The sequence below is a fragment of the Pleurodeles waltl genome, chromosome 3_1 (genome assembly GCF_031143425.1).
Source record: "Pleurodeles waltl isolate 20211129_DDA chromosome 3_1, aPleWal1.hap1.20221129, whole genome shotgun sequence".
NCBI lineage: Eukaryota > Metazoa > Chordata > Amphibia > Caudata > Salamandridae > Pleurodeles > Pleurodeles waltl.
In genome coordinates this window covers 205,113,907-205,185,995 of record NC_090440.1, presented here as the reverse complement: position 1 = coordinate 205,185,995, position 72,089 = coordinate 205,113,907, and positions in this window count along the sequence as shown.

Genomic DNA, 72,089 nt, shown 5'->3' with positions numbered 1-72,089 from the left:
CAATAACCTACATTCACAAATTATAGAATTTCAATATTTGTCATATATCTCTGGTTCAGCTCTAAATCAGATTCCAGTTCTTTGTCCCCCTACTGGCCCAAGTTAAATACTCTGCTCCCCAACGGAGGGATTGACCCAGTAGGAAAGCAAAGACTGGGGAGGAAAACTGTACCTGATTATTAGCTTGTCACACTGCACCTGACCTAAGACCTGGGCTGAGACATGGGTTTTCTTTCCCAAGGAGGAAGCCCAGGCTTCGGGAGCCAGCACATAAGGAGCTTGGCTCTGATGTTTGGTGGAGAGAGATCAGGAACTTTTGTGAGCAAGGGCAGAGCTAAGGCTCTCAGGAGAACACTTACCTGGGACAACTTGAAGTTACCATTTGGGATTGTCCCAGAATCCTGTGCAGGAGGGTTGGGACAGAGACAGAGGGCTAATTGGACATGCCAGGATTAGCAAGGCTTGTCTGGCCACTAAAACCCCTACTTAAAAGAAAACCCTGCACAAGAAAGAGACAGCTGAGAGGAACTTAGTCCTGGAAGCAACAAAAGTAGATAGATGCCAGCTGGAATTAGAAGCCACTGGATGCCCTGCAAGGATGGACTAAGAGGCTTTGTCTCCAGCTGACCCCTATCACTAGAATGGAACACTCCAGCACCAGTCGTGTTGGTCCCCCTATGTCCTCTGAGGACCAGTTGTGGGAAAGGCTCTGGGCTCCACTGCCACCCGAGTGCCCTTCAAGACGCCAGGAGGGTCTATGACCTGGGAGTGCGGCAAGGAGGTTGTTCTACTGGCTAGTTGTGAAGGCCTGTGCAAGATGCCCCCACCAGTGAAGAGCACCAGGAACCAGGCAGAAGACAGGGCATCACAAAACCCAGCTCCCCACAAAAAGCAACCCTTTTGACATCAGGAGGCCTTCAGAAAATGATCTTGGTGGCTAGGGCTTGCCACACTGAGCAAAACAAGCCATGAAATAAGCTATAAAGGGCAGGAGGTATACTGTGTTAAAGATTTCTTAGTTAAAAATCATGAAACTAAAACAAACAGGCATATAGTTAGTTCCCTGTCAGGCTTTCTCCTAATTACCCTGGGTGGTCCAGGGCTCGGGGGTCAGCACAATTCTGCTTTATTCATATTCCCTTGGTCCCGGACACCACATCTCCCAGGACCTGTCACAAAAAACGATGTCTCAGGGACCACATCCCCTAGGAAATGAAGGAGAGAGTGTTGCTTGTGTTGCCTGCCCCCAAGCCCATGTCTGGTGGTAGTTGGTTGCGTCAGCCTTCTGCTGCCCTGTCCGTGCTCTTCCATGCAGAGGTAGTCAACACTGCTCCTGCCTTAGGCAGAAGCCAGGAAGAAAGGCTGAACCAACCTAGAGGAAATACAAGGGTTTGGCTGTGGGGGGTCACAGGAACCTTGGTGCTCCCATTGCAGCCCTCAACTATCTCCTGAGTCTGCAGTGCCTTGACTAGGACCTGGGCACCCAAAAAAAAAACACAGAAGAAGTTAAAAAAAAATTGTGACTTCCAGCATCAGGCAGCAGGAAATCTCTCACCTCATAATGCCAATGAGGTGGATAATTTGCATGCCTCACTTTTATGTGGTTGCTCCAAGTTGGCCACGGCCACTACCAAGGATTTTGAGAATTAATATGAGGCTGCAGGGAGTACAGCAGCCCCAAGGAGTGTACTTAAAATGCTTGCCTCTAATTCTCCTTGTGCCTAACCATTATGATCATGGGAGAGGTTTTCACTGATTTTAAGCACTCCTGGGACTTGCACTTGTGTACAGAAATTAAAGAGTGTAGGCAATGCTCATGGTTGGTTTTGTGTCTGCAGTGGCAGTCTAATTGTTGGAAAAGGAAGACCACGACACACATTTTCCTGAATTTAAAACACTTTATTGACAACTTTGATCTAGAAGTTTACAATTATAAGGAATGCAATTGATTATTAATATTGTGCTGACTGATTTTAACAGTGTTATAAAGTTGAATCAAGACATGTGGTTGCTTTTGTCTAAGGTGGAGGCACTCAAACAAAGGCAGTAGTCATGCCCTATATAAACTGGCACACATTACATTGTGTTGTTATGTCTAATACAATGGGGGTGGATGGAGAGATATTGTGATTTTAGGGTTCAGAACCCATTAGGGTTGTAATGTATTATCATGGTGTCAGAACCCTGTTCAGAGGACCATGAGGCAAGTAGGAGCTACTGGGCCTAACCTTAGGCGTTGAGGCATTTTACTCCTGATGACTCAAGGCCCAAACTACTATGTATTCTGAGCAACTGGGCCATTATAAACCCCAATAGTAGTCCGAGTGTAAAGGGTCCACTCCGACTCTTTATTAAAGTGTTCCAGTACAAAAGCACTATATAGCAAGCAAATTCCCCTGCGCCGGTGGTTCAGAGTGACCAGAGTTCCTGAGTGTGGCCCCTCCACAGGTGTTGGAGAGGTGATATCACTGCAAGAGGCTGCAGCAGACTGTGCTCACATGCCGCTGCAACAACTGGAGATTCTTCATAGCTCTGGCAGAATAAATCTAAGGTCCATCCCATGGTGCTGGAGAAGTAGTGTGAAGGTCCTGATGCTGATCCTTTGTCCCGGTGTAGGTGCACAGGGTTCCACATGGCAGGCTTACTTTTCCTGTGGTGATCCGTTAGAGATCATACTTCTTGCTGGTGCCAATGACCCCCCTCTGGCATATGGGGTCACAGTACGTCTACTGAACACGGGCTCTGACCTAATCAGGACAGCGGATTCCTTCACAGTGGCCCCTCTCATCATACAGGTTTCCTGGCTCACCACTGAGGAAGGGCTATGGCCCCCTCTGCATGGCAATCTGTTCACAGCAGCCCCCTCCTGGCATATGGGGTTGCTGGTATTTTACTGCACATGGGCCCGATCAGCAAAGCTATGATCACAGTTAATTTTGCAGCCGTCCCTCCTGGCATATTGGGTCACCGACTCCTCACTGCACATGGGCCATGACACATTCAACACAGCGATGTCCAGGGCTCACTTTACGGTGGCCCTACTTTGACATACAAAGGTTGCCACCTTTTTCCTGCATGCAGGCAACAACTCGATTTGTGCAGCTGCTGTCTCCTCACTTCACAGCGGGCCTCCTCTGGCATGCAAGGGTTGACTTTTTTCTGAAAAAGGACAACAACTCGATTGGTGCAGCAGCTGTCTCCTCACACCTCACAAGGGGAGTCCACTCAACAGGATTCCCCATGGGACCTCATGCCCTACAACCCTCTCGTCTTCCTCACAGGACACACTGGTCTTGGAAAGCAATAAGGGAGGGGCTGGTGCTCCAAGCTCTAGGGCAGGTGGTCTTGGATTCTCTGGGTGATGTCCTCTTACACATCTTGCAGAGTAGCAGGTCTTGGCCTTCAGTCACGGTCACAAGCAGAAGTCTTGTAGAGCATCTCTTCTTCGCGCAGCCCAACTGGCTGCTTGACATTTGCTAAATTTTAGGGCCTCAAGTTCCCCTTTTTATAGTCATTTTCCAGCCACCACATATGATTTAGAGTCTGTGTCTTTGAAGTTTATTTTGGGTGTTTGTTTTCTTTTCATATGCCAACACCTCGGTCATCTTTTTCTTTTGAAAGCAGTTCATCTAAGCTGGAGTGCCCCCAAAGCTGATAGCCCTATAACACAGGCTAGAGGAGTGACTAGAGTTCACCAAAATGATGTGCATGAAAATGTTAGCCCAGGGCATCAGCCCTACTCTTTAAGCTTCTCTTGTCTGCCCCATCTCCTTCCTGAGATGTATCCGGGCTCCTTCCTTGTGAGTTCTCTCTGAATCAAAGAGCTCCCATTTGAAGTACACTGAGGAAGCTTGGTTCTCCCCTCTCCAGTGTGTCCCAGCCAGCTTACAGAAATGCAGCATTACACAAATCTGTCTGAGGGCATTCCTCTACCTCCTCTACTCATGTTTCACAATGCAGCCCTGTGTCTCCCAAAAAGGGAACCCTGAGTCCTCCATGTACTGTGCCCTTTTCAGTCACACATACACCCAGCATATGTATTCAACATACATGCACTGCACAGCACTTTATCCTTCATATACTGCATCACCCACAGGCACACAAACACCCAACACATGTATTCAACATACATGTACTGCACAGCCCTACACCCTCTTTGTATTGTACAACTCACAGGCACACATACACCCAGCATATGCATTTAGCTAGGGTTCGGCGGAGCTCTCCAAATTTGACTCTGTGTAAGTCCACAGTTACATAAAAGCTCCACAAGAATCCAGGAGTTCCACCAATGGACAGAAAGAGGCAAGTTGCACTTGACGTGCTGTGATTATGTGCTGGTAGCACGTTTCATTCTGAAAAGGTCAGCACGAATGGCACCATGCTGTGTGCCAGAGGGGGCAGCTACTTGAGTTGATTTTGCTGCCATTCGAGTAGATTTGCTACTTGAGTGGCATCCTTCTGATTGTGAACAGTTGTGACCATGAGCATTCGAAAAATCTCACTGGACGTCCTTCTAGTGACTGGAAATCATGCTATGGGGTGCCGAATGTCACTTATGCTTGCCAACTCACAGTTCTGGAGCCAAGCTCGAGAAAAAATTATGCCACGTTTTAATTCCCAGAATTTGGCCGGAACTTGATGTTACAAGAGTAATGCGGAGTCGCCGAAATTCCACCAATTCCAGGGGCAGAATGGAATATTCCACCCAACCCTACATTCAACATGCATGCAATCCACAGCACTACATCCTTCATGTATTGTACCACTCACAGGCACACATACACCAAGTGCATGCATTTAACAAGCACACACTGCCCAGTACTTCATTATGCTTGTATTGTACCTTTCCCAGGCATACATACACCCAGCACATGTATACCACTCATGCGCTGCACTGCACTCCACCCCAAACCAATGTAGACCAAAGTGTGAGTTAAGCACATAGCAGTGAACTTTAAATGAGTGAGTCTATAGATCTTACTCTAGTGACAGAGGATAAAAAAGACGTGTTTACTTCTATTGATCACTACACGGTACGCTGTCACCACCGCCCTTGTCCTGCTTAGTTCCTGGTAAAGGCAGTAGCTGTTCACGACTATGAGAGTAGAACTTTGAAGGCCCCACCCAGTCCAACAAGACCACAATTTGTGAGATGGAGCTGTGTCATAGCGCACATTCATGATCCGTGTCAGCTATGACAACAAGAAACAGCCTTAAGGATTCAGGCATCAGCACAGTTGGGGCACTCAGAGTACTGGTGTGCATCTGTTACCATGCCGAGGTCTATTCCGTCCCAACAGAGGGTTTCACTGAATGTACTCTCATCTACTTGAATGCATATATTTGTAATTTAATGCATAGTATTTAGTAGTGAGTGCGTGTGAGAGAGACGTACTTTTACTTTTTAAAAGAAAAGGCACTGTCTGGGCAATAATGTATTGAGTTACATTGACAAACTGTTGTAAGGAGCCAGCATTTATGTGTTCCTTATTCTGATCAACCCATGCATTTGCATTCAACTGTGGTCTGACTGCTTCTTCAGAGCTATAATGAAACATACTTTCGTATAATTACATTCATAAAAATAACATTACACTCACAATATTATTTCAAAAGACATCTCTTTCAGGATTAGACAATATGCACACGTTGTTCTCATTGAAACTAGATTACAAAAAATCTTCAACATAATTGAAACATATTATTACACATTCAGACCCATGGTTGATATTGGTACTCTATAGCATTCATGTATCCATTAAGTTTATACCAAAATAAAGAAGTCACAGTTTTAGCATTCACCAATCATCATATGTCACTCATTGTTGGTTATGATTTCCCAACATTGATGATAATATTGTATATTACGAATAACAGGGCCAATTCAACATTTCTTTTTTATTTCAATAGTGTTGACATCATCAAATAATTAATTTCTTGATTGATGTTCCTATTATTTGCCAATGAGCTTATTAGTTATGGCAAAGTTTAATATTTACGTGTCCCTCAACATCACCAAGACAGAAGTCTTAGGTATATGACAAAAAAGAATATTTTTATTCTATCTCTTATTTTTTTTTTAAAATATGTTTTTATTGCTTTATCGGCCAATTGGCAACATTCAAGTAAGATACAGGTAATTACACTATGTTTCAGCGTACATATACATAGTAATTGTCTTGTTTACACATTTTACAAGTCCTATGCGAGCACTCTATCTCCCATCAGGAGTACTATAGAGTGTACTTTACAGTACGCAATTAAATCGCCGTGTGTAAAGTTATTAGAGAGATCAAGAAACAAAAAGAGAAGAACTAAAGATAAGTGTTAGAGCGGTTCGGGCGATCGCAGCCAAGGGAGGGGAGGGAGGGGGGGTGGGGAGCAGTCAGGGTGAGCCAGACGCCAGGGGGTGTGCGACCCCCATCCTCAGCCTCGCAGCAATCCCACGTTCCAATCCAAGTGTCACCGCCGCCCGCACAACCCCAATTTCTAGGAAAAAGCAGGGGTCCAGCCCGCGTTCAAAAGGAGGGCGACGGTGGAAATATTTCGGGCCGGGAGGGGGGATGTCGGCGGCACCCCGTGCCCCAAGGTCCGCCAATTGCCAGTGCGTTGCAGCCCCCAGAGGTGCATCTGGGCCATTCCCACAGGGTATATTACAATATTTATATTGGTTCATATCCTATTTTGTGCGTATCAATGAACATCTATAATAGTATTTTTTTATTTACTACTAAAATGTCAGAAAAAGCCGCATGGGGCCCTCTCAGGGGGCCCCACGACTCCCTGTACCGCCAGCCTTTTCCTGGCGGTTCAGACCGCCAGAAAAAGGCTGGCGGTCGGGGACTCGTAATCCCCTGGGCAGTGCTGCAAGCAGCATTGCCCTGGCGGATTACATTCGCCGGGGCCATTGTGGCGGTAAACCGCCGGCCCCGCCGTTGCGACCGCTGTGCTACCGCCGTGGTCAAAATACGCCGGGAGGCACCGCCAGCCTGTTGGCGGTGCTCCCGTCGTTTTGGCCCTGCGGTTATAATACCGCCAGGGTCATAATGACCACCTATATCTTTTACTTGTTATTTTAGGGAGGACGTTCATCATTTTTGTTTTCTGCAGCAATGACGAACGAATTCCAAGTGTCTAGGCCTTTAACCAGGATGCCTTTGTCCAATAAGTTCTGTGATGTCTGCGCTTCTGCTTTAGCCCATCGTATCAGTTCCTCCCGCCATTGGGCGACGCTGGGAGCACACAGTGCTTTCCAGTGCATGGCTATGAGGCGCCTGTACAGCACCAATGCCAGGGCAATACATTGATATGTTCGTTTGCGTTTTTAGGGGCAAGGTCCTATGCCTAGTAGGCATAAGTTAGGGCTGGGGGATAGTGTAGTGTCTGTCCAATCTGCAAGTAAAGATATTATGTCAATCCATGTATTTCTAATTAGGAGGCATTCCCATGTCATATGATAGAAAGTGGCCTCTTCTGTGCCGATAGGGGGAACATTTGCGTTATGCGATGCGATGATAAGTATGTCTGGTGCACGTAGTTAAACTGCGTGTACCGGAAACGGGGGTTGCGAGATACCTCATAAGTCATTTTCATATCCTGTTCCCATGAGTTTAGTGTTAGGGGTTCAGGTAACACGCAATCCCATCTATTTTTTGCCTGTTCCTGTTTGTGTTCGGACCGGGCAACGAGGATGTTGTATATATTTGAAATGCTTGTTGTGACTCTGATGTTCCCCAACAACATGTGGAGCAGGGGGGAAACATCAGGTTCCAAATTTCCATTCTTCCACCAAGCTCGGATCATCTGTCGCACTGCTCCGTAAGCTATGAATCCACCTTGACCTAACACATGTTTATCGGCCAGAGCTTCATATGTTTGGAGTTGCCCATCTTGGTAAATGTCCCCAAGTGTGTGTATGCCTCTGCTTCCCCATGTGTTCAGACCCACCCTGGTCGCTATTTTCGCCAGTGTCGGTTGAGCCAGCAGTGGGATACTCGGGGAGTATTGTGGGTTTTTGTCGCGCAACAGTGCATATTGGCCCCAAGCCCAGTGTGCAATGGTCAGCAGTATATTACGTGTGTGTTTGGGATTGACGCAGTTCATGAGATATTGTATGACCTCGGTTCCACCGAAGTCTAGTAACACCCTCTGTGTTTCCGCGCCGGTGGGGTTTCCAATCCAATTAGATATCCATTGTATTTGGGCAGCTGCATAATAAGCTTCGAATTTGGGGGCCCCCAGTCCCCCCAATTTAAGCGGTTGAAGCACTTTAGTTAACGCGACACGTCTGCAGCCGTTGCCCCATATTAGATCCGTTAGTAAGCTGTTCAGGTGTTTAAAAAAGGAGCCAGGCAATACCAGCGGCAGTGCCATGAAGAAATAGAGGAGGCGCGGTAGTACAATCATCTTTGCTATGGCTACTCTGCCCATTGGAGACAGTGGGAGCGAGCACCAGAAGGGCAGGGAGCCCCTAGTTGATCTAATCACTTGGCCGAGGTTACCGTCTTTTAGATCTCGACTATCATGGTATATATTTATGCCCAGATATTTAAATGTGGTGTAGCACCATTTCAGATCTCCTGGGGTTGAAGGCGTTCTAAATACTTCAGGGACCGGGCGCATAGGAAATATGCACGATTTTGCCCAGTTCACCATTAATCACTGGCCCACATTTTTGTAGGAGATCCAGTAGGCCCGGCAGGGCCACAGCGTGATCACGTAGGAAAGTCAACGCATCATCTGCATATAAGGATACTATCCGATGTGTTCGGCCATCCAAAACTCCCCATGCAGGGGCCATTGTGCGTAGACGGGCAGCCAGTGGTTCGATAGCTAGTGAAAAAAAAAAAACGGGGATAGTGGGCATCCCTGTCTGGTACCTCTTCCTATGTTAAATGACTCAGAGATCGTGTCCCCTGTCTTGACCCTAGCCGTTGGGCTAGAGTATAGCACTCTCACCCAGCCAATATATGTTTGCCCAAAGCCCATGCGACAAAGTGTCTCTATTAGCAACGGCCATCCCAGCGTATCAAACGCTTTTTCTATGTCCAGTGACACTGCGACTTGGTGCCCATCGCCTTCAGGGGAGTTTCCCATCAGGCGCAGTAAGTTCCTAATGTTACTAAACGTGCTGCGACCAGGGATGAAGCCCTGGGAAGCAGGCGGTTGGCCAGTATTTTGCCAAGTAGTTTGCAATATGTGTTTAGCAATGATAATGAATAAATCAAAAAAGGTTACACACGGTTCCAAACCAAACAGGAGGTTTCTTTCAAAAGGATAAATCAGTCAATAGATGAAGACCGACAAATCTCGAAGCAAGAGCCCTCACTCACCTTCCGGTGACATGCTTCATCATGGGGCCTAGCTCCTCGTCAGGCCGGCGCTGCAATGCCTGACGGCCCCACAGGGGGGTCCTTTGCCGGAGATCTTTTGAGAATCGTGTATGGCCGGTCAAAAACAGTGTAGTGAAGGATTGGTATATAGAAAAATGTAAAAAATGCCTAGAGGTAATCGCTGCAAGTTTTATTCTCATACTGGTACCTCTGACATGATTAAAAACCAGTGTGGGGGGAGATGGTGGAATGATGTCCACAAACCCCACAGAAAAACAGGTAGGTATAATTACTATGTCTCTTACTAAAAAATAATAGGAAAGAGACGGTGCACACAGGATCCCCTGTGTCACTCTAGGTATTTGGTCAACATGTTTCTCGCCTATAATGCGATTCGTCAGGACCTAATTACATACCTAATCCTTTAAACAATGGATTTTCCCAGAAATAAGGAAATCAAAACCTAAGAAAGTTGAGAAGAAAGAAACCAAAGTTAGAGCATGGCATCATTATAAGGACAAAGACATTGCAAAATCCTATGTCGTGAAACCCCATACGCAAGTGCGGGATCCCTACAGTGCCAGGCAAAGCAGAAAGGTGATCATAACACTCATAGACAAGAAAGTGTGCTGGAACGTCCACTATGCTTACCCTCCAAAAACTAACGGTAGGGCCTCATCGGGGTGGTGTCAGGCTCAAAAAATCCACTCTGATCTACATATATGCACAGAGAACACAAACAATGTAATTACAAATAATGGTCACCTCATTTGGTTATACCACACATTAATCACACTAAATAGAGTGAGTCACTCAATAATAAACCGCAAAATACTAAAATCCGCCCTCATGTTATGTTGGTCGGTGATGTGGCAGTTTGAACACTACATATAAAACAACATTACATTATAGAGGCATTACCCAACGTATTAAAGACACGGGGATCCATTAAGACCCTAGATCATGTGGCATTACACAGACATCATGAATATACAAGAAAAGAAACGATAAGACAGTATCCTCTGGGGACATACTGCAGAAAAAAAGGGACTAGGGAAAAATGCATCAGAAGTACCAGACGAAGCTATCAGGAATCACATAAGCAACGGGCTCAATCATGTATTAAAATCGTAAAAAGCACAGGAAACCCGTGTCGGGAGAATCCCGAGAATGCTGCAAGCAATCGTGATTGTGTGTGCAAAACATAATACAAAGAGTAATACAGATCGCGTTAATACGCGCCATCCTTATCGCGTTCCAACACGGACGCGCTATCAAGGAGTGAACGCGGGAGCGTCCACATCCATTCCTCTTGTTCAGTGAAAAAGAAGGAGAGGGCGCGATTTAAAGCGCACATCTCCTAGAATCTTGGCGTCCAAGCGCCCGAGTACATTAGGATGCAGCCGCGAGGACATGCGGATACACAAAAGCAAAAACGCCGACACTGCGTGGTCAGAGTTACTGGGCCACGCAGTACCGGGAAATGTCAGCAGAAACATTAAGGATCCCATTAGGCACTTACTTTTCAGATGACGGACACTGCCAGGCCACCTATGCCTAATCCATTCCCCCGGTATAAAGAAGCCAGCTGGAGCCGGGAACTTTTAAAAGAAGGGAGGGAAATTGAAACTGAAAAGGGACTACGGAAAAGGGGATCAACATAATGGAGAGAGGATACAGAGAAAAGGTTTCGGCCATTTTGGAGTGGGCTGGTCACAGAGTCATCTGGGGAAATTGCCCCTGAGAAAAATCAAAACAGGTGAAAAAGAATAGATTCAAAAAAGAAAAAATTATCACCAGACCTCAAATAATCACCACATAGCCACATTCAAGGACCACAATAATGTGATCTGTTGTTATTTTTAAAAAAAGGGTATTTTTTTAAGGAAAAGGGTAGTTATCAATGTATAAAGCTGGTCCACTGAATATCATCATTAAGACCCAGTTCATGGGTCCTGAGTCTAAAGACCCACCGTTGTTCTTTTTCTAGAAGTTTTCTTGAACAGTCTACATTGTCTCTCATAGTTTCCAGAACAATCCATTTGATGTCATTAGGAGTGTGCTGTTTCTCAATAAAATGATTAGTCAATTTCGTAGAGGATCTCTTGCATCTAATAGTGCTACGGTGCTCGTTAATACGAGTTTTCACCATTCTGGTCGTCATGCCGATGTATTTTAGGTTGCACGGACAGGTAATCATGTAAATACAACTCTTAGTACGGCAATTAGTATGGGATCTTAATTGCCAGGTCTTCTGTTCACCTATTTCCACTTCCTGGACACTGTCAGTAAAGGGACAAACATTACAACAACCACAAGGGTAATGCCTCTTCACCTTGAGCCATTGGCTAGGGCCCGGATTATCAGGGGGCCGGTTAATTCTAGGTCTGGTATGGACCACTAGGTCCTTGATGTTAGAGGTTCTTTTAAAGGCAAAGAGAGGGCATTTTAACGCAGTACCTGTACTAGTGAGGATGGGCCACAACCTCCGGATAATGCCCTTAACCTGGTTGCTGAGAGGAGTGAACGTAGTCACACAGGTCAATCTTGATTGTTGTGTGCGGATGTTATCAGTCAGTAATGATTCCCTAGGGATGTTGCTGGCCCTTTTCTTGGCCTGTCGAATGCTAGATCTGGGATATTCACGTTCATAAAGTTTCTGACATAAAGTATTAGCTTGTGCGTGGAAGTCATTTTGGTCTGAACAGTTACGTCGTATCCTCAAAAATTGCCCGAAAGGTAAGTTATCTCGAAGGGCTTTTGGGTGAAAACTATTGTAAAGTAAAAGGCTGTTACGATCCGTGGGTTTATGATATACAGAAGAATTAAGTAATCCATCTCTGAGTGTGATTCGTAGGTCAAGGAAGGATACTTCTTTATCAGAAATGGTGGAACTAAAGCGGAGATGAGTATCCAAAGTGTTGACCCACTGGGTGAAAGCTATGGCTTGTTCCATATCGCCCTTCCAGATCACTAGGATATCATCTATATACCTGCGCCACAATTTAATATTGGAAAAGAATGGTTGGTCAGGAGTCAAGATGTGGCGTTGCTCGAAGGTAAACATATATAGACAAGCCAAGCTGGGTGCGAAAGTGCTCCCCATTGATGTACCTTGTATCTCATGGAAGAGATTTTTCTCGAATTGAAAGAAATTCTCTTGGAGAGCCACACCTGCAGATTGCATAATAAAACTCACTGGGGTGTTATAACTCCAGGTATCCGCTAGGAGTATTTCTTCTACGGCAGTGAGTGTAGCTTCTTGCGGAAAATTAGTGTATAAAGCCTCTACATCTAGACATATTAATATATCTGTGGTACCTGTTTCATTGATGTCATTCAATAGAACCAAGATGTCCTTTGTGTCCTTCAAAAAGGTGGACGTTCTCTGAACAATGGGTTGTAAAAAATAGTCGCAAAATTTGGACAGGGGCTCTAAAAGAGAGCCAATCCCGGACACTATGGGGCGTCCTGGGGGAGGGGAACCCTTATGGATTTTAGGGAGACAATAAAAGTATGGAACCCTAGGGTTTTTCGTATCGAGGAATTCAGCCTCGTGTTGGGTGATCCACCCGGCTGCTTCTGCTTCCATTATCATGCTGCGGATCTTGCGTTGTAGACGCGGAGTAGGGTCAGTAGAGATAGGGCGATAGTAAGAAGTATCGCTGAGTAATCTTAAACACTCCTGTTGATAATAGGATGTGTCCATAACTACAATTGCTCCACCTTTGTCTGCTGGTTTTAGCGTGATCTCAGGGTTAGAAGATAAAGAATGTATAGCCGCCCGTTCCGATTTGGAAATGTTCTGGAAAACTTTATGAGAGTTTAGATGTTGGACCTCATGGCGGACCGCCTTCTCAAAAGTAAGAACCTCCACAGGGACCATTGTAGTAGAGGGCGTAAAAGTTGAAGGATTCCTCAAATTAGTATCGCCCATTGTTTCTAATTGTGGACGATCTTTGAAGAAAGAGTGCAGTCTGACCTTGCGAAACAAGGCTGCCATCTCGCAATTCAGTCTAAAATGATCTTCCTTTGGGGTGGGTACGAAGCCTAGGCCCTTTTCAAGGACTGCCAACTCTGAAGGAGTCAGGATAGATCTTGAGAGATTGACCACTAGGGTCTCTTCAGGTTTGTCACGCTGCGACTTCTGGTGATCATCTGTGGCTCTTCCTGTGCCCAGTGGACGTTTTTTCCTCTCCTTCTGTTTTTGCCTCTGCCTCTGCCCCGGCCTCTTCCTAAAAAAGGATTAAAATTGTATAATGGCTGTGGTTGGAAGAAAGGCATAGGCATCGATTGCCAAGATGGCATCGGTTGGAAAGGAAAAGGAGAGTTGAAATGGGTAGGTGGAACATAGCGGTTCTGGTTCCTCCTCTGTCCCTCATCTCCGCTCCAGTCATCTGAACTCGAACTATTCTGTGGTGTGCGGGGCCTCCGTTGTAGAGTATCTGAGTCATCAGAAGTTTCAGATGCACCATCGCATTGATAGTCATCTTTAGTATAGGGATACATTTTCTCTCTGCTGAAACGTTTGATGTCCTTCTGTAACTTGTTAACTTTTTGGCGTGTTAGGTATTCCTTGGTTTCATTCAGTTCCATGTTAATCTCGGCTAGACGGGACTTATATTGAGCGAGTTGGACCGTAGTTTTCATGGCTGCTTCAGTAATAGAAATCTGGATAGTGATAGAGTCCGCCAGACGTTTGGAGGTGTTGATAATGAGGATCAGCCAGTCACGGGTGCATTTCCACGATATCTGCGACCAATCCAAACGAAATTGAAGATCTTGTAAAAAGATCCTGGGTACATTGGTGACTATGAGGCCATTGGGAGATATATTGGCCCTGAGGTATTCAGTCATAATCGTACCGTGTAAAACGGTCCTGATAAGTTCTTTTTTAAGAGCCGATAGCTTTGTCCAGTCTTCTTTAGTGCCACTTGAGGGGCCACTACTATCGTCCCCTAAGATAGAGGGAGTTTGTAGAATGGCCTGCACCATACTATCATCAAAACTCAGACCCTGTAGGTCTGACATGATTCACCACCGGATATAGTCTGCCGGGGTGGGAGAAGAAAGAGAAGAAAAAGAGAATATACGCCCCGTAGCCAAAAGGCTACACTAAATCATCAAAAAACAACCAAAGGAGGGGCAAAAAGAGGGATGTTCGGAGTACAGACTCCTGGTCCCGTGTGTAAGGTTCATAATAGTCAATAAATCAAAAAAGGTTACACACGGTTCCAAACCAAACAGGAGGTTTCTTTCAAAAGGATAAATCAGTCAATAGATGAAGACTGACAAATCTCGAAGCAAGAGCCCTCACTCACCTTCCGGTGACGTGCTTCATCATGGGGCCTAGCTCCTCGTCAGGCCGGCGCTGCAATGCCTGACGGCCCCACAGGGGGGTCCTTTGCCGGAGATCTTTTGAGAATCGTGTATGGCCGGTCAAAAACAGTGTAGTGAAGGATTGGTATATAGAAAAATGTAAAAAATGCCTAGAGGTAATCGCTGCAAGTTTTATTCTCATACTGGTACCTCTGACATGATTAAAAACCAGTGTGGGGGGAGATGGTGGAATGATGTCCACAAACCCCACAGAAAAACAGGTAGGTATAATTACTATGTCTCTTACTAAAAAATAATAGGAAAGAGACGGTGCACACAGGATCCCCTGTGTCACTCTAGGTATTTGGTCAACATGTTTCTCGCCTATAATGCGATTCGTCAGGACCTAATTACATACCTAATCCTTTAAACAATGGATTTTCCCAGAAATAAGGAAATCAAAACCTAAGAAAGTTGAGAAGAAAGAAACCAAAGTTAGAGCATGGCATCATTATAAGGACAAAGACATTGCAAAATCCTATGTCGTGAAACCCCATACGCAAGTGCGGGATCCCTACAGTGCCAGGCAAAGCAGAAAGGTGATCATAACACTCATAGACAAGAAAGTGTGCTGGAACGTCCACTATGCTTACCCTCCAAAAACTAACGGTAGGGCCTCATCGGGGTGGTGTCAGGCTCAAAAAATCCACTCTGATCTACATATATGCACAGAGAACACAAACAATGTAATTACAAATAATGGTCACCTCATTTGGTTATACCACACATTAATCACACTAAATAGAGTGAGTCACTCAATAATAAACCGCAAAATACTAAAATCCGCCCTCATGTTATGTTGGTCGGTGATGTGGCAGTTTGAACACTACATATAAAACAACATTACATTATAGAGGCATTACCCAACGTATTAAAGACACGGGGATCCATTAAGACCCTAGATCATGTGGCATTACACAGACATCATGAATATACAAGAAAAGAAACGATAAGACAGTATCCTCTGGGGACATACTGCAGAAAAAAAGGGACTAGGGAAAAATGCATCAGAAGTACCAGACGAAGCTATCAGGAATCACATAAGCAACGGGCTCAATCATGTATTAAAATCGTAAAAAGCACAGGAAACCCGTGTCGGGAGAATCCCGAGAATGCTGCAAGCAATCGTGATTGTGTGTGCAAAACATAATACAAAGAGTAATACAGATCGCGTTAATACGCGCCATCCTTATCGCGTTCCAACACGGACGCGCTATCAAGGAGTGAACGCGGGAGCGTCCACATCCATTCCTCTTGTTCAGTGAAAAAGAAGGAGAGGGCGCGATTTAAAGCGCACATCTCCTAGAATCTTGGCGTCCAAGCGCCCGAGTACATTAGGATGCAGCCGCGAGGACATGCGGATACACAAAAGCAAAAACGCCGACACTGCGTGGTCAGAGTTACTGGGCCACGCAGTACCGGGAAATGTCAGCAGAAACATTAAGGATCCCATTAGGCACTTACTTTTCAGATGACGGACACTGCCAGGCCACCTATGCCTAATCCATTCCCCCGGTATAAAGAAGCCAGCTGGAGCCGGGAACTTTTAAAAGAAGGGAGGGAAATTGAAACTGAAAAGGGACTACGGAAAAGGGGATCAACATAATGGAGAGAGGATACAGAGAAAAGGTTTCGGCCATTTTGGAGTGGGCTGGTCACAGAGTCATCTGGGGAAATTGCCCCTGAGAAAAATCAAAACAGGTGAAAAAGAATAGATTCAAAAAAGAAAAAATTATCACCAGACCTCAAATAATCACCACATAGCCACATTCAAGGACCACAATAATGTGATCTGTTGTTATTTTTTAAAAAAGGGTATTTTTTTAAGGAAAAGGGTAGTTATCAATGTATAAAGCTGGTCCACTGAATATCATCATTAAGACCCAGTTCATGGGTCCTGAGTCTAAAGACCCACCGTTGTTCTTTTTCTAGAAGTTTTCTTGAACAGTCTACATTGTCTCTCATAGTTTCCAGAACAATCCATTTGATGTCATTAGGAGTGTGCTGTTTCTCAATAAAATGATTAGTCAATTTCGTAGAGGATCTCTTGCATCTAATAGTGCTACGGTGCTCGTTAATACGAGTTTTCACCATTCTGGTCGTCATGCCGATGTATTTTAGGTTGCACGGACAGGTAATCATGTAAATACAACTCTTAGTACGGCAATTAGTATGGGATCTTAATTGCCAGGTCTTCTGTTCACCTATTTCCACTTCCTGGACACTGTCAGTAAAGGGACAAACATTACAACAACCACAAGGGTAATGCCTCTTCACCTTGAGCCATTGGCTAGGGCCCGGATTATCAGGGGGCCGGTTAATTCTAGGTCTGGTATGGACCACTAGGTCCTTGATGTTAGAGGTTCTTTTAAAGGCAAAGAGAGGGCATTTTAACGCAGTACCTGTACTAGTGAGGATGGGCCACAACCTCCGGATAATGCCCTTAACCTGGTTGCTGAGAGGAGTGAACGTAGTCACACAGGTCAATCTTGATTGTTGTGTGCGGATGTTATCAGTCAGTAATGATTCCCTATGGATGTTGCTGGCCCTTTTCTTGGCCTGTCGAATGCTAGATCTGGGATATTCACGTTCATAAAGTTTCTGACATAAAGTATTAGCTTGTGCGTGGAAGTCATTTTGGTCTGAACAGTTACGTCGTATCCTCAAAAATTGCCCGAAAGGTAAGTTATCTCGAAGGGCTTTTGGGTGAAAACTATTGTAAAGTAAAAGGCTGTTACGATCCGTGGGTTTATGATATACAGAAGAATTAAGTAATCCATCTCTGAGTGTGATTCGTAGGTCAAGGAAGGATACTTCTTTATCAGAAATGGTGGAACTAAAGCGGAGATGAGTATCCAAAGTGTTGACCCACTGGGTGAAAGCTATGGCTTGTTCCATATCGCCCTTCCAGATCACTAGGATATCATCTATATACCTGCGCCACAATTTAATATTGGAAAAGAATGGTTGGTCAGGAGTCAAGATGTGGCGTTGCTCGAAGGTAAACATATATAGACAAGCCAAGCTGGGTGCGAAAGTGCTCCCCATTGATGTACCTTGTATCTCATGGAAGAGATTTTTCTCGAATTGAAAGAAATTCTCTTGGAGAGCCACACCTGCACATTGCATAATAAAACTCACTGGGGTGTTATAACTCCAGGTATCCGCTAGGAGTATTTCTTCTACGGCAGTGAGTGTAGCTTCTTGCGGAAAATTAGTGTATAAAGCCTCTACATCTAGACATATTAATATATCTGTGGTACCTGTTTCATTGATGTCATTCAATAGAACCAAGATGTCCTTTGTGTCCTTCAAAAAGGTGGACGTTCTCTGAACAATGGGTTGTAAAAAATAGTCGCAAAATTTGGACAGGGGCTCTAAAAGAGAGCCAATCCCGGACACTATGGGGCGTCCTGGGGGAGGGGAACCCTTATGGATTTTAGGGAGACAATAAAAGTATGGAACCCTAGGGTTTTTCGTATCGAGGAATTCAGCCTCGTGTTGGGTGATCCACCCGGCTGCTTCTGCTTCCATTATCATGCTGCGGATCTTGCGTTGTAGACGCGGAGTAGGGTCAGTAGAGATAGGGCGATAGTAAGAAGTATCGCTGAGTAATCTTAAACACTCCTGTTGATAATAGGATGTGTCCATAACTACAATTGCTCCACCTTTGTCTGCTGGTTTTAGCGTGATCTCAGGGTTAGAAGATAAAGAATGTATAGCCGCCCGTTCCGATTTGGAAATGTTCTGGAAAACTTTATGAGAGTTTAGATGTTGGACCTCATGGCGGACCGCCTTCTCAAAAGTAAGAACCTCCACAGGGACCATTGTAGTAGAGGGCGTAAAAGTTGAAGGATTCCTCAAATTAGTATCGCCCATTGTTTCTAATTGTGGACGATCTTTGAAGAAAGAGTGCAGTCTGACCTTGCGAAACAAGGCTGCCATCTCGCAATTCAGTCTAAAATGATCTTCCTTTGGGGTGGGTACGAAGCCTAGGCCCTTTTCAAGGACTGCCAACTCTGAAGGAGTCAGGATAGATCTTGAGAGATTGACCACTAGGGTCTCTTCAGGTTTGTCACGCTGCGACTTCTGGTGATCATCTGTGGCTCTTCCTGTGCCCAGTGGACGTTTTTTCCTCTCCTTCTGTTTTTGCCTCTGCCTCTGCCCCGGCCTCTTCCTAAAAAAGGATTAAAATTGTATAATGGCTGTGGTTGGAAGAAAGGCATAGGCATCGATTGCCAAGATGGCATCGGTTGGAAAGGAAAAGGAGAGTTGAAATGGGTAGGTGGAACATAGCGGTTCTGGTTCCTCCTCTGTCCCTCATCTCCGCTCCAGTCATCTGAACTCGAACTATTCTGTGGTGTGCGGGGCCTCCGTTGTAGAGTATCTGAGTCATCAGAAGTTTCAGATGCACCATCGCATTGATAGTCATCTTTAGTATAGGGATACATTTTCTCTCTGCTGAAACGTTTGATGTCCTTCTGTAACTTGTTAACTTTTTGGCGTGTTAGGTATTCCTTGGTTTCATTCAGTTCCATGTTAATCTCGGCTAGACGGGACTTATATTGAGCGAGTTGGACCGTAGTTTTCATGGCTGCTTCAGTAATAGAAATCTGGATAGTGATAGAGTCCGCCAGACGTTTGGAGGTGTTGATAATGAGGATCAGCCAGTCACGGGTGCATTTCCACGATATCTGCGACCAATCCAAACGAAATTGAAGATCTTGTAAAAAGATCCTGGGTACATTGGTGACTATGAGGCCATTGGGAGATATATTGGCCCTGAGGTATTCAGTCATAATCGTACCGTGTAAAACGGTCCTGATAAGTTCTTTTTTAAGAGCCGATAGCTTTGTCCAGTCTTCTTTAGTGCCACTTGAGGGGCCACTACTATCGTCCCCTAAGATAGAGGGAGTTTGTAGAATGGCCTGCACCATACTATCATCAAAACTCAGACCCTGTAGGTCTGACATGATTCACCACCGGATATAGTCTGCCGGGGTGGGAGAAGAAAGAGAAGAAAAAGAGAATATACGCCCCGTAGCCAAAAGGCTACACTAAATCATCAAAAAACAACCAAAGGAGGGGCAAAAAGAGGGATGTTCGGAGTACAGACTCCTGGTCCCGTGTGTAAGGTTCATAATAGTCAATAAATCAAAAAAGGTTACACACGGTTCCAAACCAAACAGGAGGTTTCTTTCAAAAGGATAAATCAGTCAATAGATGAAGACTGACAAATCTCGAAGCAAGAGCCCTCACTCACCTTCCGGTGACGTGCTTCATCATGGGGCCTAGCTCCTCGTCAGGCCGGCGCTGCAATGCCTGACGGCCCCACAGGGGGGTCCTTTGCCGGAGATCTTTTGAGAATCGTGTATGGCCGGTCAAAAACAGTGTAGTGAAGGATTGGTATATAGAAATTTTTTAAAAATGCCTAGAGGTAATCGCTGCAAGTTTTATTCTCATACTGGTACCTCTGACATGATTAAAAACCAGTGTGGGGGGAGATGGTGGAATGATGTCCACAAACCCCACAGAAAAACAGGTAGGTATAATTACTATGTCTCTCACTAAAAAATAATAGGAAAGAGACGGTGCACACAGGATCCCCTGTGTCACTCTAGGTATTTGGTCAACATGTTTCTCGCCTATAATGCGATTCGTCAGGACCTAATTACATACCTAATCCTTTAAACAATGGATTTTCCCAGAAATAAGGAAATCAAAACCTAAGAAAGTTGAGAAGAAAGAAACCAAAGTTAGAGCATGGCATCATTATAAGGACAAAGACATTGCAAAATCCTATGTCGTGAAACCCCATACGCAAGTGCGGGATCCCTACAGTGCCAGGCAAAGCAGAAAGGTGATCATAACACTCATAGACAAGAAAGTGTGCTGGAACGTCCACTATGCTTACCCTCCAAAAACTAACGGTAGGGCCTCATCGGGGTGGTGTCAGGCTCAAAAAATCCACTCTGATCTACATATATGCACAGAGAACACAAACAATGTAATTACAAATAATGGTCACCTCATTTGGTTATACCACACATTAATCACACTAAATAGAGTGAGTCACACAATAATAAACCGCAAAATACTAAAATCCGCCCTCATGTTATGTTGGTCGGTGATGTGGCAGTTTGAACACTACATATAAAACAACATTACATTATAGAGGCATTACCCAACTTATTAAAGACACGGGGATCCATTAAGACCCTAGATCATGTGGCATTACACAGACATCATGAATATATAAGAAAAGAAACGATAAGACAGTATCCTCTGGGGACATACTGCAGAAAAAAAGGGACTAGGGAAAAATGCATCAGAAGTACCAGACGAAGCTATCAGGAATCACATAAGCAACGGGCTCAATCATGTATTAAAATCGTAAAAAGCACAGGAAACCCGTGTCGGGAGAATCCCGAGAATGCTGCAAGCAATCGTGATTGTGTGTGCAAAACATAATACAAAGAGTAATGCAGATCGCGTTAATACGCGCCATCCTTATCGCGTTCCAACACGGACGCGCTATCAAGGAGTGAACGCGGGAGCGTCCACATCCATTCCTCTTGTTCAGTGAAAAAGAAGGAGAGGGCGCGATTTAAAGCGCACATCTCCTAGAATCTTGGCGTCCAAGCGCCCGAGTACATTAGGATGCAGCCGCGAGGACATGCGGATACACAAAAGCAAAAACGCCGACACTGCGTGGTCAGAGTTACTGGGCCACGCAGTACCGGGAAATGTCAGCAGAAACATTAATGATCCCATTAGGCACTTACTTTTCAGATGACGGACACTGCCAGGCCACCTATGCCTAATCCATTCCCCCGGTATAAAGAAGCCAGCTGGAGCCGGGAACTTTTAAAAGAAGGGAGGGAAATTGAAACTGAAAAGGGACTACGGAAAAGGGGATCAACATAATGGAGAGAGGATACAGATAATGTGATCTGTTGTTTTTTTTTTTAAAAAGGGGTTTTTTTTAAGGAAAAGGGTAGTTATCAATGTATAAAGCTGGTCCACTGAATATCATCATTAAGACCCAGTTCATGGGTCCTGAGTCTAAAGACCCACCGTTGTTCTTTTTCTAGAAGTTTCCTTGAACAGTCTACATTGTCTCTCATAGTTTCCAGAACAATCCATTTGATGTCATAAGGAGTGTGCTGTTTCTCAATAAAATGATTAGTCAATTTCGTAGAGGATCTCTTGCATCTAATAGTGCTACGGTGCTCGTTAATACGAGTTTTCACCATTCTGGTCGTCATGCCGATGTATTTTAGGTTGCACGGACAGGTAATCATGTAAATACAACTCTTAGTACGGCAATTAGTATGGGATCTTAATTGCCAGGTCTTCTGTTCACCTATTTCCACTTCCTGGACACTGTCAGTAAAGGGACAAACATTACAACAACCACAAGGGTAATGCCCCTTCACCTTGAGCCATTGGCTAGGGCCCGGATTATCAGGGGGACGGTTAATTCTAGGTCTGGTATGGACCACTAGGTCCTTGATGTTAGAGGTTCTTTTAAAGGCAAAGAGAGGGCATTCTAACGCAGTACCTGTACTAGTGAGGATGGGCCACAACCTCCGGATAATGCCCTTAACCTGGTTGCTGAGAGGAGTGAACGTAGTCACACAGGTCAATCTTGATTGTTGTGTGCGGATGTTATCAGTCAGTAATGATTCCCTAGGGATGTTGCTGGCCCTTTTCTTGGCCTGTCGAATGCTAGATCTGGGATATTCACGTTCATAAAGTTTCTGACATAAAGTATTAGCTTGTGCGTGGAAGTCATTTTGGTCTGAACAGTTACGTCGTATCCTCAAAAATTGCCCGAAAGGTAAGTTATCTCGAAGGGCTTTTGGGTGAAAACTATTGTAAAGTAAAAGGCTGTTACGATCCGTGGGTTTATGATATACAGAAGAATTAAGTAATCCATCTCTGAGTGTGATTCGTAGGTCAAGGAAGGATACTTCTTTATCAGAAATGGTGGAACTAAAGCGGAGATGAGTATCCAAAGTGTTGACCCACTGGGTGAAAGCTATGGCTTGTTCCATATCGCCCTTCCAGATCACTAGGATATCATCTATATACCTGCGCCACAATTTAATATTGGAAAAGAATGGTTGGTCAGGAGTCAAGATGTGGTGTTGCTCGAAGGTAAACATATATAGACAAGCCAAGCTGGGTGCGAAAGTGCTCCCCATTGATGTACCTTGTATCTCATGGAAGAGATTTTTCTCGAATTGAAAGAAATTCTCTTGGAGAGCCACACCTGCACATTGCATAATAAAACTCACTGGGGTGTTATAACTCCAGGTATCCGCTAGGAGTATTTCTTCTACGGCAGTGAGTGTAGCTTCTTGCGGAAAATTAGTGTATAAAGCCTCTACATCTAGACATATTAATATATCTGTGGTACCTGTTTCATTGATGTCATTCAATAGAACCAAGGTGTCCTTTGTGTCCTTCAAAAAGGTGGACGTTCTCTGAACAATGGGTTGTAAAAAATAGTCGCAAAATTTGGACACGGGCTCTAAAAGAGAGCCAATCCCGGACACTATGGGGCGTCCTGGGGGAGGGGAACCCTTATGGATTTTAGGGAGACAATAAAAGTATGGAACCCTAGGGTTTTTCGTATCGAGGAATTCAGCCTCGTGTTGGGTGATCCACCCGGCTGCTTCTGCTTCCATTATCATGCTGCGGATCTTGCGTTGTAGACGCGGAGTAGGGTCAGTAGAGATAGGGCGATAGTAAGAAGTATCGCTGAGTAATCTTAAACACTCCTGTTGATAATAGGATGTGTCCATAACTACAATTGCTCCACCTTTGTCTGCTGGTTTTAGCGTGATCTCAGGGTTAGAAGATAAAGAATGTATAGCCGCCCGTTCCGATTTGGAAATGTTCTGGAAAACTTTATGAGAGTTTAGATGTTGGACCTCATGGCGGACCGCCTTCTCAAAAGTAAGAACCTCCACAGGGACCATTGTAGTAGAGGGCGTAAAAGTTGAAGGATTCCTCAAATTAGTATCGCCCATTGTTTCTAATTGTGGACGATCTTTGAAGAAAAAGTGCAGTCTGACCTTGCGAAACAAGGCTGCCATCTCGCAATTCAGTCTAAAATGATCTTCCTTTGGGGTGGGTACGAAGCCTAGGCCCTTTTCAAGGACTGCCAACTCTGAAGGAGTCAGGATAGATCTTGAGAGATTGACCACTAGGGTCTCTTCAGGTTTGTCACGCTGCGACTTCTGGTGATCATCTGTGGCTCTTCCTGTGCCCAGTGGACGTTTTTTCCTCTCCTTCTGTTTTTGCCTCTGCCTCTGCCCCGGCCTCTTCCTAAAAAAGGATTAAAATTGTATAATGGCTGTGGTTGGAAGAAAGGCATAGGCATCGATTGCCAAGATGGCATCGGTTGGAAAGGAAAAGGAGAGTTGAAATGGGTAGGTGGAACATAGCGGTTCTGGTTCCTCCTCTGTCCCTCATCTCCGCTCCAGTCATCTGAACTCGAACTATTCTGTGGTGTGCGGGGCCTCCGTTGTAGAGTATCTGAGTCATCAGAAGTTTCAGATGCACCATCGCATTGATAGTCATCTTTAGTATAGGGATACATTTTCTCTCTGCTGAAACGTTTGATGTCCTTCTGTAACTTGTTAACTTTTTGGCGTGTTAGGTATTCCTTGGTTTCATTCAGTTCCATGTTAATCTCGGCTAGACGGGACTTATATTGAGCGAGTTGGACCGTAGTTTTCATGGCTGCTTCAGTAATAGAAATCTGGATAGTGATAGAGTCCGCCAGACGTTTGGAGGTGTTGATAATGAGGATCAGCCAGTCACGGGTGCATTTCCACGATATCTGCGACCAATCCAAACGAAATTGAAGATCTTGTAAAAAGATCCTGGGTACATTGGTGACTATGAGGCCATTGGGAGATATATTGGCCCTGAGGTATTCAGTCATAATCGTACCGTGTAAAACGGTCCTGATAAGTTCTTTTTTAAGAGCCGATAGCTTTGTCCAGTCTTCTTTAGTGCCACTTGAGGGGCCACTACTATCGTCCCCTAAGATAGAGGGAGTTTGTAGAATGGCCTGCACCATACTATCATCAAAACTCAGACCCTGTAGGTCTGACATGATTCACCACCGGATATAGTCTGCCGGGGTGGGAGAAGAAAGAGAAGAAAAAGAGAATATACGCCCCGTAGCCAAAAGGCTACACTAAATCATCAAAAAACAACCAAAGGAGGGGCAAAAAGAGGGATGTTCGGAGTACAGACTCCTGGTCCCGTGTGTAAGGTTCCCAATAGTCAATAAATCAAAAAAGGTTACACACGGTTCCAAACCAAACAGGAGGTTTCTTTCAAAAGGATAAATCAGTCAATAGATGAAGACCGACAAATCTCGAAGCAAGAGCCCTCACTCACCTTCCGGTGACATGCTTCATCATGGGGCCTAGCTCCTCGTCAGGCCGGCGCTGCAATGCCTGATGGCCCCACAGGGGGGTCCTTTGCCGGAGATCTTTTGAGAATCGTGTATGGCCGGTCAAAAACAGTGTAGTGAAGGATTGGTATATAGAAATTTTTTAAAAATGCCTAGAGGTAATCGCTGCAAGTTTTATTCTCATACTGGTACCTCTGACATGATTAAAAACCAGTGTGGGGGGAGATGGTGGAATGATGTCCACAAACCCCACAGAAAAACAGGTAGGTATAATTACTATGTCTCTTACTAAAAAATAATAGGAAAGAGACGGTGCACACAGGATCCCCTGTGTCACTCTAGGTATTTGGTCAACATGTTTCTCGCCTATAATGCGATTCGTCAGGACCTAATTACATACCTAATCCTTTAAACAATGGATTTTCCCAGAAATAAGGAAATCAAAACCTAAGAAAGTTGAGAAGAAAGAAACCAAAGTTAGAGCATGGCATCATTATAAGGACAAAGACATTGCAAAATCCTATGTCGTGAAACCCCATACGCAAGTGCGGGATCCCTACAGTGCCAGGCAAAGCAGAAAGGTGATCAGAACACTCATAGACAAGAAAGTGTGCTGGAACGTCCACTATGCTTACCCTCCAAAAACTAACGGTAGGGCCTCATCGGGGTGGTGTCAGGCTCAAAAAATCCACTCTGATCTACATATATGCACAGAGAACACAAACAATGTAATTACAAATAATGGTCACCTCATTTGGTTATACCACACATTAATCACAATAAATAGAGTGAGTCACACAATAATAAACCGCAAAATACTAAAATCCGCCCTCATGTTATGTTGGTCGGTGATGTGGCAGTTTGAACACTACATATAAAACAACATTACATTATAGAGGCATTACCCAACTTATTAAAGACACGGGGATCCATTAAGACCCTAGATCATGTGGCATTACACAGACACCATGAATATATAAGAAAAGAAACGATAAGACAGTATCCTCTGGGGACATACTGCAGAAAAAAAGGGACTAGGGAAAAATGCATCAGAAGTACCAGACGAAGCTATCAGGAATCACATAAGCAACGGGCTCAATCATGTATTAAAATCGTAAAAAGCACAGGAAACCCGTGTCGGGAGAATCCCGAGAATGCTGCAAGCAATCGTGATTGTGTGTGCAAAACATAATACAAAGAGTAATGCAGATCGCGTTAATACGCGCCATCCTTATCGCGTTCCAACACGGACGCGCTATCAAGGAGTGAACGCGGGAGCGTCCACATCCATTCCTCTTGTTCAGTGAAAAAGAAGGAGAGGGCGCGATTTAAAGCGCACATCTCCTAGAATCTTGGCGTCCAAGCGCCCGAGTACATTAGGATGCAGCCGCGAGGACATGCGGATACACAAAAGCAAAAACGCCGACACTGCGTGGTCAGAGTTACTGGGCCACGCAGTACCGGGAAATGTCAGCAGAAACATTAATGATCCCATTAGGCACTTACTTTTCAGATGACGGACACTGCCAGGCCACCTATGCCTAATCCATTCCCCCGGTACAAAGAAGCCAGCTGGAGCCGGGAACTTTTAAAAGAAGGGAGGGAAATTGAAACTGAAAAGGGACTACGGAAAAGGGGATCAACATAATGGAGAGAGGATACAGAGAAAAGGTTTCGGCCATTTTGGAGTGGGCTGGTCACAGAGTCATCTGGGGAAATTGCCCCTGAGAAAAATCAAAATAGGTGAAAAAGAATAGATTCAAAAAAGAAAAAAATATCACCAGACCTCAAATAATCACCACATAGCCACATTCAAGGACCACAATAATGTGATCTGTTGTTTTTTTTTTTAAAAAGGGGTTTTTTTTAAGGAAAAGGGTAGTTATCAATGTATAAAGCTGGTCCACTGAATATCATCATTAAGACCCAGTTCATGGGTCCTGAGTCTAAAGACCCACCGTTGTTCTTTTTCTAGAAGTTTCCTTGAACAGTCTACATTGTCTCTCATAGTTTCCAGAACAATCCATTTGATGTCATTAGGAGTGTGCTGTTTCTCAATAAAATGATTAGTCAATTTCGTAGAGGATCTCTTGCATCTAATAGTGCTACGGTGCTCGTTAATACGAGTTTTCACCATTCTGGTCGTCATGCCGATGTATTTTAGGTTGCACGGACAGGTAATCATGTAAATACAACTCTTAGTACGGCAATTAGTATGGGATCTTAATTGCCAGGTCTTCTGTTCACCTATTTCCACTTCCTGGACACTGTCAGTAAAGGGACAAACATTACAACAACCACAAGGGTAATGCCCCTTCACCTTGAGCCATTGGCTAGGGCCCGGATTATCAGGGGGCCGGTTAATTCTAGGTCTGGTATGGACCACTAGGTCCTTGATGTTAGAGGTTCTTTTAAAGGCAAAGAGAGGGCATTCTAACGCAGTACCTGTACTAGTGAGGATGGGCCACAACCTCCGGATAATGCCCTTAACCTGGTTGCTGAGAGGAGTGAACGTAGTCACACAGGTCAATCTTGATTGTTGTGTGCGGATGTTATCAGTCAGTAATGATTCCCTAGGGATGTTGCTGGCCCTTTTCTTGGCCTGTCGAATGCTAGATCTGGGATATTCACGTTCATAAAGTTTCTGACATAAAGTATTAGCTTGTGCGTGGAAGTCATTTTGGTCTGAACAGTTACGTCGTATCCTCAAAAATTGCCCAAAAGGTAAGTTATCTCGAAGGGCTTTTGGGTGAAAACTATTGTAAAGTAAAAGGCTGTTACGATCCGTGGGTTTATGATATACAGAAGAATTAAGTAATCCATCTCTGAGTGTGATTCGTAGGTCAAGGAAGGATACTTCTTTATCAGAAATGGTGGAACTAAAGCGGAGATGAGTATCCAAAGTGTTGACCCACTGGGTGAAAGCTATGGCTTGTTCCATATCGCCCTTCCAGATCACTAGGATATCATCTATATACCTGCGCCACAATTTAATATTGGAAAAGAATGGTTGGTCAGGAGTCAAGATGTGGCGTTGCTCGAAGGTAAACATATATAGACAAGCCAAGCTGGGTGCGAAAGTGCTCCCCATTGATGTACCTTGTATTTGATGGAAGAGATTTTTCTCGAATTGAAAGAAATTCTCTTGGAGAGCCACACCTGCACATTGCATAATAAAACTCACTGGGGTGTTATAACTCCAGGTATCCGCTAGGAGTATTTCTTCTACGGCAGTGAGTGTAGCTTCTTGCGGAAAATTAGTGTATAAAGCCTCTACATCTAGACATATTAATATATCTGTGGTACCTGTTTCATTGATGTCATTCAATAGAACCAAGGTGTCCTTTGTGTCCTTCAAAAAGGTGGACGTTCTCTGAACAATGGGTTGTAAAAAATAGTCGCAAAATTTGGACAGGGGCTCTAAAAGAGAGCCAATCCCGGACACTATGGGGCGTCCTGGGGGAGGGGAACCCTTATGGATTTTAGGGAGACAATAAAAGTATGGAACCCTAGGGTTTTTTGTATCGAGGAATTCAGCCTCGTGTTGGGTGATCCACCCGGCTGCTTCTGCTTCCATTATCATGCTGCGGATCTTGCGTTGTAGACGCGGAGTAGGGTCAGTAGAGATAGGGCGATAGTAAGAAGTATCGCTGAGTAATCTTAAACACTCCTGTTGATAATAGGATGTGTCCATAACTACAATTGCTCCACCTTTGTCTGCTGGTTTTAGCGTGATCTCAGGGTTAGAAGATAAAGAATGTATAGCCGCCCGTTCCGATTTGGAAATGTTCTGGAAAACTTTATGAGAGTTTAGATGTTGGACCTCATGGCGGACCGCCTTCTCAAAAGTAAGAACCTCCACAGGGACCATTGTAGTAGAGGGCGTAAAAGTTGAAGGATTCCTCAAATTAGTATCGCCCATTGTTTCTAATTGTGGACGATCTTTGAAGAAAAAGTGCAGTCTGACCTTGCGAAACAAGGCTGCCATCTCGCAATTCAGTCTAAAATGATCTTCCTTTGGGGTGGGTACGAAGCCTAGGCCCTTTTCAAGGACTGCCAACTCTGAAGGAGTCAGGATAGATCTTGAGAGATTGACCACTAGGGTCTCTTCAGGTTTGTCACGCTGCGACTTCTGGTGATCATCTGTGGCTCTTCCTCTGCCCAGTGGACGTTTTTTCCTCTCCTTCTGTTTTTGCCTCTGCCTCTGCCCCGGCCTCTTCCTAAAAAAGGATTAAAATTGTATAATGGCTGTGTTTGGAAGAAAGGCATAGGCATCGATTGCCAAGATGGCATCAGTTGGAAAGGAAAAGGAGAGTTGAAATGGGTAGGTGGAACATAGCGGTTCTGGTTCCTCCTCTGTCCCTCATCTCCGCTCCAGTCATCTGAACTCGAACTATTCTGTGGTGTGCGGGGCCTCCGTTGTAGAGTATCTGAGTCATCAGAAGTTTCAGATGCACCATCGCATTGATAGTCATCTTTAGTATAGGGATAAATTTTCTCTCTGCTGAAACGTTTGATGTCCTTCTGTAACTTGTTAACTTTTTGGCATGTTAGATATTCCTTGGTTTCATTCAGTTCCATGTTAATCTCGGCTAGACGGGACTTATATTGAGCGAGTTGGACCGTAGTTTTCATGGCTGCTTCAGTAATAGAAATCTGGATAGTGATAGAGTCCGCCAGACGTTTGGAGGTGTTGATAATGAGGATCAGCCAGTCACGGGTGCATTTCCACGATATCTGCGACTAATCCAAACGAAATTGAAGATCTTGTAAAAAGATCCTGGGTACATTGGTGACTATGAGGCCATTGGGAGATATATTGGCCCTGAGGTATTCAGTGATAATCGTACCGTGTAAAACGGTCCTGATAAGTTCTTTTTTAAGAGCCGATAGCTTTGTCCAGTCTTCTTTAGTGCCACTTGAGGGGCCACTACTATCGTCCCCTAAGATAGAGGGAGTTTGTAGAATGGCCTGCACCATACTATCATCAAAACTCAGACCCTGTAGGTCTGACATGATTCACCACCGGATATAGTCTGCCGGGGTGGGAGAAGAAAGAGAAGAAAAAGAGAATATACGCCCCGTAGCCAAAAGGCTACACTAAATCATCAAAAAACAACCAAAGGAGGGGCAAAAAGAGGGATGTTCGGAGTACAGACTCCTGGTCCCGTGTGTAAGGTTCCCAATAGTCAATAAATCAAAAAAGGTTACACACGGTTCCAAACCAAACAGGAGGTTTCTTTCAAAAGGATAAATCAGTCAATAGATGAAGACCGACAAATCTCAAAGCAAGAGCCCTCACTCACCTTCCAGTGACATGCTTCATCATGGGGCCTAGCTCCTCGTCAGGCCGGCGCTGCAATGCCTGACGGCCCCACAGGGGGGTCCTTTGCCGGAGATCTTTTGAGAATCGTGTATGGCCGGTCAAAAACAGTATAGTGAAGGATTGGTATATAGAAAAATTTAAAAAATGCCTAGAGGTAATCGCTGCAAGTTTTATTCTCATACTGGTACCTCTGACATGATTAAAAACCAGTGTGGGGGGAGATGGTGGAATGATGTCCACAAACCCCACAGAAAAACAGGTAGGTATAATTACTATGTCTCTTACTAAAAAATAATAGGAAAGAGACGGTGCACACAGGATCCCCTGTGTCACTCTAGGTATTTGGTCAACATGTTTCTCGTCTATAATGCGATTCGTCAGGACCTAATTACATACCTAATCCTTTAAACAATGGATTTTCCCAGAAATAAGGAAATCAAAACCTAAGAAAGTTGAGAAGAAAGAAACCAAAGTTAGAGCATGGCATCATTATAAGGACAAAGACATTGCAAAATCCTATGTCGTGAAACCCCATACGCAAGTGCGGGATCCCTACAGTGCCAGGCAAAGCAGAAAGGTGATCATAACACTCATAGACAAGAAAGTGTGCTGGAACGTCCACTATGCTTACCCTCCAAAAACTAACGGTAGGGCCTCATCGGGGTGGTGTCAGGCTCAAAAAATCCACTCTGATCTACATATATGCACAGAGAACACAAACAATGTAATTACAAATAATGGTCACCTCATTTGGTTATACCACACATTAATCACACTAAATAGAGTGAGTCACTCAATAATAAACCGCAAAATACTAAAATCCGCCCTCATGTTATGTTGGTCGGTGATGTGGCAGTTTGAACACTACATATAAAACAACATTACATTATAGAGGCATTACCCAACTTATTAAAGACACGGGGATCCATTAAGACCCTAGATCATGTGGCATTACACAGACATCATGAATATATAAGAAAAGAAACGATAAGACAGTATCCTCTGGGGACATACTGCAGAAAAAAAGGGACTAGGGAAAAATTTATCAGAAGTACCAGACGAAGCTATCAGGAATCACATAAGCAACGGGCTCAATCATGTATTAAAATCGTAAAAAGCACAGGAAACCCGTGTCGGGAGAATCCCGAGAATGCTGCAAGCAATCGTGATTGTGTGTGCAAAACATAATACAAAGAGTAATGCAGATCGCGTTAATACGCGCCATCCTTATTGCGTTCCAACACGGACGCGCTATCAAGGAGTGAACGCGGGAGCGTCCACATCCATTCCTCTTGTTCAGTGAAAAAGAAGGAGAGGGCGCGATTTAAAGCGCACATCTCCTAGAATCTTGGCGTCCAAGCGCCCGAGTACATTAGGATGCAGCCGCGAGGACATGCGGATACACAAAAGCAAAAACGCCGACACTGCGTGGTCAGAGTTACTGGGCCACGCAGTACCGGGAAATGTCAGCAGAAACATTAAGGATCCCATTAGGCACTTACTTTTCAGATGACGGACACTGCCAGGCCACCTATGCCTAATCCATTCCCCCGGTATAAAGAAGCCAGCTGGAGCCGGGAACTTTTAAAAGAAGGGAGGGAAATTGAAACTGAAAAGGGACTACGGAAAATGGGATCAACATAATGGAGAGAGGATACAGAGAAAAGGTTTCGGCCATTTTGGAGTGGGCTGGTCACAGAGTCATCTGGGGAAATTGCCCCTGAGAAAAATCAAAATAGGTGAAAAAGAATAGATTAAAAAAAGAAAAAAATATCACCAGACCTCAAATAATCACCACATAGCCACATTCAAGGACCACAATAATGTGATCTGTTGTTTTTTTTTTTAAAAGGTTTTTTTTTTAAGGAAAAGGGTAGTTATCAATGTATAAAGCTGGTCCACTGAATATCATCATTAAGACCCAGTTCATGGGTCCTGAGTCTAAAGACCCACCGTTGTTCTTTTTCTAGAAGTTTCCTTGAACAGTCTACATTGTCTCTCATAGTTTCCAGAACAATCCATTTGATGTCATTAGGAGTGTGCTGTTTCTCAATAAAATGATTAGTCAATTTCGTAGAGGATCTCTTGCATCTAATAGTGCTACGGTGCTCGTTAATACGAGTTTTCACCATTCTGGTCGTCATGCCGATGTATTTTAGGTTGCACGGACAGGTAATCATGTAAATACAACTCTTAGTACGGCAATTAGTATGGGATCTTAATTGCCAGGTCTTCTGTTCACCTATTTCCACTTCCTGGACACTGTCAGTAAAGGGACAAACATTACAACAACCACAAGGGTAATGCCCCTTCACCTTGAGCCATTGGCTAGGGCCCGGATTATCAGGGGGCCGGTTAATTCTAGGTCTGGTATGGACCACTAGGTCCTTGATGTTAGAGGTTCTTTTAAAGGCAAAGAGAGGGCATTCTAACACAGTACCTGTACTAGTGAGGATGGGCCACAACCTCCGGATAATGCCCTTAACCTGGTTGCTGAGAGGAGTGAACGTAGTCACGCAGGTCAATCTTGATTGTTGTGTGCGGATGTTATCAGTCAGTAATGATTCCCTAGGGATGTTGCTGGCCCTTTTCTTGGCCTGTCGAATGCTAGATCTGGGATATTCACGTTCATAAAGTTTCTGACATAAAGTATTAGCTTGTGCGTGGAAGTCATTTTGGTCTGAACAGTTACGTCGTATCCTCAAAAATTGCCCGAAAGGTAAGTTATCTCGAAGGGCTTTTGGGTGAAAACTATTGTAAAGTAAAAGGCTGTTACGATCCGTGGGTTTATGATATACAGAAGAATTAAGTAATCCATCTCTGAGTGTGATTCGTAGGTCAAGGAAGGATACTTCTTTATCAGAAATGGTGGAACTAAAGCGGAGATGAGTATCCAAAGTGTTGACCCACTGGGTGAAAGCTATGGCTTGTTCCATATCGCCCTTCCAGATCACTAGGATATCATCTATATACCTGCGCCACAATTTAATATTGGAAAAGAATGGTTGGTCAGGAGTCAAGATGTGGCGTTGCTCGAAGGTAAACATATATAGACAAGCCAAGCTGGGTGCGAAAGTGCTCCCCATTGATGTACCTTGTATCTGATGGAAGAGATTTTTCTCGAATTGAAAGAAATTCTCTTGGAGAGCCACACCTGCACATTGCATAATAAAACTCACTGGGGTGTTATAACTCCAGGTATCCGCTAGGAGTATTTCTTCTACGGCAGTGAGTGTAGCTTCTTGCGGAAAATTAGTGTATAAAGCCTCTACATCTAGACATATTAATATATCTGTGGTACCTGTTTCATTGATGTCATTCAATAGAACCAAGGTGTCCTTTGTGTCCTTCAAAAAGGTGGACGTTCTCTGAACAATGGGTTGTAAAAAATAGTCGCAAAATTTGGACAGGGGCTCTAAAAGAGAGCCAATCCCGGACACTATGGGGCGTCCTGGGGGAGGGGAACCCTTATGGATTTTAGGGAGACAATAAAAGTATGGAACCCTAGGGTTTTTTGTATCGAGGAATTCAGCCTCGTGTTGGGTGATCCACCCGGCTGCTTCTGCTTCCATTATCATGCTGCGGATCTTGCGTTGTAGACGCGGAGTAGGGTCAGTAGAGATAGGGCGATAGTAAGAAGTATCGCTGAGTAATCTTAAACACTCCTGTTGATAATAGGATGTGTCCATAACTACAATTGCTCCACCTTTGTCTGCTGGTTTTAGCGTGATCTCAGGGTTAGAAGATAAAGAATGTATAGCCGCCCGTTCCGATTTGGAAATGTTCTGGAAAACTTTATGAGAGTTTAGATGTTGGACCTCATGGCGGATCGCCTTCTCAAAAGTAAGAACCTCCACAGGGACCATTGTAGTAGAGGGCGTAAAAGTTGAAGGATTCCTCAAATTAGTATCGCCCATTGTTTCTAATTGTGGACGATCTTTGAAGAAAAAGTGCAGTCTGACCTTGCGAAACAAGGCTGCCATCTCGCAATTCAGTCTAAAATGATCTTCCTTTGGGGTGGGTACGAAGCCTAGGCCCTTTTCAAGGACTGCCAACTCTGAAGGAGTCAGGATAGATCTTGAGAGATTGACCACTAGGGTCTCTTCAGGTTTGTCACGCTGCGACTTCTGGTGATCATCTGTGGCTCTTCCTCTGCCCAGTGGACGTTTTTTCCTCTCCTTCTGTTTTTGCCTCTGCCCCGGCCTCTTCCTAAAAAAGGATTAAAATTGTATAATGGCTGTGTTTGGAAGAAAGGCATAGGCATCGATTGCCAAGATGGCATCGGTTGGAAAGGAAAAGGAGAGTTGAAATGGGTAGGTGGAACATAGCGGTTCTGGTTCCTCCTCTGTCCCTCATCTCCGCACCAGTCATCTGAACTCGAACTATTCTGTGGTGTGCGGGGCCTCCGTTGTAGAGTATCTGAGTCATCAGAAGTTTCAGATGCACCATCGCATTGATAGTCATCTTTAGTATAGGGATAAATTTTCTCTCTGCTGAAACGTTTGATGTCCTTCTGTAACTTGTTAACTTTTTGGCGTGTTAGGTATTCCTTGGTTTCATTCAGTTCCATGTTAATCTCGGCTAGACGGGACTTATATTGAGCGAGTTGGACCGTAGTTTTCATGGCTGCTTCAGTAATAGAAATCTGGATAGTGATAGAGTCCGCCAGACGTTTGGAGGTGTTGATAATGAGGATCAGCCAGTCACGGGTGCATTTCCACAATATCTGCGACCAATCCAAACGAAATTGAAGATCTTGTAAAAAGATCCTGGGTACATTGGTGACTATGAGGCCATTGGGAGATATATTGGCCCTGAGGTATTCAGTGATAATCGTACCGTGTAAAACGGTCCTGATAAGTTCTTTTTTAAGAGCCGATAGCTTTGTCCAGTCTTCTTTAGTGCCACTTGAGGGGCCACTACTATCGTCCCCTAAGATAGAGGGAGTTTGTAGAATGGCCTGCACCATACTATCATCAAAACTCAGACCCTGTAGGTCTGACATGATTCACCACCGGATATAGTCTGCCGGGGTGGGAGAAGAAAGAGAAGAAAAAGAGAATATACGCCCGTAGCCAAAAGGCTACACTAAATCACCAAAAAACAACCAAAGGAGGGGCAAAAAGAGGGATGTTCGGAGTACAGACTCCTGGTCCCGTGTGTAAGGTTCCCAATAGTCAATAAATCAAAAAAGGTTACACACGGTTCCAAACCAAACAGGAGGTTTCTTTCAAAAGGATAAATCAGTCAATAGATGAAGACCGACAAATCTCGAAGCAAGAGCCCTCACTCACCTTCCAGTGACATGCTTCATCATGGGGCCTAGCTCCTCGTCAGGCCGGCGCTGCAATGCCTGATGGCCCCACAGGGGGGTCCTTTGCCGGAGATCTTTTGAGAATCGTGTATGGCCGGTTTAAAACAGTGTAGTGAAGGATTGGTATATAGAAAAATTTAAAAAATGCCTAGAGGTAATCGCTGCAAGTTTTATTCTCATACTGGTACCTCTGACATGATTAAAAACCAGTGTGGGGGGAGATGGTGGAATGATGTCCACAAACCCCACAGAAAAACAGGTAGGTATAATTACTATGTCTCTTACTAAAAAATAATAGGAAAGAGACGGTGCACACAGGATCCCCTGTGTCACTCTAGGTATTTGGTCAACATGTTTCTCGCCTATAATGCGATTCGTCAGGACCTAATTACATACCTAATCCTTTAAACAATGGATTTTCCCAGAAATAAGGAAATCAAAACCTAAGAAAGTTGAGAAGAAAGAAACCAAAGTTAGAGCATGGCATCATTATAAGGACAAAGACATTGCAAAATCCTATGTCGTGAAACCCCATACGCAAGTGCGGGATCCCTAGAGTGCCAGGCAAAGCAGAAAGGTGATCATAACACTCATAGACAAGAAAGTGTGCTGGAACGTCCACTATGCTTACCCTCCAAAAACTAACGGTAGGGCCTCATCGGGGTGGTGTCAGGCTCAAAAAATCCACTCTGATCTACATATATGCACAGAGAACACAAACAATGTAATTACAAATAATGGTCACCTCATTTGGTTATACCACACATTAATCACACTAAATAGAGTGAGTCACTCAATAATAAACCGCAAAATACTAAAATCCGCACTCATGTTATGTTGGTCGGTGATGTGGCAGTTTGAACACTACATATAAAACAACATTACATTATAGAGGCATTACCCAACTTATTAAAGACACAGGGATCCATTAAGACCCTAGATCATGTGGCATTACACAGACATCATGAATATATAAGAAAAGAAACGATAAGACAGTATCCTCTGGGGACATACTGCAGAAAAAAAGGGACTAGGGACAAATGCATCAGAAGTACCAGACAAAGCTATCAGGAATCACATAAGCAACGGGCTCAATCATGTATTAAAATCGTAAAAAGCACAGGAAACCCGTGTCGGGAGAATCCCGAGAATGCTGCAAGCAATCGTGATTGTGTGTGCAAAACATAATACAAAGAGTAATGCAGATCGCGTTAATACGCGCCATCCTTATCGCGTTCCAACACGGACGCGCTATCAAGGAGTGAACGCGGGAGCGTCCACATCCATTCCTCTTGTTCAGTGAAAAAGAAGGAGAGGGCGCGATTTAAAGCGCACATCTCCTAGAATCTTGGCGTCCAAGCGCCCGAGTACATTAGGATGCAGCCGCGAGGACATGCGGATACACAAAAGCAAAAACGCCGACACTGCGTGGTCAGAGTTACTGGGCCACGCAGTACCGGGAAATGTCAGCAGAAACATTAAGGATCCCATTAGGCACTTACTTTTCAGATGACGGACACTGCCAGGCCACCTATGCCTAATCCATTCCCCCGGTATAAAGAAGCCAGCTGGAGCCGGGAACTTTTAAAAGAAGGGAGGGAAATTGAAACTGAAAAGGGACTACGGAAAAGGGGATCAACATAATGGAGAGAGGATACAGAGAAAAGGTTTCGGCCATTTTGGAGTGGGCTGGTCACAGAGTCATCTGGGGAAATTGCCCCTGAGAAAAATCAAAATAGGTGAAAAAGAATAGATTCAAAAAAGAAAAAATTATCACCAGACCTCAAATAATCACCACATAGCCACATTCAAGGACCACAATAATGTGATCTGTTGTTTTTTTTAAAAAAAGGGGATTTTTTTAAGGAAAAGGGTAGTTATCAATGTATAAAGCTGGTCCACTGAATATCATCATTAAGACCCAGTTCATGGGTCCTGAGTCTAAAGGTCCACCGTTGTTCTTTTTCTAGAAGTTTCCTTGAACAGTCTACATTGTCTCTCATAGTTTCCAGAACAATCCATTTGATGTCATTAGGAGTGTGCTGTTTCTCAATAAAATGATTAGTCAATTTCGTAGAGGATCTCTTGCATCTAATAGTGCTACGGTGCTCGTTAATACGAGTTTTCACCATTCTGGTCGTCATGCCGATGTATTTTAGGTTGCACGGACAGGTAATCATGTAAATACAACTCTTAGTACGGCAATTAGTATGGGATCTTAATTGCCAGGTCTTCTGTTCACCTATTTCCACTTCCTGGACACTGTCAGTAAAGGGACAAACATTACAACAACCACAAGGGTAATGCCCCTTCACCTTGAGTCATTGGCTAGGGCCCGGATTATCAGGGGGCCGGTTAATTCTAGGTCTGGTATGGACCACTAGGTCCTTGATGTTAGAGGTTCTTTTAAAGGCAAAGAGAGGGCATTCTAACGCAGTACCTGTACTAGTGAGGATGGGCCACAACCTCCGGATAATGCCCTTAACCTGGTTGCTGAGAGGAGTGAACGTAGTCACGCAGGTCAATCTTGATTGTTGTGTGCGGATGTTATCAGTCAGTAATGATTCCCTAGGGATGTTGCTGGCCCTTTTCTTGGCCTGTCGAATGCTAGATCTGGGATATTCACGTTCATAAAGTTTCTGACATAAAGTATTAGCTTGTGCGTGGAAGTCATTTTGGTCTGAACAGTTACGTCGTATCCTCAAAAATTGCCCGAAAGGTAAGTTATCTCGAAGGGCTTTTGGGTGAAAACTATTGTAAAGTAAAAGGCTGTTACGATCCGTGGGTTTATGATATACAGAAGAATTAAGTAATCCATCTCTGAGTGTGATTCGTAGGTCAAGGAAGGATACTTCTTTATCAGAAATGGTGGAACTAAAGCGGAGATGAGTATCCAAAGTGTTGACCCACTGGGTGAAAGCTATGGCTTGTTCCATATCGCCCTTCCAGATCACTAGGATATCATCTATATACCTGCGCCACAATTTAATATTGGAAAAGAATGGTTGGTCAGGAGTCAAGATGTGGCGTTGCTCGAAGGTAAACATATATAGACAAGCCAAGCTGGGTGCGAAAGTGCTCCCCATTGATGTACCTTGTATCTGATGGAAGAGATTTTTCTCGAATTGAAAGAAATTCTCTTGGAGAGCCACACCTGCACATTGCATAATAAAACTCACTGGGGTGTTATAACTCCAGGTATCCGCTAGGAGTATTTCTTCTACGGCAGTGAGTGTAGCTTCTTGCGGAAAATTAGTGTATAAAGCCTCTACATCTAGACATATTAATATATCTGTGGTACCTGTTTCATTGATGTCATTCAATAGAACCAAGGTGTCCTTTGTGTCCTTCAAAAAGGTGGACGTTCTCTGAACAATGGGTTGTAAAAAATAGTCGCAAAATTTGGACAGGGGCTCTAAAAGAGAGCCAATCCCGGACACTATGGGGCGTCCTGGGGGAGGGGAACCCTTATGGATTTTAGGGAGACAATAAAAGTATGGAACCCTAGGGTTTTTTGTATCGAGGAATTCAGCCTCGTGTTGGGTGATCCACCCGGCTGCTTCTGCTTCCATTATCATGCTGCGGATCTTGCGTTGTAGACGCGGAGTAGGGTCAGTAGAGATAGGGCGATAGTAAGAAGTATCGCTGAGTAATCTTAAACACTCCTGTTGATAATAGGATGTGTCCATAACTACAATTGCTCCACCTTTGTCTGCTGGTTTTAGCGTGATCTCAGGGTTAGAAGATAAAGAATGTATAGCCGCCCGTTCCGATTTGGAAATGTTCTGGAAAACTTTATGAGAGTTTAGATGTTGGACCTCATGGCGGACCGCCTTCTCAAAAGTAAGAACCTCCACAGGGACCATTGTAGTAGAGGGCGTAAAAGTTGAAGGATTCCTCAAATTAGTATCGCCCATTGTTTCTAATTGTGGACGATCTTTGAAGAAAAAGTGCAGTCTGACCTTGCGAAACAAGGCTGCCATCTCGCAATTCAGTCTAAAATGATCTTCCTTTGGGGTGGGTACGAAGCCTAGGCCCTTTTCAAGGACTGCCAACTCTGAAGGAGTCAGGATAGATCTTGAGAGATTGACCACTAGGGTCTCTTCAGGTTTGTCACGCTGCGACTTCTGGTGATCATCTGTGGCTCTTCCTCTGCCCAGTGGACGTTTTTTCCTCTCCTTCTGTTTTTGCCTCTGCCTCTGCCCCGGCCTCTTCCTAAAAAAGGATTAAAATTGTATAATGGCTGTGTTTGGAAGAAAGGCATAGGCATCGATTGCCAAGATGGCATCAGTTGGAAAGGAAAAGGAGAGTTGAAATGGGTAGGTGGAACATAGCGGTTCTGGTTCCTCCTCTGTCCCTCATCTCCACTCCAGTCATCTGAACTCGAACTATTCTGTGGTGTGCGGGGCCTCCGTTGTAGAGTATCTGAGTCATCAGAAGTTTCAGATGCACCATCGCATTGATAGTCATCTTTAGTATAGGGATAAATTTTCTCTCTGCTGAAACGTTTGATGTCCTTCTGTAACTTGTTAACTTTTTGGCATGTTAGATATTCCTTGGTTTCATTCAGTTCCATGTTAATCTCGGCTAGACGGGACTTATATTGAGCGAGTTGGACCGTAGTTTTCATGGCTGCTTCAGTAATAGAAATCTGGATAGTGATAGAGTCCGCCAGACGTTTGGAGGTGTTGATAATGAGGATCAGCCAGTCACGGGTGCATTTCCACGATATCTGCGACTAATCCAAACGAAATTGAAAATCTTGTAAAAAGATCCTGGGTACATTGGTGACTATGAGGCCATTGGGAGATATATTGGCCCTGAGGTATTCAGTGATAATCGTACCGTGTAAAACGGTCCTGATAAGTTCTTTTTTAAGAGCCGATAGCTTTGTCCAGTCTTCTTTAGTGCCACTTGAGGGGCCACTACTATCGTCCCCTAAGATAGAGGGAGTTTGTAGAATGGCCTGCACCATACTATCATCAAAACTCAGACCCTGTAGGTCTGACATGATTCACCACCGGATATAGTCTGCCGGGGTGGGAGAAGAAAGAGAAGAAAAAGAGAATATACGCCCCGTAGCCAAAAGGCTACACTAAATCATCAAAAAACAACCAAAGGAGGGGCAAAAAGAGGGATGTTCGGAGTACAGACTCCTGGTCCCGTGTGTAAGGTTCCCAATAGTCAATAAATCAAAAAAGGTTACACACGGTTCCAAACCAAACAGGAGGTTTCTTTCAAAAGGATAAATCAGTCAATAGATGAAGACCGACAAATCTCGAAGCAAGAGCCCTCACTCACCTTCCGGTGACATGCTTCATCATGGGGCCTAGCTCCTCGTCAGGCCGGCGCTGCAATGCCTGACGGCCCCACAGGGGGGTCCTTTGCCGGAGATCTTTTGAGAATCGTGTATGGCCGGTCAAAAACAGTGTAGTGAAGGATTGGTATATAGAAAAATGTTAAAAATGCCTAGAGGTAATCGCTGCAAGTTTTATTCTCATACTGGTACCTCTGACATGATTAAAAACCAGTGTGGGAGGAGATGGTGGAATGATGTCCACAAACCCCACAGAAAAACAGGTAGGTATAATTACTATGGGGGTTATTCTAACTTTGGAGGAGGTGTTAATCCGTCCCAAAAGTGACGGAAAAGTGACGGATTTACCACCAGCCGTATTACGAGTCCATTATATCCTATGGAACTCGTAATACGGCTGGTGGTATATCCGTCACTTTACCGTCACTTTTGGGACGGATTAACACTCCTCCAAAGTTAGAATAACCCCCTATGTCTCTTACTAAAAAATAATAGGAAAGAGACGGTGCACACAGGATCCCCTGTGTCACTCTAGGTATTTGGTCAACATGTTTCTCGCCTATAATGCGATTCGTCAGGACCTAATTACATACCTAATCCTTTAAACAATGGATTTTCCCAGAAATAAGGAAATCAAAACCTAAGAAAGTTGAGAAGAAAGAAACCAAAGTTAGAGCATGGCATCATTATAAGGACAAAGACATTGCAAAATCCTATGTCGTGAAACCCCATACGCAAGTGCGGGATCCCTACAGTGCCAGGCAAAGCAGAAAGGTGATCATAACACTCATAGACAAGAAAGTGTGCTGGAACGTCCACTATGCTTACCCTCCAAAAACTAACGGTAGGGCCTCATCGGGGTGGTGTCAGGCTCAAAAAATCCACTCTGATCTACATATATGCACAGAGAACACAAACAATGTAATTACAAAATATGGTCACCTCATTTGGTTATACCACACATTAATCACACTAAATAGTGTGAGTCACTCAATAATAAACCGCAAAATACTAAAATCCGCCCTCATGTTATGTTGGTCGGTGATGTGTCAGTTTGAACACTACATATAAAACAACATTACATTATAGAGGCATTACCCAACTTATTAAAGACACGGGGATCCATTAAGACCCTAGATCATGTGGCATTACACAGACATCATGAATATATAAGAAAAGAAACGATAAGACAGTATCCTCTGGGGACATACTGCAGAAAAAAAGGGACTAGGGAAAAATGCATCAGAAGTACCAGACGAAGCTATCAGGAATCACATAAGCAACGGGCTCAATCATGTATTAAAATCGTAAAAAGCACAGGAAACCCGTGTCGGGAGAATCCCGAGAATGCTGCAAGCAATCGTGATTGTGTGTGCAAAACATAATACAAAGAGTAATGCAGATCGCGTTAATACGCGCCATCCTTATCGCGTTCCAACACGGACGCGCTATCAAGGAGTGAACGCGGGAGCGTCCACATCCATTCCTCTTGTTCAGTGAAAAAGAAGGAGAGGGCGCGATTTAAAGCGCACATCTCCTAGAATCTTGGCGTCCAAGCGCCCGAGTACATTAGGATGCAGCCGCGAGGACATGCGGATACACAAAAGCAAAAACGCCGACACTGCGTGGTCAGAGTTACTGGGCCACGCAGTACCGGGAAATGTCAGCAGAAACATTAAGGATCCCATTAGGCACTTACTTTTCAGATGACGGACACTGCCAGGCCACCTATGCCTAATCCATTCCCCCGGTATAAAGAAGCCAGCTGGAGCCGGGAACTTTTAAAAGAAGGGAGGGAAATTGAAACTGAAAAGGGACTACGGAAAAGGGGATCAACATAATGGAGAGAGGATACAGAGAAAAGGTTTCGGCCATTTTGGAGTGGGCTGGTCACAGAGTCATCTGGGGAAATTGCCCCTGAGAAAAATCAAAATAGGTGAAAAAGAATAGATTCAAAAAAGAAAAAATTATCACCAGACCTCAAATAATCACCACATAGCCACATTCAAGGACCACAATAATGTGATCTGTTGTTTTTTTTTAAAAAAGGGGATTTTTTTAAGGAAAAGGGTAGTTATCAATGTATAAAGCTGGTCCACTGAATATCATCATTAAGACCCAGTTCATGGGTCCTGAGTCTAAAGACCCACCGTTGTTCTTTTTCTAGAAGTTTCCTTGAACAGTCTACATTGATAATGGCCTGTGCGAACGTATGTACGTCCAATGGGTCGCGGCCTGCTTTCGGCAGTACGGCCATCAGCGCCTCGCGGCACGAATTAGGGAGCTGGCCCAGTTTTAGAGCTTCCTTTAGCATTGTTAGAAATGGGGTTAATGTCTGGGATGGAAATGTGCTGTAGTATTCAATGGGTATATCATCACTGCCGGGTGCCTTGCCATGTGCTAATTGCTGCAGTGCTCGTTGGATTTCAGTTATGTCTATCGGTTTATCTAGCTCTGTGACCTGTGTGGCTGTTAAGCGGTTCAGGGTGATACCGCTGAAGAAGTCATTTAGTTGTGCGTTAGTAGGTGGAGGACGTGCCTGGTATAACGAGCTGTAGTACTCTCTGAAAGCGTTGTTTATCTCCGCCTGTGTATTAACTATAATTTACCGGATCTGTCGCCTTCCGCATGTGTGCGGGCCATGTAATGTCGGTAGTCGAAATGTCTGAGTCGGTTATCCGTCGTTTATCCGTCTCAGTCCATTTGGAGCGTATGCTAGTGAGCTGCGCTTGTGTTATCGTGCCTTTTGCAAATTTGCGTTTGGAGGAGTGGATTTCTTGTTCTAATCTTCGGAGCTCGCGCGTAAATGTTTGACGTACTCCTACTGTCGTTGATATACATACCCCCCTTATAACTGTCTTGTGTGCATCCCATTCAATAGCCCTGGAGCTAGGTGTCCCATTGTTTAACGTGAAGTATGTTGAGATGTGCGTGGCTATGTCTTCTCGGAAAGGGGGGGTCTTGTAATAATTGGGTCTGCAGTCGCCAGGTTGGGATACAGGAGCGAGGCCTGCCCCATTTTATTTGTGCTATAAGTGGGCAGTGATCAGAGATTACTTTGGCAGAGTAATCAGCGCTCATTATTTTATGTGTTAGGTTCTGCGAGGTGAGGATGAGGTCAATTCGGGTGTGTAGTAAATGTACTGGGGAATAGTAGGAGTATTCTCTTTCATATGGGTGCATATGCATCCATATATCAATCAGGTGTCGCTCTTCCATCCATAAGCCTAACGTCTGGGAATTTTTCATTGTTGGAGCGGCCACAAGTGGGGGGTGTGATCTATCCTTATCTATATGCGGGACACAATTCATGTCCCCTCCCCATATACAGGGTGTGGTTAGGTCATTTGTTAATTGCGATATCTTTTTTTGTAAGAATTCACCTTGTTTAATGTTCGGAACATATAGCCCGTTTATCACGAGCTCCTCCTCATCTAACAGTCCTTTCAGTTGTACAAACCTACCGTCCTTGTCCTTTATGCTGTGTTGCACTGTGTAGGGGACACCCAGGGCAATCCAGATCAGTACCCCTCTGACGCAGGACGAGTTGCCAGAGCTATGTATTGATCCTGCCCAGCACTTTTCTAGCCGAGCGACGTCTGCAGGTGTGATGTGTGTTTCCTGGAGTATTGCTATGTGTATATGGTGGCATTTTAGGTGTGCGTGTATTCTATTGCGTTTATTAGTTCCGGCCATGCCCTTCACATTCCAAGTTATTATATAATATATGGGCTCCTTTTTTATTGTGTTGTGTGGTGTCATAAGGAGCTATATGAGCGGTTCCCGCCTTACCAGTTTTGTGTCCCTTCAGTCCCCCCCGCAGCGGCCCCGCCACTCCACCCCGAACACCTCCGCCCACCAGCTATCCATGCGCCGTAGAGAAAGAAGGAAGCCCATAGTGGGTTTGAGGTAGAGAAGGAGAAAGAAAAATGTAACAACCAAAAGGATATTCCGGACAATGTCCGTGTGTTCAACAAAGTGGCACAACCGGTGCCTAAAGTAGCATCCAGGGAAGTCAGTTCCATTCGGATACTGTTCAGGTGGTGGGGGACGTGGATTAATCGAGGTCGGACCCTTGGGTGGCCCACCTTCAGGATGTTTCATTGCCTCTGCTATCCCGTGTATGTTGGTACTGTGTTCGGAGATTCAGTTAATACTTTCAATGTGAATAACAGCTTCTTCCTCTCCGATGTCCATTATAAACCCCGGTAAAGAGTCACCGAGGCAGGGGGGTTGCTCCGTCCCGGCAGCCCCAGCGCCCAGCGGTGGCGCCACAGGCACCCGCCATAAACAACTATAGTTTGTCTGCCGTTCGCGGGGTGAGTTCCGGGCCCGCCAGCAACGGGGATGGGGATGGGCTTGAGTCTCCCCCATGTGAGGCGGTGTCATTAGTATCCGTTTCACTCCTGGTGTCTAGCATTGCACGAGCAAATGAGTTAGTATCTTTTAAGATTTGTGCTTGATCCATCGCCATTTGTGCCTTTGTAGGGCGGGAGGAGGTTTTAGTTTTTTTCTTCTTTCTGGAGCTGGCGGTAGTCCATTCTTCAGTTTGTGTATCTTCCTTGGTAGGGTCAGCCAATCATTTAGCATGAATCCATGTCCATGCATCTTTAGGTGTTGGAAACATTAGGGTTTTCTCATCCATGACTATGCGCAGGCGTGCTGGGAACATGAGAGAGTAAGTGATGCCATTTTCTCGTAGTAGTTGTTTGATCTTGACATAGGCAACTCTCCTACGCTGTACCTCCATCGTATAGTCTGGGTAGGCCGTTACCCTGCTGTTTTCCAGATTGATCTGGTTAGATGTTCTGAAGTATTAAAGGACCAAGTCTCTGTCCCTGTAGTTTAGAAAACGTGCTATTAGCGGATGAGGTGGCGCTCCAGGGCGGGGTGGTCTGTTCGGAATTCTATGTGCCCTTTCTATCACTGGAGTTGTAGCTGGGTCCTGTATTTTGAGTGTGTTTTTCAGCCAGGTCTCTAAGAAGGCCTCTGCTTTTGGGGATTCAATTCGCTCTGGAATGCCGAGGAATCTGATGTTGTTGCGTCTGGATCGCCCTTCAGCGTCTTCAGCCCAGCGTTGCAATTGAGCAATGTCCAGTTCCATTTGTTGCATTTTAGATCTCATATCGACTACTTCTGGTTGGACCATTTTTAGTGTTGTTTCGGTATCATGTACCCTTTCTGTTAATTTGTGATGGTCAGCGCGCAGCAACGAGACCTCCAGTACCGCGGCATCGATTTTCCCTTCCAGTGATGATTTAGTATCCATTATTGCTTGCATGATTTTATCAAACTGGAGGGAGTGCGTAAGTAATGTTTAGTTCAGCTGGAGAAGTGTGGTCGATTGCATGTCCACCTGGCCAGATAGCGAGGGGGGGTCTCCATCTCCCATGGTCCCCGTTTTGGGGTGTTTAGGTTTGACCATGTTCTTCCTGGGGGTCCGCTCCGTTCTTTCTGTTGTAGTTAAGCGCTGGGCAGTCGCCGGGGGTATCCGTCTTTTCCCCTCCCTATCTCGTTGTTATTATCTCCTGTTGGGATGAAGTCGTCTCAGTGCTTGGTGGTGAGGTGGTGCTCTTATTTATTTGGGGCACTATTGCACTGGTTTACTCCAAGTCATAAGGGGGAAGATCACCCCTCGGGCCCCCCGAGTTCAACCCTGTGCAATTTCAAGTTTTCTCTAATTGGGGATCCGGGAGGGGCCGCGTCTCATTCAGGTAGTAATTTCCACATATCTCCTCCGGTGACTCCCAGGTCCAGCGGTCATAGGCCCTGTCCAATTTCCAGGCGTTCCTTACCCCGTTCCAGCCACTGCTCGTTCCGTGAAGCAGGACCCGGCCGGGTCGGGCACGAAGCGTGATACACCTCCTCGGGGGGGAACACCTGCGGTCCAGGTTCCCCAACGATCCCGCGGCCTCAGTCAGTGGTGGTTCCAGTGGGAGGCCCGGGGGGCCCGGAGAGCCCCGCGGTGGACCCGCGCGGCACAAACAGATAAGCCTGCGGCTCCACCTCAGGGCCGCGTCAACGGTTTCGCCCCCGCGTCTCCGGCCCTACTATGGGCACCGGATCCGGGAGTCTTCCGCGCTCGTCCCAGGGACTCGTCGATTCATCAGGCGGGGCTAGCCGGAGAACCTCGATCGCCGCGCGCGGCCACCCGCGGTAGTCAAACGCTCCTCCGGGATGCTCAGCAGGGCCCGATCGGCACAGAGCCCACCCCCCAACGCGGGGGAAGTCCCCTGCGCCGCGGCCCTCCGCAGCAGGCCGAGGAGCGCCAGCAGGTATTCCAGGGGTCCGGGCGTCCACGCGCTCCTACTCCAGTTCGACCTTCAGCGCGTTCAGGGGAGGCCCGCGGCACCATGTAATGGCGGTGGCGCCGTCTCCACGTGTCCGGCGCCTTCGCGAGCGCCGCACTCTCCGGGCCGGATCTCCCCCAGGATGTCCACGGGTGTTAGGAGAAGTCCCCACACCCGTCTGTCGTAGTTTGAGATGTGGCAGGGCACAGGATCTTAGCTTGTTGGTGGGCCGTGAGCGGAGCTCCTCAATTAAGCATCCGCTCCGGCAGCCATCTTGGCCACGCCCCATTTGTATTCTATCTCAAGCAGATTTATATAACCGCAACATCCTCTGCAAACACAGTACCTCACCCCAGATCTCATTATGTCCTTCCTAAATTGAACACAATGTCATACCTGTAGAATACCAATAGGTAAAAGATCCCAATCACTCCTGGTTAAATACCAGCCATCGATACTTGTTATACACTTACACAATAGATGTGTAAATGCTAAGGCGCAAACATCTATTAACCACAACATTCTGTAGTAGTCTATGTTTAGTAATTGCTAACCAAATTCGTACCTTCTGGTTCATAAATCTGAATTCACAATTAGTCATGGACGCAATTTCAATTTAATAGCTTCCTTCATCAAAGGTCTTCATTCACCTATAGACCACGTACTGGTGTAACAAACTCCCTTCAAATAATGTTATGCATAGTCAAGAGCCTGACACGAGCATCACTTGGAACACCCAAATCTTTCTCAGTCCAAATCTTTATCAGGTAAATTCCCTTGAAACCAGATTGCTTATCCACGTGGCTTGTTCTCTCAGCATTCCATTCTTGAGCCAACAAACAATTCCCATATTCTGTTGTTGCCTTTAAATACTCTTACCAACTACCACCACTTCTTGTGTTAATGTTGCCACTCTAACAACCACACATATGCTAAATTCAAAACCTGGATTGGATCATGTGATGGAATCACAATTAAAATTCTCACTACTTGACCCGACATAAAATCATATGTAGAAATCTGGATTAATTATACTGAAGAAAACATATACCTATTGTAAATATATACCAAGAAAAATATTTATTAATTGTAATGAAATGTATTAACCAAATGCATTGGTGATAGCAGCTGCAAACCCTTGTCTCCTCATTTATTTCCATTAGTAACATGGTGTATTAGTCTACCATGCTAGCCAATCATATTCATAACAAACATTATGAAACTTTGATCTCAAAGTATTGAGTATTGTTGCGTAGTCAAAACCACCTCCCCTGAGTTGACCTTTGACTTCTCTGCTTCGCTAACCCGAGGGACTCATGTGCTACAATAGTGTACTCAGTTCCCAGAAAAAGACAATTGGGATATATTAATTGTGAAGGACTGACATCCTTCGCAACTAGTAGTCCAATTTCTTACTCCTGTCTAAACATGACACTCTTCCCTCCAATCAGCACTGCTGCATTCTGCTGTATTGGTGCCCCATTGTAGATATTGGGGTTAATTGTTAATTCCTTGTAGGACAACGACATGAGGTTCGATTGGACTATGGAGTTATTTGTATCTCAAGCGGGGGATTTCACCATCTGGTTCATGCAGGAGATCTTTTTGAGTAAGTCTCTTTCTAAATCTACCCACAGGAGTGGGTTAGCTTGGGGGAAAAAAGTATGCAGTCATGTATGGCAAATGGAGACCTCTGGATAATGTGTCAGCCTGTAGTTTGTATACCTTCACTCAGTTTTGATGTGAACACACACATGATTGTTTATCATGATCTATCTGGATCAGTAGTTTTCTAGAAATGGTGAAATGTAGTTTTTCCAAAAGATAATTGAAATGTGGTACCAGTACATTTTGTTATAACATTGCACTCTTCGTCACATCAATAATTGTATGTGTGACCTTCAGGCGTAATCATGGGTTGTTTTGTGCATTTATCTTTGATCATATGTTTGCAACCTATATTGACAAACATATACAAGTATCTGAGACTACAATGGGTCCCAAATATTTAATTGCATCAATCTAATGTTTTTTTAAAAAGGCCATCTTTGAATTGCAGAAGACATAGGCCAGTTCTAATGCTGACAGGCTGCTGGTCCAGATCCTATTAACGTAGATAGATGGAGAAGACCTATCTTCTGTGTCTTTATCTTTTTTCTGTTTTTTTGTGTGTCAGTCTTGTTATATGTTGTAATATCTTGTGTGACTTTGCTCACCTGAGGTGGGGGGGAGGGGTTCAGCCAAGCATGCAAATGAGCATCGTTCTGGTGGCTTTCTCTGTGATTCAACTGACCTTGGAAATGATATAGACAACTGTCTATTTTGTGTCAATGTTGTATCTGTTTTTGTTTATCTGCTGGGTGAAGAAATGATGGTTAAGGGATAATGAGACTTGAGGGTGTGACAGAAGCTGATGCAATGATTGTCTGCCGCTTTGCTTTTTCTGTTGCATATTTGGTGCTTTGGTGAAAGGATAATTTAGCTCAGGCATTGAGGAGCCTGCATGTAGAGTGGAACATTTTAGGTTGAATGACGTTGTCTGGTACTTGTGCCCAAATTTTTTGTTTTTCTTGTCTGCAAATGGTGCACTTGTTGCCAGTGAACTCTTAGAAAAACCACGTTGCTGTGAATGTGGGAGTCGAGAATTATATTTTTCAGTAGTTGCTTGAGGACCACAAGCCATTTTAGGGTGGTGTTTAAAGTATGTTATTTGAGAAGTGTTTAAAGTATATTATTCGTGAGAAATGGACTTTCCTACATGGTCGGAACAATGTGTAGCATAGCCACCCAAGCATTGCCACGCTTGCCTAAACCGTGCATGTTCCTGAACCACGGAAATGCGTGGTTAAGGCACCATGCATAGGCTTGGTTCAGGCACACAGCAGGAATAGCTGGGAGAGGGACACTGTGGCTGGGCAAGTGGGGGTGTGGGGAGGGGGGTGAGGTGATTCTTCAGGGCGGGGTACGTTTAAAAGTTCAGGTTGGGGCTGGGAGAGTCGGAGTAGTTTGTAGGACAGGGTGTGGTAGATTTTAGGGCTCAGGGCGGATGCAGAGGCGGAGGGTCGGGTAGTTTTTAGGACAAGGTGGGGTAGGTTTTAGAATTTAGGGTGGGGGCAGGGGGCAGGGGGTCAGGGTAGTTTTTAGGACGGGGTAGGTTTTAGGGTGGGGGTTGGGGGTCAGGGTAATTTTTAGCACCAGGTGGGGTCGTTTTTAGGAGAGGATAGGTTTTGGGTAGTTTTTAGGACAGGGCGGTTTTGTTTTTCGGACAGGGTAAGTTTTAGGGTTTAGGGCGGGGCGGGGTCGTTTTTAGGACAGGGTGGGATATGTTTTAGGGTTCAGGGGTGGGGTAGTTTTTAGGACAGGGTAAGTTTTAGGGTTTAGGGTGGGGGGTCATAGTGGTTTTTAGGACAGGGTCAGGGTAGAATTTAGGGATCAGGGTGGGGGGTTGGTTAGTTTTTAGGTCAGGACGAGGTAGTTTTTAGGACAGGGTAGGGTTTAGGATTCAGGGCGGGTGGTCAGGGTAGTTTTTAGGACAGGGCACAGTAGTTTCCAGGACAGGGTAGGTGTTAAGGTTAAGGGTGGGGGCACGGGGGTTGGGGTAGTTTTTAGGACAGGGTGAGGTAGGTTTTAGGGTCCAGGCTGGGGGCGGGGATCAGGATTGTTTTTAGGACAGGACAGGGTAGGTTTTAGGGTTTAGGGCACCAGTGGAGGGTCAGGGTAGTTTTTAGGACAAGGTGGGGCTGTTTTTAGGACAGGGTAGGTTTCAGGGTTTAGGGCGGGGATCAGGGTAGTTTTTACATCAGGGTAGGTTTTAGGGTTGGGGGTCAGGGTCGTTTTTAGGACAAGGGTGGGGTAGCTTTTAGGACAGGGCTGGTTTTAAGGTTTAGGGCGGGGGTCGGGTAGTTTTTAGGACAGGGTGGGGTAGGTTTTAGGACAGGGCAGGATAGCTTTTAGGGTTTAGGGCAGGGGGGTTGGTGGAGTTTTTAGGACAGGGCAGTATAGCTTTTAGGGATTAGGGCAGGGAGCAGGTTAGGTTTTTGGACAGTCTTCCCCTACTACACGTTATACTATTGTGCTACTGGCACCTCAGGTACAGTGCCTTGACGTACCTTAGTCCTGTACATCAGACTGTCTTGCTTGATAGTTAAAATATTTGACGTATAGGTGCAGCTCCACTAATGCGCCTCAATCTTGACCAACGCTACTTACTGATTTTACATATTGAAAACCAAGCAGAGGTTACGCATTGCTCCTTCATGACCTGCTGCACACCCTACAATTCCAGTATTGAGTTACCTTGATAGCTTAATATTAGCGTCAATCACATTTTCATTTTATTTCTTAAAATGAAAAAAGTAAATCAGGCTGCATTGTGATGTTTTGTGATGAGACTTGACAAAGAGAGACTTTCACAGTATTTCTGGCGCCACGGTTAAGCTATCCCTAAGCGAGCAGCTACTCGGCATGATTAATTCAGGAGCAGCCATTAATTTGAGATTAATCCAAGGTAATTCATGCTCCATTCACGTGTCCAAAGTGATTTCTGACTGGGGCCCGATTAAAATACATTCTTGTTATGTTAAAAGACTCTGCACCACAGTCAGACATTAATCCTTGCGCCTGGCAGTGCCATGAGTAATGGGCCGGACCGAGCCTGGAATGCATTCCTCCTGCATTACTGCTAAATAAATATTAATGCCTTGCAAAGACCCGCTTCGCTGACAAGTAGATTTCTTCATGGCGTTTCAGGCATGCCCTGGCTCTTTCTAGTTACTCAAGACCACAGTAATGAAAGGCTGCGCTTCCAGAGGGAAATCCTGACACTGAGACAACTGGACTGATATTGAGGCATTCAGCATTACAGCAATTCCACCAAGTCTCTGTGTTATCCTAAACTGAGGAAAACCTCTCTCCATAGCAGAGGCATCCCATACTTGGTCATCCTCCTGGTTCCCACAAACTAAGATCACACTGGCTAATCTTTCTAGAAGAATAGGGGACGCAGTTTATTATAGGTAATTTTCAGTTTACAAGCGATCATTACAAGCCATTTCTTCCCTTACTGAGGCTGTGCTTTCCATAACATACCCAAGCGCTGTGCCCTATATTTAGTGCCCCTTACCATACCCTAAAGTACTGCGCCCTACAGTCAGTGCTGTGTTTTGCCTTCCCCCTTGTGGAATGGGCAAGCGTATCACCTGCTTCCAGGCCAGCCAGATGACCTTTTACTTCCCGCATAACCCCTTTTACTTTCTACTTCCAGGCAAGCGTCTGTTTCCAACCTGCCGGGTGACCATTCACTCCGGTTTACCATTTTACCTTTTACTTCCAGGCAAGTATCTGCTTCCAGCTTGCTGTGTCACCATTCATTTCCTGTGTATCATTTTCCCTTCTGCTTCTGGGTCTGTTAGACCTGGCCGTCTTAGGGTGGTCATTCCCCAACTTGTTGCCTACCCCCTCCACTTTTCTGACACTGTTTTGCTGATTTTAGGACTCTGTGCACTTTACCACTGCTAACCAGTGCTAAAGTGCATATTCTCTCTCCCTTAAAACACGGTAACATTGGTTCATACCCAATTTGCAAATTTTATCTACTTGTAAGTCCCTAGTATAGTGCAATATATGTGCCCAGGGTCTTTAGATTGAATGCTACTAGGGGGCTTGCAGCACTGGTTATGCCACCCACATAAGTAGCCCCTTAAAAATGTCTCAGGCCTGCCATAGCAAGGCCTGTGTGTGCAGTTTCACTGCCACTTCGACTTGGCATTTAAAAGTACTTGCCAACCCTCTCCCCTTTTGCTACATATGTCACCCCTAAGATAGGCCCTAGGTAACCCGTAGGGCAGGGTGCTGTGTAGGTAAAAGGCAGGACATATACCTGTGTGTGTTTATATGTCCTGGTAGTGGAAAACGCCTACATTTATTTTCCACTACTGTGAGGCCTGTTCCTTTCATCGGACAGCATTAGGGCTACCCTCATATATTGTTTGAGTGGTAGATTTTGATCAGAAAGTGATAAACAGGTCATGTTTAGTATGGCCAGAATGGTAATAGAAAATCCTGCTTATTGGTGAGGATGGATTTAATATTACTATTTTAGAAATGCCACTTTTAGAAAGTGAGCATTTCTCTGCACTTAAAATCCATCCGTGCCTTACAGCCTGTCTCCAATCCATGTCTGGGCTGGTTGACAGCTCCCTTCTGCATTTCACTCAGACAACCACAAACACAGGATACACAGTCACACCTGCACTCATCTGCATACTGAATGGGTCTTCCTGGGCTGGAAGGGTGGAGGGGCCTGACACTTACATTTCAAAGGCTAGTGGCCTGCCCTCACACAATGGACAGCCAAACCCCCTACTGGGACCCTGGCAGACAGACCTGTACTGAAAAGGGACATTGTGCACTTCAAAACCACTCTTTGAAGTTTCCCTCACTTAAAGGCACTTTTGGGCATATAAACTGGGTCTCTGACCCCACCAACTCAGACACTTCCTGGGACTGACACTATGAACCAGATCCTGCAACCTGTCAAGAGGAGTTGCCTGGCTGCCCAAAGGACTCACCTGGACTGCTTTGCTATGAAGGACTGCTGCCTTGCTAGCCTCTGGCTCTGCTTAGAAGTGCTCTCCAAGGGATTGGATTGAGCGTGCCTCCTGTTCCTGAAGTCTCATGGCCAAAAAGACTTCTACTCTTGAAGGAAACTCCTTGTGCTGCGAACATCAATGCACTGCCTGCCAGAATCGACGCACAGCCTTCCCAGCAGTGAAATAATCACCTAATCATCACACCTTACTTTTTTCCAAGCATCTTTTCCTCTGCGGTCTTCGTGCATGAAATTTTGACACATATCAGGTACTTTGTGCACACATGAGACATTTATTGATTTTAAAAGACTTAAGACTCTTCAACTTGTGCTTATAAAATTTTGATCATTGTGCCCTTAATTTACTCATACAAATATCTTAGATTTTTCAAAACCTATATGATGTATTTTTGTGGTGTTTTCACTGTGTTATTGCATGATTTATTGCATAAATACTTTACTCATTGCCTTCTAAGTTAAGCCTAACTGCTCAGTGCCAAGCTAGCAGGAGGTGGGCACAGGATAATTTGGATTGTGTGTGACTTGGGTTGTGGTCCCTACTTGGACAAGGGTGTATACCTCTGCCAACTAGAGACCCCATTTCTAACAGTCTGCTTCTAGCCCGCCAGGTGATTTTTGACTTCTGGCATAACCTTTAACTGCTACTTCCAGGAAAGCATCTGCTTCTAGCTTGCAGGGTGACCATTCTTTTCCGGTGTACCATTTTACCTTCCAATTCCAGGAAAGTGTTTGCTTCCAGCCCGCCGGGTGCTCTTTCACTTCTGGTATAACTTTTACCCTCTACTTCCCATCAGCAGGATGACCTACTCACCTATGTACCAAATTCTTCCGCTCCACAGGCTCTGACATTTAGAGCTTCTTTCCAGTTCAACCACATAAGCCCTTGCAGTATACTGTCAGTACTCCATTGGCTTTGACCATTACCTGCTGCAGGCCTGTTACAATTTGCCCCTAGCTAAACCAAGGAGGACCGCTTTATAAATCCCATGGGCCTCAGCGACAATGATTTAGTGGTGGGACAAACTCCTAATCCCCATTTTTAATGAAGGTGGGTAAACAAGTATTATTTTGCTGAATCCCTGGAGAAGGAGAGGCCTCATGTCTGCATCCAGGGCTTAAATATCCTTACAGCCCCCAAAGACCCAGGTTACACTCTAAATTTTTGACTGGGTCAGACCCGAGACCTGCTGGTGAAACCAAGAACATGCCATGCTTTCTTTTAACTTGCTGCTTTACCAGCCAGGGCCCGGCTCCCTGAGGGTGGCCTCCACTAAGGCCCTCGGTCTCACCATATCCCCACCCCTTCATGAAGGGGACAAGCCCAAGGGGCGGAGAAGTTGCAATGGAATATGTCACCTCTCCTTGTTTTAACAATAAAACCCATATTTTGAGCACTGTGGCCCATCACACCACCACTGTGTGCCACTGCATTTGCTGCACTAACAAAAGCTATGCTGTTGTGAATAAAAAGATTCTAGTAAAGTGAACGGGATAATGAGGGTCACATGAGCCCTAGTTCAAGCAAGGAATACCTCATCTCCAGGTTGGATAGTAAAACCCATAACTCCTCACACCCCTAGGATCTGGTGCAACACTGCACCTGCTGCACGGTTAACAATGCCACCTGATTACTTACTGGTAATCTCAGTGAGATAGAAAGGGTGGAATGAACCGTAATGCTAGTGTTAAAAATAAAAAACAACGCATAGAGAAACCTATGTCCAAACAGCATTTCATGCAAAACAGTAGGAATTTAAGCAAAAACATCAAAAGACTGTTGTAATTTCGACAGATCAGGGGTCAATATAGAAAATGGTCAGTTGGAGTGGTGTGTTAACAAATGTAAGTCTGGGTCTAGTGTGTGTACATTTTCTTTTAATACAAGTCAATTTAGAGAGATCATGTGATGCCAATGAGTTTCAGCTAATACTAATGTTCAGGTGTAGGGATCTTTTACTCAAGTGCAGGATGACCTTGAAGCGAAGATAGCATTCATAGCCACAAATGCTAACTCTATGTTTCTCATAAAACCCTGTAAAGTCAATATCATAATCACCTTGGGTCACTCACTTATCGAACAGTCAACGACAGATTGACTTCAATGTCCACACATATAAGCTGCATACCTGTGGATACTGAACTGGGTGTTATTTATGAGTTAAATTGTAAATGAAGTATTACAAATTACCATATCAAAAGTTACCTAGGGACACACATCTGATTAGGACGCAGGTGTTTCAGCAGAAGTGGTTTTAACCCCTAGGGTGCCTTGGACGAGGTGACAAGGGTCGCTCCCCTGGGGGAAAAATTTATTTTAGGCCATTTCTGCCCCCCTGGGGGGCAGATCAGCCTATTTTGATTAGGCCGATCTGCCCCCAAGGGAGGCAGAAACCACTAGGCACCGGGGATTTTTTTTGTTTTTTTTTGTTTTACAGATGGGGAGCGACCCCTTGGACAAGGGTCGCTCCCTTGGAGGGGAAAATTGTATTTAGGCCATTTCTACCCCATTAGGGGGCAGATCGGCCAATTTTTACGCCAATCTGCCCCAAGGGGGGCAGAAACCACTAGGCACCGGGGATTTTTTTTTTGCGCCAATGTCACGCAAGGGGAGCGACCCCGTAGGCAAGGGTCGCTCCCGGGGGAAGGGTTGGGGGGGTGGGGGGCAAATTTATTTTAGACCATTTCTGCCCCCCCTGGGGGCAGAAACCTCTAGGCGCCAGGGCAATATTTTTTTTTTTTGTTTGTTTTTTTAGAGATGGGTAGCGACCCATTAGGCAAGGGTCGCTCCTCTGAGGGTCAAATTGTATTTAGACCATTTCTGCCCCCTTGGGGGCAGATCGGACGATTTTAGGTCAATCTTCCCCCTAAGGGAGCAGAAACCACTAGGCACCGGGGTTTTATTTTTTGCGCCAATGTCACGCAGGGGGAGCGACCCCGTAGGCAAGGGTCGCTCCCAGGGGGGCGGGGGCAAATTTATTTTAGACCATTTCTGCCCCCCCCCGGGGGCAGATCGGCCTATTGTTATTAGGCCGATCTGCCCCCAGGCGGGGGCAGAAACCTCTAGGCGCCAGGGTAATTTATTTTTTTTGTGTTTTTTTTTTGTTTGTTTTTTTAGAGATGGGGAGCGACCCATTAGGCAAGGGTCGCTCCCCTGAGGGGCAAATTGTATTTAGACCATTTCTGCCCCCCTTGGGGGCAGATCGGCCGATTTTAGGTCAATCTGCCTCCAAGGGGGCAGAAACCACTAGGCACCGGAGATTTTTTTTTTTCACCAATGTCACGCAAGGGGAGCGACCCCGTAGGCAAGGGTCGCTCCCGGGGAGGGGTTGGGGGGGGCAAATTTATTTTAGGCCATTTCTGCCCCCCCTGGGGCCGGCTGAACTAGAGGCCAAAATCCACAGGTAGGCACTTTTAAAAAAACACCTCTGTTTTCTGTGAAAAAATTTGATGTGTCCACGTTGTGTTTTGGGCCATTTCCTTTCGTGGGCGCTAGGCTTACCCACACAAGTGAGGTACCATTTTGATCGGGAGACTTGGGGGAAATTTGTGGCTCCTCTCAGATTCCAGAACATTCTGTCACCGAAATGAGAGGAAAAAGTGGTTTTTTGGCCAAATATTGAGGTTTGCAAAGAATTCTGGGTAACAGAACCTGGTCAGAGCCCCACAAGTCACCCCATCTTGGATTCCCCTAGGTTTCTAGTTTTCAAAAATGCACTGGTTTGCTAGGTTTCCCCAGGTGCCGGCTGAGCTAGAGGCCAAAATCCACAGGTAGGCACTGTTTTCTGTGAAAAAATGTGATGTGTCCACGTTGTGTTTTGGGCCATTTCCTTTCGTGGGCGCTAGACTTGGGGGAACGCTGGGTGGAAGGAAATTTGTGGCTCCTCTCTGATTCCAGAACTTTCTGTCACCGAAATGAGAGGAAAAGGTGTTTTTTGGCCACATTTTGGGGTTTGCAAAGGATTCTGGGTAACAGAACATGGTCAGAGCCCCACAAGTTACCTCATCTTGGATTCCCCTAGGTGTCTAGTCGTCAAAACTGCACAGGTTTGCTAGGTTTCCCTAAGTGCCGGCTGAGCTAGAGGCCAAAATCCACAGCAAGGTGCTTTGCAAAAAACAGCTCTGTTTTCTTTGTTAAAATGTGTCCACGTTGTGTTTTGGGGCTTTTCCTGTCGTGGGCACTAGGCCTACCCACACAAGTGAGGTACCATTTTTATCGGGAGATTTGGGGGAACGCTGGGTGGAAGGAAATTTGTGGCTCCTCTCAGATTCCAGAACCTTCTGTCACCGAAATGTGAGGAAAATGTGTTTTTTTAGCAACATTTTTAGGTTTGCAAAGGATTCTGGGTAACAGAACCTGGTCAGAGCCCCACAAGTCACCCCATCTTAGATTCCCCTAGGTCTCTAGTTTTCAAAAATGCACAGGTTTGGTAGGTTTCCCTAGGTGCCGGCTGAGCTAGAGGCCAAAATCTACAGGTAGGCACTTTGCAAAAAACAACTCTGTTTTCTGTCAAAAATTGTGATGTGTCCACATTGTGTTTTGGGGCATTTCCTGTCGCTGGCGCTAGGCCTACCCACACAAGTGAGGTATAATTTTTATCGGGAGACTTGGGGAACGCTGGGTGGAAGGAAATTTGTGGCTCCTCTCAGATTCCAGAACTTTCTGTCACCGAAATGTGAGGAAAACGTGTTTTTTTAGCCAAATTTTGAGGTTTGCAAAGGATTCTGGGTAATAGTACCTGGTCAGAGCCCCACAAGTCACCCCATCTTGGATTCCCCTAGGTCTCTAGTTTTCAAAAATGCACTGGTTTGGTAGGTTTCCCTAGGTTCCGGCTGAGCTAGAGGACAAAATCTACAGGTAGGCACTTTGCAAAAAACACCTCTGTTTTCTTTAAAAAAATGTGATGTGTCCACGTTGTGTTTTGGGGCATTTCCTGTCGCGGGCGCTAGGCCTACCCACACAAGTGAGGTATCATTTTTATCGGGAGACTTGGGGGAACATAGAATAGCAAAACAAGTGTTATTGCCCCTTGTCTTTCTCTACATTTTTTCCTTCCAAATATAAATGCTAGTATGGTCACCCCGGAATTCAGAGATGTGCAAATAACCACTGCTCCTAAACACCTTATCTTGTGCCCATTTTGGAAATACAAAGGTTTTCTTGATAGCTATTTTTCACCCTTTATATTTCAGCAAATGAATTGCTGTATACCCGGTATAGAATGAAAACGCACTGCAGGGTGCAGCTCATTTATTGGCTCTGGGTACCTAGTGTTCTTGATGAACCTACAAGCCCTATATATCCCCGCAACCAGAAGAGTCAAGCAGACGTAACGGTATATTGCTTTAAAAAATCTGACATTGCAGAAAAAAGTTACAGAGTAAAACGTAGAGAAAAATTGCAGTTTTTTTACCTCAATTTCAATATTTTTCTTTTTCAGTTGTTATTTTCTGTAGGAAACCCTTGTAGGATCTGCACAAATTACCCCTTGCTGAATTCAGAATTTTTTCTACTTTTTTAGAAATGTTTAGGTTTCTGGGATCCAGCATTGGTTTCACGCCCATTTCTGTCACTGACTGGAAGGAGGCTGAAAGCACAAAAAATCGTAAAAATGGGGTACATCCCAGTAAAATGCCACATTTGTGTTGAAAAATTGGGTTTTCTGATTCAAGTCTGCCTGTTCCTGAAAGCTGGGAAGCTGGTGATTTTAGCACCGCAAACCCTTTGTTGATGCCATTTTCAGGGAAAAAACCACAAGCCTTCTTCTGCAGCCACTTTTTCCATTTGTTTTGAAAAAAACGATTTTTTTCACTGTATTTTGGCTAATTTCCTGGCCTCCTTCAGGGAAACCCACAAAGTCTGGGTACCTTTAGAATCCCTAGGATGTTGGAAAAAAAGGACACAAATTTGGCTTGGCTAGCTTATGTGGACAAAAAGTTATGAGGGCCTAAGCGCGAACTGCCCTAAATAGCCAAAAAAAGGCCTGGCACAGGAGGGGGAAAAGGCCTGGCAGCGAAGGGGTTAATGAATATTTGCATGGTGTAACAAAAGTTATTGACATTAGGATTTGGATAACTCACACTTGCGGTGAAGAAGCCCCAAAGGGCGAAATGCGTTGGTGGAGTGGAGTTGATGAAATGCTATTGAAGGCAAACAAATTTGTACTGAATATTTCATCCATTATTAAAGGAGAAATTAATAAAGATATCTACACTGAAACCAACATCTAAAATTGTTGTGAACTGTTTAGAAAGTGGGCAGCCTGAGGTGAATATAATACAATGATTCTTTTACTTTCCTTGATGAGAAATGAATGAGGTAATGATTTGTGCAGCTAGAATTCCTTTGGGTTATTAGCTCCTATTTTGAAGGCACTGGGGATGTGATTCGGAATGCTTGGATTCAAACCACTAGTTTCAATTGTAATAGGTAGTAGTAAAACACAGAGGGGCATATTTAAGAGCCCCTAGCGCCACCTTAGTGCCACCATAGTGTCAAGGCCGTGTTAAAGTGGCTTTTTCCCCACACCATTTTTACAAAGTGGCACAATGCATACATTGCGCCACTTTGTAAACCCTTGCGCCACATTATGCTTGCGCCAGGCATAATGTATGCAAGGTGGGCATTTTGGTGCTAGGAGGCCCGCAAAATAGCTCAGTGAAATTTAACAGATTTCACTGTGTTATTTTTAACGCCTGCTGGGAGCAGGAATTAAAATCACACACCCATCCAAACCTATGGGCTTCCTTGCACTTTGCTACACTAGCGTCAACATTGCACCACTTTTCCTTAAATATGTTTTGTAATGGCCCTCACACTACTGGGACCCGGTGCTCCTGCTGAACTGAGGATGATGATATACTCGGCTCTGGGCTATGCCAAGAACACTGAGTTATTTCTGCATCATCACAACATTGTATTAAAAGCAGGATGTCTGTACCCTATCAGACAGAAACTCTATTTTTAAGGCCCCGATTACAGTCGGCCTGAAAAAAGATGCAATATGTATTGCACATAGTATATTCTGACAGAATGCGGTGAGTGAAATAACCACCACCCATTTATGATTATTGCCTCAAAAATGAGGCATGACATGAAGGTTTTGATGCTTATTTCACTAAAATCCACATCACCTTATTTGCCGAGCATTTTTTCCCCATTAAATTCCAGCAAGTGCTATTTTCTGAGGTGACCAAAGGAGTGCTTATCACACAAATCATAAATGCGCAAAGAGCAGGGACAGAAGTTACTGCACATATCACAATTAATGGGGCTGACCGTACCTGAGGCCTTAGACTCCAAATGAAGGGCCATATGTACGAACACATTTTCCCATAGACATAGAATGGGTAAAACCCTTTGATACATCTGGCCCGAAATCCCTACCTCAATTGTTCTGCACTTCTGGCTCCCTCCTTTAAGTTACCTACAAAAGGGAACTAGTAATAGAATACCGTGGTTGCCTTTTACCAAAGACCATGTCTGGTCATGTTCAACGGGGGTGGACAGGATGGTCTCAAGAACTGCGATGAGGAACGGAAGACTGGCTACGTTCTGAGTGCTCTGGTTCCAAAATCGCCCATAGGAAATGCTGCTCCAACAACATAGGGGGTCATTCTGACCCCCGCCGGCGGCGGAAGCCGCCGGCCTAGCGGGAACCGCCAGAGGACCGTACCGCGGTCAAAAGACCGCGGTGGTCATTCTGAGTTTCCCGCTGGGCTGGAGGGCGACCGCCAGAAGGCCGCCCGCCCACCCAGCGGGAAACCCCCTTCCACGAGGATGCCGGCTCCGAATGGAGCCGGCGGAGTCGAAGGGGTGCGACGGGTGCACCCGTCGCGATTTTCAGTGTGCCACGCAGACACTGAAAATCTATGTGTGGCCCTGTTAGGGGGCCCCTGCAATGCCCATGCCAGTGGCATGGGCACTGCAGGGGTCCCCAGGGGCCCCACGACACCCGTTCCCGCCAGCCAGGTTCTGGCGGTGAAAACCGCCAGGACCAGGCTGGCGGGAAGGGGGTCGGAATCCCCATGGCGGCGCTGCTTGCAGCGCCGCCGTGGAGGATTCCCTGGGGCAGCGGGAAGCCGGCGGGAAAACGCCGGCTTCCCTTTTCTGACCGCGGCTTTACTGCCACGGTCAGAATGCCCCCGGAAGCACCGCCAGCCTGTTGGCGGTGCTTCCACGGCACTCTGCCCTGGCGGTTTACAACCGCCAGGGTCAGAATGACCGCCATAGTGTTATAACCCCGGGCCGTTTCTGCACGCATTTCCAATTTCAAAATGTGAACTATCAGGTGGAACAGGTATTGCTACATGGATTGCCACTTAGTGTAATGTTTTGGCTTCACAACTCCTCCAGGTGTATACTTTGAAGAGTCTGAGCAGGAAAATACCCCAGATGGAAGTTCATTTTGCACTTATCTCACAGGGGCATATTCAACAAATGTCTTTTTGAACTATTTTCTAGTGGAATTACAATAGTACTTCTCACGTACTAAGGGCCATATTTATACTTTTTGTTGTAAAACTGCGCTAATGCAATTTTGCGTCAAAAATATTACCGCTGGCTAATGCCATTCCTTAGAGGCATCTTAACATCATATTTATGGAATGACGCAAGATGGTGCTAAAGAATGGCTAGCATCTAGAAAAAAGATGCTAGCCGGGGCAAAGATGGCATTAGGGATTACGGCGCTAGTGAGTCTGAAATGACGTTAGGCTGATTAGCGGCAAAATATATACTGCTAACCAGCCTAGCGTCATTTTCTGAAGCACAAGTAGCCACATTCATGACTACCTTCTAAGTGTAGACAGGAGTCATGGCCACCACCCCAATGACCAGCATAGGGGACCAGTGTCACCTGGGCAAGGCCATTAGACCCAGTGCCAGGCAGGGGGCCCCATGCCAGGGACCCCCAATGGCACATCTAAAAATCAGTCTCCCATCCTGTGGTGTCCCTCTGGTGTGAGTGGGGGTGTTCCTGGGACTTGGGGTGGACATCTGTGGGCTCATTCCATGGTGTTTGGACCTGGAAATGGGTCCTCACCTACCCTAATGCCTAGTATGACCCAGGCGTTAAATAATGGCGCTAAGCAGGCTTAGCACCATTATTTGGCGTCCACCTATTTTGTGCGCGCAGTTCCTGTGCTGCAGTGTAAATATTGCGCTAGGGGGTTAGAGTCATTTCTAGGATGTGAACGGCGCTAAATGGCGCTAAGCCCAATATTTTGATGCTAGATGGGTCTAGCGTCAAAGTATATATATGGTGTTAGGTTTGCACTATTTTAGCGTCAAATAAAATTATGCTAAAACAGCGCAAACCAACCATAAATATGGGCCTAAAAAAATGCTACTCACTAACCTTCCTGCAGCAGTCTCCACCCCTGCCTGTCTTATCATTTCTGTGCATAGAGCTCTGCCGTGACTGCAGAGATCTCCGCTCAAGCATGTCTATATTTTAGTAGTCAATGTGGTAGGGGCAGGTGTGAGATGCTGAAAAATGGGGAATCCTTTCTTCTAAATGGGAGGGATATTAGGAGGAATAAGAAGGGGGTTAAGAGAGAGGAATAGGGAGAGACGCACCAACCCACCACAGCTTAAGCTGTTCACTGTTGGCATTCTGACTAAAAATGCCTGTGTAGTTTTGAAACCACCTCAAGCCTCTTTTATTCTCCACCAGACCGTCCCTATCCCTTTATCTGAGTCATTCCCCAAGAAATTCTCCACATACAAATCTCATTTGAGAGGAAGCCATGTGGTAAATGGAGGAGTAAGAAAAGTAGGATTCTGCACAGGCTATTGGTAGCTAGTAATTGGGATATTTACAAGATTGCACTTGTGTATTATAAATTATGCACGTCTAATTCCATGAGGTTTTTTCTTTACATAGACATGCTTTGCTTTGTACATCCTCACAGACATAATCGGACAAGGAAACGGGGTGATTACTCATTTGTAATCTTCATTAGTCCGTCTAAATCTTATGGCAAGAACAAAGCTCTGCAACTGATGGTAACAGCTGCCCCATCACACCATTTTTTTCTTTTGTCCACAGATGTTCACCAGTATTTTTTTCCATTAATTAACTAATTCCTAATTTAGGAAACCATTTGTCAATGAACTCCATTGCTCCCCTGGGACACCACTATTGGTCCCTGAGACTGAAGGCATCCTTAAAGTTCCCTCCAATATTTAGTGTTGAGCAGTATCCCACTCATCCTTCCTACTGTCATTTCCAGGCTGGTGGCAGTATTATATGATTTTGCATTACAGAGGAGAGGCCCAGTGGTCCTTTGATGAAGCCCTAATGAATTCTTTTGACTCGGGAATAGTGAAATATTTTCTTCACCAGTTTGTGTTCATGAACTCCATTTCACTGTGTAAGTACGCTAGAAATAGGGGAGAATTGTTTCAATAAAATCTAAAAGGGCCCTCATTCTTATCCAAGGCAGGTTGAAATGCCAAATCAGGGGTGGCTGCTCCGTAATAGCGGAGAAGCGTTACTCCCCTGTTCAAGCAGTGATAAATAATTGTCACTTCCGTGACTGAGCCATGGGAGCCTAGGGTGGTGCGGGCCATGGCAGGGAAGAGGAGTAGTGGGCACTTGTAAGTGCACATGTCAGTTTGTCCGGCCATGTTAAGCTGGCCAAACCGACATGCCCACTTACATTTCTCCAACCCAGCTGTGTTACACAGCCAAGTTGGAGAAATGGCACAGGCTCCCTGTGCCTGTGCGAGTGTCAAACCAGCCCACTCAGGCCAGTCTCAGTGCTGCTCTCATGCTTACTTTAACATAAGAGCAGCATCTGGATTGAGAGCCTGCGCTGTATGCCCTGGTGCAGTGAAGAGAGGAGCATCACAGAGGCAGCCAGCATCAGGAGAGTTGGAAAGCTACTTTTAAAAATTATTTTTCACCACCTTTCCTCCCCAACACCAACAGTCCTCCCCTTGCCCCCCACCCTTGTTTGGAGGCAACTGCTACTGCACCAAATGTTTGTGACAGCACAACAACAACCCTAAATATGTGGTTGCTAAGTTACATATCACCGTAGTAAGTGTACAGTAGGATGGAACTAGGCAAGTCGCTCTGCCCAGCAACATCCACTTCCTGTCAAAAGTGGGAAAAAAACCACAAGTCCAATCTCCTCCTGATTGACTGGCAGTTTTATCTATTTTTTATCTATTTGATACACATAGAAGATGGACAACCACTTCAGGTCAAAGAATAACTTTAACCTTGACACAACCTGCCTGTTTCCTTCCTTGATGTCTACCCAAGAATCAATAGTACAGGAGTTTGGAAGTGAGGATTCCCATAGTGAGGCCTCCTGAGTGTCAGGATTCAGCATCAGTTATAAGGCAGTGCTAGACTGTATATAGCCACTTATCTACAAATAGCGGTTTCTAAGGAAGGATTCATTAAGGGTTGGAGAATTAGTGTCTGTGCAACCAGGAGCTGGGTGATGACATATCCTGTGCACAATAAGTATGCTGGGAAAGCAATGTTTTTCACGTGTAGTAGTCATTTTTTAAAGATAGAGGTATAGTTGAATGTGCACAATCGTGTAACATGGATGTTGGCAGACATCTTCCTTTGGGAAATCTTGAATAGGGAATTCTGTGCTTTAACACATTTAATTGTCTTACACTTCCTGTGGAAGCTTTCACTTCCAGTTACTTTAAGCAGAGTTGGTGTTGTAAAGTCCCTTTTTTTGGATGCTCAACCCCCACTTTTTGCTGATTGATGCTGTTGCTTTTGACCTGAAAGTGTATTGAGGCCTACTAACCAGACCTCAGTACCAGTTCTGTTTCCCTTAAATTGTACTGAGACATTTGCAAACCCAGCTGACCAGGAATTTACCACTCCTGTAAGGCCCTAGTTGGTACACAGGGCAGGGATGGTATAGGGGTCACCAGGGCTCCAGCACCGATTGTGCCACCCTGCCTGACCTGAGTAAAAGTAAACCTGCAGAACTGCCATATCAGGCTGCACGAGTAGCTTGCCTGCTCATGATAGGCTCTGTCCACACCAAGTGCAGGCAGAGTCCATTCACTGCCCTAGCACAGGTCAGTCACCCCTTAAGTAGACCTCCTATAGCCCAGGAGGCAGGGTTCACTGTGTGATGAGCGTGGGCATATATGCACGAGCATATACGTCCCTGTGATAGCATTTAAAAGTTGATGCAACCACAGATGTCCAGCTTCATGATGGCCTGGCCGATTCCCCCCATGTATCAAACATTGTGCTTTTTATCCCCGAGCACGATTCTCGTACCCAGGATTAGCTAGCATGTACCCTGGTGGCATTCTTAGAGGATGCCCACCAAGATACCAGCTTTCCCCTGCTTTGGCGGGCTCTCCAGGGCCATTTGCCTCAGAGACAAGAGTCTTCTCTCCTGCTGGTCATGCTAACACTTCCCTCAGGATGGAGACAGAGGACCTGGGCAGGAAGGCGGTCACACTTCCTCTCTGCCAGGATGGCTAGTATTTACAGTAATCAAGGCGGCGAACCTCAAAGGCTTCATCGCCCTTGATGTGCAATATCTTGTCCCCCCCCTGCAAGGACAAAGCCCTTCCCACTCTGACCAATCTGACAGGTGAGAAAATTAGCTATTCAGGAGGCGTACACCCCCCAAAGACTAGCCACTCCCTTAGGGTGGGTTAGGAGGTCTGTACAGTCGAAGAAGGGTTCTGCCATATTGGCAAACTTAGGAAATAGTGGGTTCTGGGAACAAAAGTGATGTTCTCCCACAGAAAGTTATCACTTCAGGGATGGGCTAGCCACAGGGACCAGTAGCCCATTGGCCACTGTCCCCCACACCATTAACACCCCCTAAACAAGGATTTAAGCGGCTCCCCTGACACCAGAACCTCAGTTCTGGCTATGAATCTAAGAAGATGCACAAAGAAGATGCCATCAATGACAACAGGACTTCGTACTCCACTGCAGCGCAAAGAGATGACATTTAATTGCCCTGAGGAGACCATATAATGGAGCTGTTTGATCGGTGTGTGCCTGTGGTGAACACTCATTGCTTCCAGCAAGAGGGACTCCAGTGGAGTCCCCTGACTGTTGATACCAGTCACCTGCAACCTGCAGAAGAATTGTCATGCTGCGTCCCCAGAAGTGCACCCTGCCTGGCCTCTCTTGAACAAGCCCAAAGAAAGCTGGTGACCTGCACCTCAGGAGGGTAGTGAGGCCCTCACCAGGGTTCGAGCTGCTAACCCCTTCCAGATTACCTCCAGCCAACAAAATAACTGTGGCCTACTTTTGCCGCTGCTAAGGCTTGTTTGTCACAAGCCCAGTAACCGAAGGCTTCTTAGACATCACCAACTCCGGAGCAGTTCCCCAGCATAGTGAATGATGTCAGCAACGATGCCACTCTTGAGAATCTGTATCCTGAAGGAGGCAACTTCGAGAGGAGCAGCAAAGCATCTTTGGCATGACCAGTCCCCGTGATTAACAGTTGTAAGGCCACCTCTGCACCCGTAGCCAACGGATGTGGTGGTGAAGCTCCAGCATGGAATCTGGGTCCTGGGACCTCAAAGGCCTCTACTCTCTGAGGACACAGTGTGAGTCCACCCCAGAGTGTGCTGTTGTCAAGTGCTGCAATTTGACAGCGCCCACGGATCCTATCAGCACCAAGGACAGCCAGAGCACCTCTGCACCCGAACTCCCTGTGAAGGTGACTAGAAACGGACTGTTGAGGCTTGGTCTATGGACCCACAAGACCTTAACTCCAAGTGGGTTCCCTGGGGCTCACCCTACAAGTAACCGATTGCACACAGTGATTTTCTTCATTTACTTCAGTGGGAGCCATTTGACCATTGCAAGTACTCTATTTTTCAGTGCTTTAAAAATGTACAACTCCAGTTGCCTGCAAGATAAAAAGTTTGTTTTGGTGTCTAAATTAAGAATAAAAACTACTTTACTTTTCTAAATTGGTTTCAGATTTCTTTTGAGTCATGTCATTTACTTATCATCCATAAGAGTTTAGCGAAATGCATTTTACATGTTCCTCTAAGTAGCCTGATTGCTCTTTGCCACACTACCAGGATTGAGCTAAGGTTTATTAGTGTGAACCCGAGGTCCACTTCTGGGTAACGTGATTGTATTACATGGTAAGACTCCCCAGTCAGGCCACATAATACTGCCACCTTGCTACAGTTTGTATAACACTTCAAACAGTAACATAACGTGTTTTTGTAAAGCGCATGTATTGCCCAAGGGTATCAAGGCACTGATTAACAGATGTTTATTGTTACCCAACTCAATGGTACTCAATTTATCAACCTCAGAACGATGAAAGTTTGAGTGGACCTGCCAGGATTTGAACCTGTGACCATAACATCGAACAAAGGACCATACAGTGGGCGCATTAGTTCACTAAGCAACCAACTCGGCATAAGCCACCAACCCAGTAACACAGTGAAAACACACAACAAAACAGCGCACAACTGAGTTAATAAAATAGAGCATTTTTTAATGAATAAAACACAACCAAAACAACAAAAATTAAATCAGAAGAACCGAAGATATGCAAAGTCACAAGTTCGGGCCTACCACAATGGAGCGTGAGTTGGTTACAGGGACCCCATGAGGCCCAGTGAAGAAAGTATCTTCAAGATGGTTTGGTGGACATTGCAATGATCCACATAAAAACGCGCTGTGCAGCTGAATCAATGCGTTCGTTCTGAGATGCGGCGAGGCTGCGGTATGAGGATCTGATGCATCGCTGTCAAAGAAACCACCGGCGAGGGCTTGCGATATGAGGTCCAGGGTGGAGGATTCTTCGCACAGTAGTGGCAATGCATCAGTTCTGAGGAGCTGCAAGGCTGCATTGCTGTCGAGGCTGCCCGTGACTAGGGATGTGAAGGCCTGCACTAAGGATGTGTGATGCAGAGGCATTTCCCATGTAGCGAGGGGCTGTGATGTGATGCAGGTCTTTGCAACGGGTCTAATCCACACGGCAGCAGAGATGCGTTGGTTCTGTTCGGGGTTGCGCTGTTCAACAAAGGAGATTCAGCAGTCTTGCTGGGTCCATAGAGGCAGACAGAGCACCTTAGGCCCACTTTTAAAGGTCCAGGACTGGGGTTTCACTACTTCGCAGGTAGGCTCATAGATGGCAGAGGACACGTGCAGATGCAAGAATGTTGGAACCTTCTGTCCCTTAGGCTTGTCAGGAGGCCAGCCAACTAGCCTTGGAGTCACGCTAGGGTTCTGGGTTCAAATGATGTAAGTCCATTCCTTCTCTCCTAGGAAGGAGGGCAGCAGACAGCAGGTCAGCACAGTAAATCAGCATCACTGCAAGGCATTAGTCCAGCAGATTGTAGTCCCGAAGAGTGGTGGTCCTTCAGCAGCATACCAGTCCTTCTTCCTGGCAGAATATCCACAGGTCCAGAAGTGCATTGAAGTGTTGGTGCCTGAGGTCCAATATGTATAACCAGTTGTGCCTTTGATGTGGGGTAGCAGTTTCGAGAGGATTCCCTTTGAAGTGCTTAGGCATCCTGCCTTCCCTGTCCTGACTCCAGAATAATTACAGGGGGTGTGCAACCCTTTGTATGGAGGGAGGACACAGCCTTTTTAAGTGCAAGTGGGTTGTGCCTAGCTTCTCCCTCCCATTCAGCCAGTGATGGCCCATCCAGGCACACCTAAGCTCCTTATTGTGTTTGGCTTTCTAGGAGGAATACACAACACCCAACTGTCAGCTACACCCAGTCATGTAACCAGGGATAGGCTACAGGCACTAAATGCAAAGACAAGAAAAGTGCCAGATTTCTAAAAGTGGGATTTTCAGAACCGCAATTTAAAATCTGATTTTACCATAAATTAGGATTCCAGAGACACCAAACATGAATTACTTATCTATTCCTGTTTGGAAATTATACTTCTGAAATGTATATAAATGAGCTAATTCAATGCTATCCTATGAGAGAGGTAGGCCTTCCAGTATCGAAAATCAAACGTAAGAGTTTTTCACTATCAGGAAATGTAAAACATAAAAGTGCATGTCCTACCTTTTCAAAACATTGCACCTTTTCCTCTGTGACTTATACAAATTAAAAAGAAAGGTTTAGTTTGCCAAGTCAAAATGGCAGTTTAAAACTGCACACACAGACTCTTCAGTGGCAGGTCTGAGACAAATTTAAAGCGCTACTTGAGTGGGTGGAACAATCAGTGCTGCAGGCCCACTAGTAGCATTTTATTTAGAGGCCCAGGACACATGTAGTACCACTTTACTTGAACTTGAGACGAATAGCTAAATTAAATATGCCAGTTGGGGATGAATCAATCTTACTATGTTTTAAGGAGGGAGCACATGAAATTTAGCACTGGTTACCAATGGTAAAGTGTGCAGAGTCCTAAGGCCAGCAAAAATTAGATCAGCAAAAATGAAAGAGGAAGGCAGAATGTTTGAAGGAAGACCACTCTAAGGCTGACAGGTCTATCAACAAGCTTCATACCACTTTCCATAAGCTCAGCCTCAACTGCCTTAAGAAGCCACCCAGGAAATTAAGATGCATTTGGAGATCCAACTTTGCATCACAGAAACTATACCCAGCATCCTGGCCAATGGGAAAGCTAAGCTGTCAGGAAACATGGCTGGAGACACGAGTTACCACTTACGGCTTGGTGAGCATGGGGGTTGAGCAATACTCCAAACCCACTCCAGCTGAGTCCATGTTATAAATGGCACTTTTTGCAGGGTTATCCCCAAACCTTTTGCCTTCTTCCTTCAATTGTTTTAGGTCTGTTTGTGCTGGTTTATTGTCTCTGCGCACTTTACCACTGCTAATCAGTGCTAAAGAGCAAGTGCTCCCCATTTAAATTGTACTGTGGATTGGTTTATCCATAATTGGCATAATTGATTTACTAATAAGTACCCAGTAGCATGCCCTAGAGGTGCCCAGGGCCTGTGAATCAAATGCTACTAGTGGGCTTGCAGCACTGGTTGTGCCACCCACATTAGTAGCCCTGTAAACATTACTCAGACCTGCCATTGCAATGTCTGTGTGTGCAGTTTTAAACTGGCAATTTGACTTGGCAAGTGTACCCACTTGCTAGGCCTCAACCTTCCCTTTTACTACATGTAAGGCACTGCTAAGTTAGGCCCTAGGTAGCCCCAGGGGCAGGGTGCAGTGTATGTTTAAGGTAGGACATATACTAATGTGTATTACATGTCCTAACAGTGAAATACTGCCAAATTTGGTTTTCACTGTGCAAGGCCTATCTCTCTCATAGGTTAACATGGGGGCTGCCTTTAAATATCCTTAAAGCTCAGATTCTCATTGAGAGTAGATAAAAATGTGGAGTTTAGGGTCTCTGAGCTCACAATTTAAAAATACTTCTTTTAGTGAAGTTGGTTTTTAAATTGTCTGTTTGAAAATACCACTTTTCACATTCTGTGACTCTGCCTGTTTGTGGATTGTCTGTCTGGGTCAGTTTGACAGTTGGGCTGTTTTGCACCTCTCTAGACGGTGACACAAAAGGGGGCGGGGTGTAGCCTGCATATCCTGATGAGACATCTGAGCTAGAGAGGAGGGAGGAGTGGTCGTTCACACCTGAAAGGACTGTGCCTGTCCTCACTCAATGCAGTCTCCAACCCCCTAGTATGCGTCTGGGGCCTGACCTGGACAAGGGAGGATCTTGCAAACACTTGAGACTTTGCTTTGAAGTTTGCCAACTTAAAAGGCAGAACTGGGTATAAGAAGAAGACCCAAAACCCCAGACTTTTAGAATCTTTCTGAAATCAAGAGGAACCTCTGCCCAGGAGAAGAGCTGAAGAGCTGTCCCTTTGCTGTGTTGTGTTGCTGGACTGGCTTGCAGTTGCTGCTTCTGCCTAAACAGAGTGCAAAGGGTGAACTTTGCTGTGTGCCTGCTTGATAAAGTTCTTCAAGGGTTTGGTGTAGAGCTTGCCTCCTGTTGGAAGTCTCAGGGACACCAAAGACTTCCGATTCCTCGACCTGCAGCACTGGGCACTGTGTGTTTTGTGCTGCTCAAGAGGAGAAACTATTGCGACGCCGCCAACGACGCCGCTGGCCTGCACCGTGACCTGCCGACGCCACATGGAGTCGCATTGCT